The sequence below is a fragment of the Rhinoderma darwinii genome, chromosome 1 (genome assembly GCF_050947455.1).
Source record: "Rhinoderma darwinii isolate aRhiDar2 chromosome 1, aRhiDar2.hap1, whole genome shotgun sequence".
Classification (NCBI taxonomy): Eukaryota; Metazoa; Chordata; class Amphibia; order Anura; family Rhinodermatidae; genus Rhinoderma; species Rhinoderma darwinii.
Window position 1 is genome coordinate 636,874,564 of NC_134687.1, and position 72,089 is coordinate 636,946,652.

The 72,089-nt window shown below is 44.4% G+C and overlaps 1 protein-coding gene across 2 annotated transcripts; it reads left to right on the forward strand.

Annotated features, from left to right (window-relative positions):
* The first annotated feature begins 11,908 nt into the window (after positions 1–11,908).
* On the forward strand, positions 11,909–43,502 carry LOC142663367 (uncharacterized). Of its 2 annotated transcripts, XM_075842097.1 has the most exons (7): positions 11,909–11,981; positions 16,033–16,196; positions 28,860–29,033; positions 29,109–29,232; positions 38,900–38,997; positions 39,165–39,279; positions 41,967–43,502. In XM_075842097.1, the coding sequence occupies exons 2-7, from the start codon at positions 16,119–16,121 to the stop codon at positions 42,992–42,994; spliced, it is 1,617 nt and encodes a 538-aa protein (XP_075698212.1). In that variant the 5' UTR covers positions 11,909–11,981; positions 16,033–16,118; the 3' UTR covers positions 42,995–43,502. The 2 variants fall into 2 exon arrangements, with proteins under 2 accessions (XP_075698212.1, XP_075698124.1); XM_075842009.1 differs by lacking the exon at positions 11,909–11,981 and having other exon boundaries at positions 15,794–16,196.
* The last annotated feature ends 28,587 nt before the right edge of the window (positions 43,503–72,089 follow it).

Consider the following 72,089-nt stretch of genomic DNA (forward strand, 5'->3'; position numbering starts at 1 on the left):
AGAATATAATATAATAGTTACAGGCGCAGTAGTCACATGATGGTGGTGGTGAGATGACATGTTACATGTGGAGTTACTGTAATATATGATGTATAGAATATAATATAATAGTTACAGGCGCAGTAGTCACATGATGGCGGTGGTGAGATGACGTGTTACATGTGGAGTTACTGTAATATATGATGTATAGAATATAATAGTTACAGGCGCAGTAGTCACATGATGGCGGTGGTGAGATGACGTGTTACATGTGGAGTTACTGTAATATATGATGTATAGAATATAATAGTTACAGGTGCAGTAGTCACATGATGGCGGTGGTGAGATGACATGTTACATGTGGAGTTACTGTAATATATGATGTATAGAATATATAATAGTTACAGGCGCAGTAGTCACATGATGGTGGTGGTGAGATGACGTGTTACATGTGGAGTTACTGTAATATATGATGTATATAATATAATATAATAGTTACAGGTGCAGTAGTCACATGATGGCGGTGGTGAGATGACGTGTTACATGTGGAGTTACTGTAATATATGATGTATATAATATAATATAATAGTTACAGGCGCAGTAGTCACATGATGGCGGTGGTGAGATGACATGTTACATGTGGAGTTACTGTAATATATGATGTATAGAATATAATATAATAGTTACAGGCGCAGTAGTCACATGATGGCGGTGGTGAGATGACGTGTTACATGTGGAGTTACTGTAATATATGATGTATAGAATATAATATAATAGTTACAGGCGCAGTAGTCACATGATGGAGATGGTGAGATGACGTGTTACATGTGGAGTTACTGTAATATATGATGTATAGAATATAATAGTTACAGGCGCAGTAGTCACATGATGGCGGTGGTGAGATGACGTGTTACATGTGGAGTTACTGTAATATATGATGTATAGAATATAATAGTTACAGGCGCAGTAGTCACATGATGGTGGTGGTGAGATGACGTGTTACATGTGGAGTTACTGTAATATATGATGTATAGAATATAATAGTTACAGGCGCAGTAGTCACATGATGGCGGTGGTGAGATGAGATGTTACATGTGGAGTTACTGTAATATATGATGTATAGAATATAATATAATTGTTACAGGTGCAGTAGACACATGATGGCGGTGGTGAGATGACGTGTTACATGTGGAGTTACTGTAATATATGATGTATAGAATATAATAGTTACAGGCGCAGTAGTCACATGATGGCGGTGGTGAGATGACGTGTTACATGTGGAGTTACTGTAATATATGATGTATAGAATATAATATAATAGTTACAGGCGCAGTAGTCACATGATGGTGGTGGTGAGATGACGTGTTACATGTGGAGTTACTGTAATATATGATGTATATAATATAATAGTTACAGGCGCAGTAGTCACATGATGGCGGTGGTGAGATGACGTGTTACATGTGGAGTTACTGTAATATATGATGTATATAATATAATAGTTACAGGAGCAGTAGTCACATGATGGCGGTGGTGAGATGACGTGTTACATGTGGAGTTACTGTAATATATGATGTATAGAATATAATATAATAGTTACAGGCGCAGTAGTCACATGATGGCGGTGGTGAGATGACGTGTTACATGTGGAGTTACTGTAATATATGATGTATATAATATAATAGTTACAGGCGCAGTAGTCACATGATGGCGGTGGTGAGATGACGTGTTACATGTGGAGTTACTGTAATATATGATGTATAGAATATAATATAATAGTTACAGGCGCAGTAGTCACATGATGGCGGTGGTGAGATGACGTGTTACATGTGGAGTTACTGTAATATATGATGTATATAATATAATAGTTACAGGCGCAGTAGTCACATGATGGCGGTGGTGAGATGACATGTTACATGTGGAGTTACTGTAATATATGATGTATATAATATAATAGTTACAGGTGCAGTAGTCACATGATGGCGGTGGTGAGATGACGTGTTACATGTGGAGTTACTGTAATATATGATGTATAGAATATAATATAATAGTTACAGGTGCAGTAGTGACATGATGGTGGTGGTGAGATGACGTGTTACATGTGGAGTTACTGTAATATATGATGTATAGAATATAATATAATAGTTACAGGCGCAGTAGTCACATGATGGTGGTGGTGAGATGACATGTTACATGTGGAGTTACTGTAATATATGATGTATAGAATATAATATAATAGTTACAGGTGCAGTAGTCACATGATGGTGGTGGTGAGATGACGTGTTACATGTGGAGTTACTGTAATATATGATGTATAGAATATAATATAATAGTTACAGGCGCAGTAGTCACATGATGGCGGTGGTGAGATGACATGTTACATGTGGAGTTACTGTAATATATGATGTATAGAATATAATATAATAGTTACAGGTGCAGTAGTCACATGATGGCGGTGGTGAGATGACGTGTTACATGTGGAGTTACTGTAATATATGATGTATAGAATATAATATAATCGTTACAGGTGCAGTAGTCACATGATGGTGGTGGTGAGATGACGTGTTACATGTGGAGTTACTGTAATATATGATGTATAGAATATAATAGTTACAGGTGCAGTAGTCACATGATGGCGGTGGTGAGATGACGTGTTACATGTGGAGTTACTGTAATATATGATGTATAGAATATAATATAATAGTTACAGGTGCAGTAGTCACATGATGGTGATGGTGAGGTGAAGTCTTGTATATCAGGAAGAACTGGTATAAAGATGGTGACCAGGAGTGTGGTGTAAAGGGTTAATGACGCTGTCACTGCTTTTGTGCTTAGCTCTTTAACACCTTAAGGATCGGGCCTCTTTTGACCTTTATAATTGGGCATTGTTTTTTCCTCTCCGCCTTCCAAGAGCCGTCTCTGTTTTTTATTTTTTCGCCATTTGTGGGCTTGTTTTTTACGAGATGCAGCTGTCATGGGTACTGTTTTGGAGGACATGGGAGTTATTGATTAACTTTTGTTTTATGTTTTGGTGGGGGGAATAGAATAAAAAAGCATTTTTGCAGTTGCTTTAGTGTTTTTTGTATCTGTTATGTACAGCATTCACCTGGCGGTTATATGAATGCGTTGTCTATATTGTTTGGGTCGTTATGATCACGGCGATACAAGATATATCTTTGTGTCTGTGTGCATGTATATGCATGTTTATATAAACAGCAGTTTTATACTTTCAACTTGAACTTTTTAGTTTTTTTATTTGTTATTGCAGTATATCGTGATTCACAGAAGTACAAAGATGGCGGACCTGGGGGCCTTCATCAGGCCCTCCGGCTGCCAAGCCAACTGACGGCCCCCCCAGATTGAGCCCCAGTGTGACCGTTTTAACGTTACAGGGGGTCCCCCCCTGTCTCTAGTCATTTTTATGCTGCGGTCGCAATTGACCGCGGAATTTAACGGGTTGAACGAGCGGGATCGCACTCGTGCGGGATCCGGCTCGCTGCTCGGAAGTGTCGGCTGTAACACAGAGCCAACATGCTCGCTCTATGGAGCGGGCTCAGCCTATGAGCCCGCTCCATACTCCTCCACCCGACGTGCGCCGTGTATATACGGCGGATGTTGGGAAGGGGTTAATTATTCTTTTATAAAATTCTATTTAACAGGTTCCAGACCGCTGGCTGTATTTTTACGGCCAGCGGTCAGGGTCTCTGAAGTACGCCGTGTAGATTAATTACGGTGGCACTTCAAAGACTGTGCACATGCGATCGCTTGCACACAGCTCTGTGCCCTGGCTGTTGCTAACAACCATGGGCACTGGGCAGAATGTCAGGGGCCAATCTTTTGGCCCCTGAACATATGATCGCTGTGACAACCAATCACAGCGATCACATGCATTTGTACGCATAATACAGTGTGCACGCGATCGTGTGCACACAGCCCTGTGCTTACGCTGTTACCAACAGCTCTGGGCACTGGGCAGAGTATCAGGGACCAATCTGATGGTCCATGGACATGTGATCGCTGTGATCATAGCGACCACATTTGTTTTATTTTGACTTTTCTGGCAGCAAATCTCCTGCCTCTTTTCTTCTCCTCAAACATTGTTTCAGTGTGAGGTGAAGAAGAGACTCGGGAGAATTGCTGCCAGAAGATTACAGTTACAGTTACACAAAAAATACAGTTACACTCTAAAACATTCTCTGTATAGATAGATTTCTATCTATCTATACAATCTATCTATCCATCTATCTTTTTTTCTATATATCTACCTTTCTTTCTTTTATTCTATTAGAATAGGCAGGTAGGGAGTATATAATTATATATATATCCACATATATATAATATATATAGCAATAGCGGTTTATTTTTTTGTTAGCGGTAGTGTAGATATATATAGCAGTTAGTTTGTGTGTTTTATAAAAAAAAAAAAGTTTGTTTAGTTAGTGTTAGTGACGTTATGGCGAGGAAGTTGTTTAGCGCCGAGGAGGCATACGCCATGCTGTGGTCTGAGTCGGAGACCGCATCAGAGATGGCGTCAGAGATGGAACCTGTTTTGGGCAGTGACGATGACAGCGTCACTTCAGGTTCATCTTCAGGGGACGTTGTCCCTGATGCAGTTGAAACTGCAGAACATGAAAGCGCAGGGCCAAGTAGCGCTGTAGCACGGGACAGCCTGGTCCCTCCAGTCCAGGCTCTTGTATGGGCACTTGCCCCATCTTTTGGGCCTAGAATCCACGGATTTACGGCCACTCCTGGCATAACCGTGGACAATACAAATTTTGTCCAAATGGATTACTTCCATTTATTTATAACGGACGACATCCTAAATCAGATTGTCCACGAAACAAATTTATATGCCACTCAATATATAAGGCAGAAACCTTCATCCACCCATGCCAGAGATTGGACGCCCACCAATTTGCAGGAATTAAAAAAAAATTTGGTGCTCACCCTAAATATGGGTATTGTCAAAAAGCCCTCCATTAGGTCTTACTGATCAACAAGACGCGCCCAAGCCACCCCAGTGTATTCTGCAGTAATGCCCAGGTCTCGTTATGAGACAATAATGAGGTTCCTCCACTTCAATGACAACGCACAGGCCCCCCCATGTACCGATGCAAACCGGGATCGGTTGTTCAAAATTAGACCGCTAATAAATTCCCTCAATAATTTATTTCTGCAACTCTACACCCCTGAGCAGAATGTAAGTGTGGACGAATCCCTCCTCAACTTTCATGGCAGACTTAGCTTTCGCCACTATCTACCTTCCAAAAGGGCAAGATATGGCGTTAAGCTCTACAAATTGTGTGAAAGCGGGTCAGGATATACCACTGCCTTCAGGATTTATGAAGGGCGGGACCGCTCAATAAATGTTCCTGGATGCCCCCCTGATCTTTCCACCAGCAGTAAGATCGTGTGGGAGATAATGCAGCCTCTGCTTCACAAGGGGTACCACCTGTACTGTGATAATTTTTATTCGAGTGTGCCCCTGTTTAGGCATTTGCATGCTGCAAGGACTGGGGCATGTGGTACCATGCGCAAAAACAGAATTGGTTTTCCACAGCAATTAGTGGGGAAGCGCATGGTAAAGGGGGACTCCTGTGCTTATGCATCTGAAGAATTGCTGGCGGTCAAGTTCAGGGATCGCAAAGATGTGTATGTGCTAAGCACGATTCATACCGCAGGAACAGTGGCAGTGAGGGAAAGGGGGGCAACATCGGACAAGCACAAACCAGTGAGCGTGTCCGAATATAACAAGTACATGGGGGGGGGGGGTGGATTTAAGCGACCAGGTTTTACAGCCCTTTTTAGTGAAGCGAAAAACAATAACCTGGTACAAAAAAGCGGCCATTTATCTTCTGCAGGTGGCAAATCCACAACTCATCTGCGCTCTACAAAAAAAACAGAGGCAGAGACACATACCTGGATTTCCAGGAAAAAATTATTGAAGGCCTCATTTTTGATGTTCAGGACACCCGAGAATGCCCCCAGTCTGAGGATGTCACGCGACTGACTGAAAGACACTTCATCAGTCGGATTCCCCCAACAGCAACCAGAAGCAACCCCCAGAAAAAGTGCCGCGTCTGCAGAAAAGACGGGCACCGCAAAGATTCCCGATATTTCTGTCCCTCATGTCCCTCACAACCAGGCCTGTGCATTGAGCCATGTTTTAAAAAATACCACACTGTTCTGAATTATTAGATTTTAGTTAATTTGTTGAAAATATATTTGCCCTACATTACTTTTTTATTTTTCACCTGATTTTACTCCAAGGGTGAGGGAGGGAATGGGTGGGGGGGGGGGGTGGATGTCATGTTTGATGTTTTCTAAAGTTCATCTGCTGGAGAGCTCCATTTGCATAAACCTGCAATTTCTTATTTTAGAAAACCCCAAAAAATAAATTCCCATTATACCCCTAGATGAATATTTTGGGATTTCTGCTTCAAGAGCAGATATTTTGGAAGTGTTATAGAAACTCTGTTGAGTTTTGTAAAACCAGCTTTGAAAAAAAGCGATTTGTGAAATAATCTTCTTCTATCCTCCGCCCTCCTACATCTCTATGTGATAAATAAGGCCACATATTTGGTATCCCCGTGCACGGGAGATGTGGAAGAATGTGAAAGGACATGAATTTTGGCCGTGGTCTATACCGTGTGTGAAAAATACTAGCCTAAACTGACGCATTTGCTAAAAAAAAGCTGATTTTATTCAGTTTCATCTTATTCAAGAAACTTTCAGAAGAAAACTGGACTTGCTAAAAATATGATAAACCCCTTGAAGGAAACCTTGTGGGGTCTACTTGTGTGAATGAAGTCATTTATGGGGTGTTTCTAATGTTTCAGCAGCATTAGGCCCCCCAGAAAACAGTATGCGGCTCTAAAATCAAGTGCAGAATTCCTGGACCGAAAAGGCCAAAAAGCCTCCTTTTATGCCAGGCCCTGGCACATGCCCGCACAGTGAATAAGGCACACATATTTGGTATCCCCATGCACGGGAGAAGTGGAAGAATGTGAAAGGAGATTAATTTTGGCCGTGGTCCATTCTGTGTGTGAAAAATGCTAGCATAAACTGACGCAATTGCTAAATTCTTGCATTGTTTTCCAATTTTGCCCACTTTAGAGAAAAAAATAAAAATGATATATACTGACAAATGCCACTAAAACAAAGCCCTATCTGTCCTTTAAAAAGAGTGTAAAATTCAAAGATGAACTTTATTCACCTGCAGAGTTATAGTCATCTAAAGAAGCGCATAGCAAAATTGTGAAAGTTGCTCTGGTCATTTAGCTGTAAAACAGCCTAGTTCTTAAAGGGGTTGTCCGAGATATATTTTTATTTAAAAGTTAAACACACAATACACACATTAAATATTCCTTAATATACTTACCTGTGCAATCTTGCTTCTGTTCTCCGTTCTGGCAGCTCTTTTCTTCCGATCACCTGTCTTCTGACGTCACGTTTTCTTCCTCCTCCACTGTCGTGTCGTGTCCCGATCACATGGTCTCGCCCCAGCGAGACCTCGGATGGGACACGACACGTCACTGGAGACGTGTCGTTTCTGCGGGTGCCCGCCCAGCCTATGCAGCTTTTTTTCACTGTGAGCGCGCCTATGCGTGTTCACAGTGAAAAAAGTGAAGAGGGACGGCACCTGCGGGAATGTCGGGTCTCCGGCTGTCAGTGACTGCCCGGGACCCGGAGGAGAGGATAGAAGCAGCTTTCGCTGCTTCTGTCTTCTCCGATGTCTTTTTACACAGCGTTCAATGAACGCCGTGTATAGGAATAGAGACAGCAGCAGCGGCGCTGTCTCTATTCCTCCCGGTGATCATGTGACTGGTCACATGATCACCGGGTACCGTTAGTGGCAGACTGCTGCTGGGTCTTACTAGACCCAGCACAGCCCTATTAGTGACAATCGTCACTATGAGAGGGCTGATTTCCCCTGTAAGGCTGGGTTCACACGAGCACATTAACGTCCTTAATGGACGGACGTATTTCGGCCGGAAGTCCCGGACCGAACTCAGTGCAGGGACAACTGTCTGCCTCTCTGCAGGACAACTGTCCCGTACTGTAATCATGTTTTCAGTACCGTACAGTTGTCCTGCAGAGAGGCAGGGACTCCTAGCATCGTACATAACTATGATGCTAGGAGCCCGGCTCCCTGCACTGAGTTCGGTCCGGGACTTCCGCCCGAATTACGTCCGTCCATTACGGACGTTAATGTGCTTGTGTGAACCCAGCCTAACTGGGGCTGCTGTGCAGCTCCAGTTACAGGGGAAAAGATGGTGTAAAAAAAAAGAAAAAAAATATATCAAGTTCCCCAAAGGTCTTCTTTGACCTTTGAGGAACAGACCACAGTAATAAAAAAATAATAAAGTAAAGTGCAAAAAAAATAAAAATAATAAATACACATAAAATACCCACCACAAAAAAAAACGTTCCCCCCCCGCCAATCATTGTTGTAACGCTAGCGCTGACCAAATTACCCTAATATAGACATGTAATATATAAACATTTACGGTAGACAATGACGATCACAAATAAAAGGTCTATTTTAGGGTAAAACTATGTTATTACCAAAAAAAAATAGCTGAAATGTAAAAAAGCTTATTTTTTTACTATTATTTTCAAACTTTATGAATGAAAATTCTAAAATGGCAAAAAAGGTGTGTATAAAAACGATAAAAAAATAAACCTGCATTGTCTACGGAAAAAACGCTGCAAAAATAACGTCGTTAGCCCAACAAATAAAAAAGTTATAGCCATTTAACTAACACGCGCTAAAAATGGCTAAACGGTGTCTGGTCCTGAACTACATTGTTAGGCTTAGATACAGGGTCTAACAAACAGTGTCACACATGGAGCCTGTATCTAAGCCTAACACAATGTAGGCTTAGATACAGGATCCCAGATGACATTCTTTTTATTCCTGTATAAGGGTATGTTCACACGGCTTATTTACGGACGTAATTCGGGCGTATTAACCCCCCCGAATTACGTCCGAAATTACGGCTTGAAATCGTTGGCAAACATCTGCCCATTGAAAGCAATGGGCTGACGTTTGTCTGTTCACACGAGGCGTATATTTACGCGTCGCTGTCAAAAGACAGCGCGTAAATAGACGCCCGCGCCAAAGAAGTGTCATGTCACTTCTTCAGACGTAAATGGAGCCGTTTTCCATGGACTACATGGAAAACCAGCTACAGTTACGTCCATAATGGACAAGGCGTTCAAGCGCCTGCACATGCCGTTACGGCTGAAACGACAGGGCTGTTTTCTTCCGAAAACAGCCCGTAATTTCGGCAGTTACGGACGCTGTAGTGTGAACATACCCTAAGATTAGTGTTTTGGGGCCCTGTATCTAAGCCTAACATGTGGTATTCTTAGATACATGGCCCATGTGTGACACAGTCTGCTTGGGTAATGTATCTAAGGCTACCTTGCGGTAGGCTTTGATACATGGTCTAACAGTATCACACATGAGCAGTGTATCTAAGCATCCCTCTTTTTTTTTTTTCTTAGTTATGTGTTTTTTACAGGTTGGGTCCTTGGTACTACATCAAGTTCAAGGACTACTTCAATGACACCTTTTTTATTTTTAATAAAATTGTTAACCAGTGTTGTGTGTGTTATTTTATTACAATATTTTTTCTATGTCCTTCTCATTTATTTAAAAATTTATTATTAGTTCATTATTAATGGCCACTGTCTAACAGCGTCCATTAGTAAGGCTTCATGCACACTAGCGTGTGTATTTTCCGCGCGTGAAAAACTTGCGTCAATCCCATCCGTGTGTTTGCGTTAGGGCGGATTAACACAAACGTGCTATACGTCCGTGCAACCCACGTGGTATTCACGCGGGTCGTACAGACCTATGCAAGTCTATGGGGCAGTGCAGACAGTCCGTGAGTTTTACGCAGCGTGAGTCCGCTGCGTAAACTCGCGACATGTTCTATATTTCTGTGTTTTTCGAGCACACGCACCCATTGAAGTCAATAGGTGCGTGAAAATCAGGCGCATCCCATGGAAGCACTTCCGTGGGACGAGCGTGATTCGCGCAACAGCAGTAAAATAATGAATGTAAACAGAAAAGCACCACGTGCTACAAACATCCAGAGTGTCATAATGATGGCGGCTGCGCGAAAACCGCAGCCGCGCATCCGTATAAACATGACACGGAGCTGTCAAGTGCATTTTGCGCACGCAAAACGCCACCGTATTTGTGTGCGCAAAACGCACACGCTCGTTTAAATCCGCCCTTATGCATCAGTGTGCTTTTCGATTGTCATGTGTTATTCACAAAGCCAGCCCATTTTTTTCTTCTTTTTTACAACAAATTGCTATGTAAATCACGCACCAAACACGTGTGTGGTGCGTGGTTTTCACGCATGCATTGACTTCAATGTGAGTGTAGGTGCATGATAACGCACCAATAGAGGACATGCAGTATGTTTCACGCAGCGGACTCTCGCTGCGTGAAAAGTCACACGTGTCAACGGCCCCATTGAAATAAATGGGTCGCGTGTGTTGTGCGTTTTTTCAAAGCACAGCACACAGACTTGATTCACGCTAGTGTAAATCGTGCCTAAGGCCCCATTCACACCACGTCGAAACCACGCACAGCACACGCGACCCATTTATTTCAATGGGGCCGTTTTCACGCAGCGAGAGTCCGCCGCGTGAAACATACTGCATGTCCTCTATTGGTGCGTTATCATGTACCTACACTCAAGTAGATGCATGCGTACAAGCGTGTTTGGTGCGTGATTTATGCTGCAATTTGTTGTAACAAGCATTAAAATCGAGCATTAAAACTGCCTTGCGGGAAAAAGAAGCAACATGCTCCATCTTCGGGCGTTTACGCCTCTGACCTCCCATTGACTTCAATGGGAGGCAGAGAAAGCGTATTTCGCGTTGTTTTATGCCCGCGGCGCTCAATTGCCGCGGGCAAAAAACGCCACGGAAAACGATGCAAAAAACGCAGCAAAAAAAGCCACAAACAACGCCGCAATAAACAGACGCAAAAAAAAAACGCCGAAAAGGCTACGATAAATGCCGCGAAAAACATCGCAAATAAAGTCGTGAAAAAAGCCCCAAACAAAGAGGCAAAGAACGCCACGAAAAACGACAGGGAAAACGACACGAAAGACGCAATGAAAAACGCAGAAAAAAAACGCAAAAAAAAGACGCGAAAAACGACGCAAAAAAGGCTACTATAAACGCAACGGAAAAAGCTGCGAAAAACATTGCGGAAAAAGACGCGAAAAAAGCCGCAAACAGAGGCAAAGAACGCAGCGAAAATCAACTGGGAAAACGCCACGAAAGACGCAATGAAAAACGCAGCAAAAATAGGCGCAAACAACAACGCAAAAAAAGAAATTATAAACGACGTGAAAAAGGCTACGATAAACGCAATGGAAAACACAGCAAAAAACATCGCAAAAAAAGACGCAAACAAACAAGCAAAAAACGGCAAGATAAACGAAGCGAAAAACGCCCCGAACAAAGCGGCAAACAAATACGCAAACAGCGCACAAAAAAACGGGTAAAAACGACGCAAAAATCAACGTGCAGGGAGAGGTAAATCTGCCGCAAACTTCAAGACGGAATTTTGAGGCAGATATTCCTCCTGCAAAAAACTCTGTGTGAACATGGCCTTAGTGGAGAGAGACATGAGATAGAAGAGGGTGGACGAGGGTGAGGGTGGACGAGGGTGACGGTGGACGAGGGTGAGGGTGGACGAGGGTGAGGGGAGACACGAAGAGGTTTATAGACCTGAAAAGAGAAATAAAACATAAATGTGAAAAACATAATGGGGGGAGAATATTTGCTCATCATCCTTCAAGAATGTCAGCAAGAAGACAAGTGCAGTGAAGGAGGTCAGCGGGAGGAGCAGGGACAGCTCACGTGAACTCTTGGAAGGTACGTGCACGCTCATTACAGCCTGCAATGAGCGTGCACGGGAAAAAAGTTTCATAACAAGGAAAGATCAACAAACCAGAGCTGAACTGCATGTAAACAAACTGTGCTGAATTCAAAGAAGAAATGTGCTAAGTAGAATTTTTTTTAAAAATAATACTTTATTTAGGTTGTCTGTATAAGGGGTAATGTATGACAGAGTTTTTGAAAAAATGTTGGTATCTCGGACAACCCCTTTAACCGGTTAACCTGTATACCTACTATTATTATTATTATATTTACATATTATTATTATATTTACCTACTATTATTATTATTATTATTATATTTACCTATATTTTAAACTTTACTTATGCACCCCCCCCTGTATATTATATATTATAATAATTATATTTTTTCCCCCTGTATATTATATATATATATATATATATATATATATATGTATATATATATTTATTTTTTTTAGTTTTACTCGTATTTTCATATTTTTTTTTTTAAATATTCTTTTTTTTTTTTAGTCCCACTAGAGGACAAAATCACTGATATAATGCCTTGGTATACTTAATGTATTGTAAATATTAGGTAATGCCTCTGGCACCGCCTAGCAGACCTATAGCCAGGGCAGGCTTCGGGGGCTTTGCAATGGTAACCCATCGGCCCCCTCCCTCTGTCAAACCACTTAAATAGCGCAGTCGCTATTGACCGGGGCATTTAAGGGGTTAAACGGCTGGGATTAGAGGTTTCTCCAATCCTTGCTGTTGCAGAGTGGTCCCGGCTGTCATTCACAGAGATTCGCCCGCGGTAATCGTACGGGCACAGCTTTTGTGTCTGCATGATCCCAATCATGTACGTGATTATGTGCTAAGACGTTCTAGTTGCTATGAATGATTTGCCACCGTCTTCAGGCACTCGCTGTCCGGATATCCTTGTGTAATTCCAGCATGGAGCTGTACGTGTGTGAGACCTCGATTTTTCTTCGTGTAGTCGGCAGGACTTTCTCTGCCAGTTGCTAATACTTCTTCTGTAGTCAGGACATTCCCGCTACGAGGTATAGACGTGTGCTGAATTACTACTTATTGAATGGCGTTAAGGCTTCGTTCACATCTGCATTCAGTGATTCCGTTATTCAGGTCCATCACAGGAGCAGAGCAACAAAATACCGGAAACGCCAAATCAGTTACATGACGGACACCAATGGCGCCTGACAGAACCTATTGACTTTATTGGTTTGTGTCATGGTGTCAGCATGCTGCCCTATTATATCCGCTATTTGTGACAGCGCCTCTGACGCAGATGTGAGTAGGGATGTCACGATACCAGAATTTGGACTTCGATACCGATACTTCGTTTAGTATTGCGATTTCGATACCAATTTCGATACTTTTGCCAACAGTAATAAAAATAAAATTCTTCCGTTTTCTGATGTGAGGCGCGACGTGTGATGAATTTTGAACGCGCCTCACATTAATAGTAATTAATCCCATCACGTTTCTCAGTCATATTGGGTTAATGTGCGAGGTACATGATGGGGTTAATTACTATTAATGTGAGGAACATGGAGTGTAAATTCATCGCACCTCGCGCCTCACATTAATAAGTGAATGAAAGCCGTGTTTATTTCATTTTTTTACAGCGTACACATCATAAATGATGCAAAAACATTGTTGTCGGCGCCATTACTGAATGTGTGTATTTTATGTATTGAGACTTATTTTAATGTTTATTGTAAAAAAGGTGAAGGTGTATTTTTTTTAAAATTTAACAATACTTTGTTTTTACTTTATTTTTAAACTTTAATGTACTGACATATATCAGATATACGCCAGTACATTAGCCTCTGGACAGATAATACACAGGCAGTTGTTAGGACATACTTGGGTATGTCCTAACAACATGAAATATGGTAAGACAGCCCTGGGGTCCGTCAATAGACCCTGGGCTGTCTGCCCATATATGGTATGGCCCTTGATCGCGTCACAGGGATTCCCTGTGACGCGATCCAGGGGCATCCCCCCTTCTCACTTTCCCCTGAATGCTGCAGTCAGCTGTGATCGCAGCATTCAGGGGAATAACGGCGGAGATGAGCGGTTTCTCTGATCTCCGCCAGCGGGGCTGCGGCTGTGTAATACAGCCATTGCCCCGCTCCTGACAGGAAGTGCGCGCGCGGTCAGCATGAGGTGATGCGGCCGGCGCTGCACTAATGAGCGGCAGTTCAGGCACTGAAGACAGAACATGGGGGTGTTTTGTAGCGCGCCCGCCATGTTCTGTCTCCAGTGCCGCCGCTCATTAGTGCAGCGCTGGCCGCATTGCATCATCCTGACCCCGCGAACTTATCATGACTCAGGAGCGGGGCTGTGGCTGAATTACACAGCCGCAGCCGCGCTCCCATACATTCATGTGTTACTTTACTGAGCTGTGCGGCTGCGCAGCTCAGTATCGAAATACAGGAAATAGCGGTATCGAACCGTTTAGGGATGCACAGTATCGAAACAGTATCGAAGTTTCGATGCACCGTGCATCCCTAGATGTGAGCAAAGCAATTCAATACAATCTCGTGTCACCCAGTCAATAAACGTATACGTTAAATGTAGAAGTAATTTTATCATGTGAGTCTATTGGCGATGGATGACTGACGGATTACTAGAGAAAGTAATGGAGGACACGTGTAGGTAACTGATATAGGTCATCAGCGGCGAGGAAGAAGGTCCACGGGAGAACACTGTTCTTTGTCTATATATACAAGGGGGCAGAGTGTTAGGTCAGTGGCCCAGTCTGTAAAGGATCTGCCAGGCACAGCTTCGGGGTTAACTCCCATAGGTAATCAGTCTGCACCTGAATCTACGTCTCTGAGACTGACTCCATCTTCCACCACTCAGGATGGCAGGCTTAGGAGTGGGAGAGCCTATCGCAGCCCGGCCAGACGGAGCTAGCTCCCGCCCTCTGTCTATTTATACCTGCCTTTCCTGTTCCTCCTTTGCTTGTGATTCTTTCCGTGTGGTTTCCTGGCCTAGCTACAGCTCCTAACTATTTGATCCTGCTCCATACTGACCCTGGCTTACTGACGACTCTCCTGCTCTGCGTTTGGTACCTCGTGCTCTCCTGGTTTGACTTGGCTCGTTCACCACTCTGGTTGCTCACGGTGTTGCCGTGGGCAACTGCCCCTTTCCCTTTGCTTTGTATTCCCTTGTATGTTTGTCTCATGCACTTACTGAGCGTAGGGACCGCCGCCCAGTTGTACCCCGTCGCCTAGGGCGGGTCGTTGCAAGTAGGCAGGGACAGAGTGGCGGGTAGATTAGGGCTCACTTGTTCGTTTCCCTACCCCCGTCGTTACACAGTCATTAACCCTTTATATCACGCTCCTGGTCACCATCTTTATTCCCGTTCTTCCTGTTTTCGTGCTGCTCTCCTCTTTATTCTGTTCAGTCCCAGGGCGTAGTAATCTAATAATATAATAAGTTCTTCATAGTCACTGAAGCGGGAAATAATAATACTATCACCCTGAGTAAGAAACCAGCATCATCCTGGCAGTAGTGGCATTGTACGGAAGTTTTGGGATATAATAACACCGGAGATTTATATGTCTGTCTTATGGAGATCGCTGGAGTAAAATACGACTCCAAATAAATGAGGCGCTTCTCTGACAGTTCGCATGCTGCATAGTGACATGTACGAGGAGCCAGCGTAGATTTTCACTATAATGTATATACGTCTGGTTCTGATTCGAATTATATGTTATAATGTTGTCCTCCGGGGGCCCCGTCATACTAAGCTCCACCTACTTTTTAGAGAATTAGTGTAAGCGACCGTTAGTAAATGTGGAGAACGGGGTCCCCTGACCCGCCTGGTGAGGTGATGACTACATCCAGGTGGAGAATAAATGGAGAGGTGACCACACATGTGCACGACTCTCTCCATTCACTTGTACAGGAGGTCCATAAACAGCCGAGCACGGCCAGAGGTGGAGCCGCATTTATCAGACATTTCTGGTATATCCTGGGGAGAAATGTCCGTGTTGGGAATACCCCTTTATTCCATGTGGTGACGGCTCTGAGAGATGTTTCTCTCAATGATCAATAAGTGAGGTTCTGTATGTCACACATGATGTTTTCCCCTGTATGATTTCCATCTTCTCTTTTCTTCATAAAGACGTCTGCAGTACTAGATCCTCCCGTTCCTCCAGTTTTCTCATCTTCTCCTCCACAACGTTCCTTCTCCTGAATGACCCACCAAGGATGGACAAGGACAGGGATGAGATGAGCAGAAGAATATTAGACTTCACCTTGGAGATCATCTACCTGTTGAGCGGAGAGGTAAACTTTTCTACATTATAGAACAAGTCACACATAGGGAAGGGACAATACATAATGGGAAGTAATAGGAAGAATCCAGTGTCCTGTATAACAGCGTCCAGACCTTCCAAGTGACGTCAAGAAGCCAACAGCAGAAAAGTTGAAGATCAGCCACCAATATGGTCAGTTATGTGTCATGTCACCAATGCCACATGACAAGGAACCAGGAGGATCAGGATGACATCTATATAGAAACAGAAGATGTCGGAAGGAGGAGAGCACATGGTCTTACTAGATCACTATGTGCAGCCACATACACACACATTAACGTTACTCAAGTGTCCTGACAGTGAATATACATCACCTCCAGCCAGGACGTGATGTCTATTCAGAATCCTCACACTTCGCTAACGTTTGTGTGAGATTTACAGCAAGGCAAGCGTAATCTCGTTTTCAATGACAGTTTACAGCGTAATCTCGTGAGATTACACTCACCTTGCTGTAAATCTCACACAAACGTTACTGAAATGTCAGGATTCTGAATAGACATCCCATCCTGGCTGGAGGTGATGCCTATTCACTGTCAGGACACTTGAGTAATGTTAATATGTGTGTATGTGGATGCACATAGGGATCTAGTAAGAACACTATGTGCTGTGTAAATGAATGGGGGGGGGGAAGGGTATGACGCTGATTGGTCACTGACAGGGCCGTAGCTAAAAGCTCATGGGCCCTGGTGCAAGAATTCAGCTTGGGCCTCCCAAACACCACAAGAACCCTGCAGCGCCTATGCCCAGCCGCCTTGCCCAACAGCCCCCACTGTATAATACCCCCATACAGTATAATGCTACCCGTAGCTGCCCCCATACAGTATAATGCCCCCGATAGCTGCCCCACACAGTATTATGCCTGCATAGCAGACCCCATATGCTATAATGCCCCCCATAGCAGACCCCGTACAGTATAATGCCCCCATAAAGTATAATGCCCTCATAGCAGCCACATACAGTATAATGCCAACCATAATTCCCCCCATACAGTATAATGCCCCCATAGCAGCCCCCACAGTATAATGCAACCCATAGAATCCCCCACAGTATAATACCCCACACAGTATAATGCCCCCCCATAGCTGCCCCCACACAGTATAATGCTCCCACTGTATAATGCACCCCCACAACTGCCCCCACTGTATAATGCACCCCCACACAGTATAATGCACCCCCATAGCTGCCCCCACACAGTATAATGCACCCCCATAGCTGCCCCCACACAGTATAATACACCCCCATAACTTCCCCCACGGTATAATGAACCCCCATAGCTTCCCCCACTGTATAATGCACCCCCGTAGCTGCCCCCACACAGTATAATGCACCCCCATAGTTGCCCCCACGGTATAATGCACGCTCATAGCTGTCCCCACTGTATAATGCACCCCCATAGTATAATGCACCCCTATATTTGACCCCATAGTATAATGCACCCCCATAGCTGCCACCATATAAGACAGCCCCCCCTCCCATACCCAGTATTATGCCCCATATGTGCCGAATAGAAAAATACTTACATATCCCCGTTCCCCCGACGGGTGGAGGAGATCTTTCTTCTCCGGTCTCTGCTGTGAGTGACTCGGTGCAGGCAGGCGCGATGACGTCACTACATCGCGCCTGCCTACGCTGAGCCCCTCATGGCACAGTGAATGATGGAGCAAGGAGCCGTCAGCTCCTTGCTCCAGCCCTGAATTCAACTGTATCTGAATCCTGACAAAGCAGATACAGTTGGAACAGGAACCTCGGTGGCTGGCTCGCGACCCCCCCGGAGGTCTTCACACGACCCCCCAGGGAGTCACGACCCACAGTTTGTAATGTATTGTGCTCTCCTCTTTCCACTCAATACATCACATCACGGGCCCCCTCTGCGGCTCACCAGGTCTTGTTTCCTGAGGAGTCGGATGATCGGCTCCAACTTCCAGGGCATCCAGGCTCTCTCTCACCGTCCGCACTTCGTTGCGTTCTCTTCATGAATGGCTGGAACTAACCTCACGTGATGTCACATGGTACACTGAGTGTACTATGTGATTGTGACGTCACGTGAGGGGCCCTCAGCCCGGCCAGTAAATCATGAAAAAATCGATTGTAGCGTTAGTGACGTGTGGCAACGGGGGGCCCATGGGCCCCCCAGGCTAAGGGGCCCGGTCGCGGCTACGACCCCTATAGCTACGCTACTGGTCACTGATTGGTCAGCGTCATACACTTCTCTCCATAACGCCCACTTGGTCATATAGTAAAACACGAGCAGTTGTTCATTGAGAAACTCATTAGCATAAAGCTATTATAGGTCATAACTCCGTCAAAAATGATAGTTTTTCTAAATAAAAAACACTGCTGTTATCTACATTACAGCGCCGCTCACATCATGTACAAGATAGGACACTTATAATGTGGTGACAGAGCCTCTATATGATCACTGCTCACACGCTATTCAAGTGCTGTGAGCTGGAATCCCTCCTATATCTGTGCATGTAGCTCAGCAACAGTATGGACCGCTTGAGTGAAAGCTGCCCCTCTCTCCACTACACGTAAGCAGCTGTGCTGGTATTCAGCTAGAACTTAGAATCACTCCTGTGTCTGTGCATGTAGCTCAGCAATAGTAGGAACAGCTTGGGAGAAAGCTGCCCCTCCACTACACGTGGAGAGCACGTTGACCAGCAACAAGCCAGACACCGGAGACTGAGACAGCAGGTTTGCTGTTTGAATTACTGCTCACACGTTGTTTGAGAGCTGTGAGCAGCTGAGCTGATAGTCATCTGTGACTCAAGATCGCTGTTGTCTCTGAGCATGTAGCTCTGTGAGCGACGTCTAGCAGTGCCAGTAAGTATTACCCTGTTTCGTGAACGATCACCGGCAGGTATTACCAATAACTTTCCCTTCTAGTTGATATTGTCTCTCCCTGATCTAAGACTGGATGTGTCCCGACGCGCGTTTCGCGTCCTTTATGTGAGGAGTTGTGATTGACCGCTATCACAGCCAATCACAACTCTGTAAAATAAAGATAGTGTTTAAGTGATAAAAAAAAACTCCTACAGATTGGAACTAATAGTGTCAAAAATAAAAAAGGAGAATTATTATCCTATGGTACAGAGACCTATCCACATTAGGTACTAAAAATTAATTATAAATTTTTCACAGTTTTATCAACAAATTGTATTTTAATTTATATATCTATGTTCTAATTTTTAGTTGTTATTTTTTATCTTTTATCGAATTTAATTTAGCTAACATTCTTATTCATCATATTTTTGTATTGTTATTGAGAATTGCATTGTGACAACATCTCAAATGTCACAACGTTTTACATTATATTACTTTTTATACAAGTTTTGTTTTATTAAATGCGTGTTACCTACACCAAGCAAACATTATGTTTAGATTAATTTTTATTATTTTTATTTCATTTATAATATAATTTTTGTTTTTATTTTAATTTTGTTGCCCAACGTTTCCGTCTAATATGAGTAAAATATTATACCGTAAATATGGGACAGGTTAAGCATCCCGTTTGTATTACCAATTGGAGAAACAGTAAGATTTTGGCTATATGCAGTTACAGTAGAAAGTGAAAATTCGAGAAAGCATCCAAAATTGAATGACTCATTTAGTCCTTTAGGACTCATGGATTGCATCCTATAAATCCATCTGCCCTCCTCTCTTAGTAGGAAATTGTCCACATCTCCTTCTCTAATCCCCATAGAAAGATGGCAAATAGTCCAACCCATGGGCTCTCCAACATTAAGATTGTGTTTGAGTTTAAAATGTCAGACTACAGGGGTGGGTTGAAAGGGCTTGTTTTTCTGAATTTTCTAACTCCATTCTGTGATAGTTTTTTATGCTGTTGAGATGTTCGCGTATCCTTATTTTCATCTCTCTTGGTTTTTCCAACATAGTGTAGGTTACATTTACATTTTAACATGTAGATGACACCCTTCGTGGAACAGGAGATATGTTGTCTAATGGTATAGGGCTTCCCTGAACCATCCTCAAAGGTCTTTTTTTTCCACTGATCTGACATGCAGTGCATGTCCCACATGGGAAAAACCCCGGGAATTTCTGAGGTTTTCTCTGGATGCAGTCCCTTGTGAAATGGCTCTTGACTATATGTTGACCGATTGTGTTATTCTTCCTTTAGCCTATAGAGGCTTTACGGCCCAGATGCTTTTGTATATCTGGGTCAATTAGCAATTCCAATGATTATAAACGATTCTACTCATCCCATCCCTTCCCATTTATCATGTAGGGTTGTGATGAATCTCACTTCATTTGGTTATTAATAACGTGTCCCTATCTGTATGGAGTGCTTGATTATAGGCATTTTTTTTATTTAGCGGTTTGACTAGTTCCTTTCTCTCAAACGGTTTTTTAAAGAGGCAGCCCCAAGTTTGAATTTCTCAAAGGTTGAGCAATTTCTTCTCAAGCTCAGAAATTCGACCTTGGGGATACCTCTTATTATTCTCAACAAATGGGCACTTCCAGCATCCAATAGGCTATTGGTAGCCATCTCTTTCCTATATATATCTGTCTCAATCTGCCGCTGTTGGTTGATGCCAATATTAATGTCTAGGAAGGGAATTTCTGCTTTACTGTAACTCAATGACAATTTGATATTGAGTTGGTTGTTATTAAGACCATTCACAATTTCTAACAGCCTGTGTTCCTCCCCCCGCCATATAAAAATGACATCATCAATGTAAGGAAGGCCAAGTCGTTACACTGTTGATGTATTCTTGTTGCTGCTCGCAGAAGACAAATTCTTCTTCCCACCACCCAAGGAACAGGTTGGCAAACGTGGGCACACATACTGCGCCCAGTGCCGTTCCTTGGGTCTGTAGGAAGAAGCAGGCATCGAATAGGAAAAAATTCCTGGTCAGGATAAATTTGAGATAATTCATCACAAATTTCAACCTTTTGGGATTGTAATTAGGCTCTCGTTGTAGGAAAAATTTTACTGCCTGACACCCTAGGTCATGCCCAATGGAGGTGTATAGGCTCTCAACGTCACAAGTAACAGGGATCTCATCCCTGTCCAAGTTGGCACCATTAAGTTCTTTCAGAACCTGCATGGTGTCACGAGTATATGATGGCACTTTGTGCACTAAATGGCGCAGTTCATTGTCCAGCCACTGACTGCATCTCTCAGTCAGACATCCTATGCCTGACACTATTGGCCTACCAGGAGGCTGCTCAAGGTTTTTGTGTACCTTGGGCAACATAGAAAATGTTGCTAACTTGGGATGTCTGACTGAGAGAAACTTGGATTCCCTCAGACCAAATTCAATCAATTCCTCATATTCTTTTAAAAATTGTACTGTTGGGTCACCCCAAAGGCTTTTGTAACAGTTTTTATTATGGCGTTGTCTCCTAGCTTCGTTTATATACAAATCCTTTGGCCAGATGACCATGTTGTCCCCTTTATCGGACTGTTTGAACAAAACATCAGTCCATGTCTTGAACTCATCTAGGGCAGCGTGTTCATCTGTCGAGATATTTTGGAAGGAGGATGACTCACACGATTGGTTAATGTCACTGGATGCAAGTTCAATAAATATTTTAACTGCTGGACAGATATCAAAACTTGGCATTTGTTTAGACTTAGGTTTGAGTTTATTTTTCATCACAACAGTTCCAATTGTTGCATCCATTGAATTAGTTGTACCATCCCCTTCTTCCATTAGACTTTCTAAAATTCCAATGGTTTGTAGTTCTTCCTCATCAAAAGAAGTAATTTGATTTAAACTTGTTTCTCCTCTCTGACTGAAGATTTTTTTATAGATTAATTTCGGTCCAAATAAATGAAAGTCTTTGATGACCTCAAATTTATTAAGCCTAGGTGTCATACAAAAATTGAAACCCTTCTTTAAGATTCTGGTCTGAGCACTTATAACGGTTCTCACCGGTTTGTTCGTGGATCCTCGGTGTCGTCTGGGAGATGGTGCTTGGAATCCAGGCAACGCTTGGCACAGCGGGTAGAGGCGGTCGGATGGAAAGGCAGAAGTCAGGACAGGCAGCAGACGTCGTAACAGGTATGGATAGCAATAGGTCAAGGCAGGCGGCAGGCAAGTAGAGTCAAGTTCAGGCAGAGGTCAGCAACGGGAAATCCAGACAAAGGCAGAAGGGAAGGAAACAGAGAACCAGGGCACAGGGAAACTCACGGGGAACTTGGTTGAACAAGCATGGATGAACGGAAGGAGGAACCTTAAATAGGAAGTCTTTAGAATTAAGGTGCGCGCTGGGCCTTTTAGGCAACGAGTCAGCGCGCGCGCCCTCTAGTGACTGCAGCCGCACATTGAGGATGACGGCCACGGAGGGAGGTAAGGGATTCACTTACCTGACGCCGCCCAGGGCCAGCAGAGCGTCCAGATCGGGTAAGTGGAGCTCGGGATGAGCATGCGGTAATGGAGAGTGCAGGAACCGGTTTATGCCCCCTCTTTTTTGGCTTGCTTGGAAAACTTTGCTCAAAGTCCTTGATGAGAGCTGGGGCATTGATGGATATTCTCCACGGGTTCCCATGATCTGTCCTCAGGACCACTAGGTACCATAATCTCTCCCGTGTTAGTTTGACATCCAGGATCTCTTCAATTTCAAATTCGGCATCAGGAGCAGGATGAACCGGAATTTTTTGGGGAAAATCGGTTGAGTATAGTGGGTTTCAGCAGAGAAATGTGGAATGAATTAGAGATTTTCAGAGACTGAGGAAGGCGAGGTCTGAAAGTTACTGGATTGATTTGTTATGTTATCTCATAGGGACCCAAAAACTGAGGAGCTAGCTTGTAACAAGGGGTATTCCGACGTATGTACCGGGTGGACAGCCAGACTTTATCCCCAGGAAGGAGCTGCAGCGGTATCCTGTGTCTTTTATCCGCGTCTCTCTTAAACTTGGCTTCGACTTTGTGGATGGAGTCCTTGGCCTTCTGCCATACCCGTACAAAGTCGCAGTGGACTGTTTTAGCAGCTGGAACCTCAGAAGGCGCAGAGACTGGTAGGGAAATTCCTGGGTGCTGGCCATACACCAAGAAGAAAGGAGAAGAGCGGGTAGATTCCCCCGTATGGTTGTTGTAGGCAAATTCGGCCCATGGAAGTAAACTTGCCCAGTCGTCTTGTCGTGGAGACACGAAATTCCTGAAGAAACTTTCAAGTATTTGGTTTATCCGCTCTACTTGACCATTGGATTGAGGATGGTAAGCAGAAGAGAAGTCTAGTTTGACCTCCAGCATTTTGCAGAAGGCTCTCCAGAACTTGGATGTGAACTGAACTCCTCAGTCAGAAACAATATGCTTAGGAAGACCATGAAGGCGAAAGATGTGCTTGATAAACAGCGTTACCAGTCAGGAAGATGACGGAAGGCCTGAGAGGGGTTCGAAGTGCGCCATCTTGGAAAAGCGATCCACTACAACCCAGATCACGGTACACCCAGCAGATGTGCGATGGCAATGTGCGAACAGGGAGAGTCAGGCACGGGTAGAGGATGCAAAAGGCTAGCAGGTCTTAACTGGGAGACTTTATTCTGAGAGCAGGTGGAGCCTTGGGACATGGAAGGCCACCAGTACTGACGGCCAATCAAATTGAGAGTCTTTTTGATGCCAGGGTGCCCAGAAACCGTGTTAGTTTCCATTAGAAACCGTGTTATGGCCCCAACGAAGAACACAATCCCTTTGTTTAGGGGGTACGTAGGTCTTTCCTCTGGGAACGTGTACCACTTCAGCTGGAGCAGCGATCACAATACGTTTAGGATCTATAATAAACTGTGGGCTGGGCTCTTGGTCTGTTGGGTCAAAACAGAGAGATAAAGCGTCAGCCTTGGTATTCTTTCCAGCGGGTATGTAGTGAAGCTGAAAATCTAATCTGGAGAAGAATAATGCCCACCGAACTTGACAAGAGTATAGGCATTGAGCAGTCTGCAAGTATAGGAGGTTCTTATGATCTGTGTAAATGATGATGGGATGTCGTGCACCCTCAAGCAAATGTCTCCATTCCTCCAGGGCCAATTTAATAGCTAAAAGTTCTTTATCTCCAATACCATAATTTTTTTCAGCGGATGTGAATGATTTGGAGAAAAAAAACACAGGCCACCAGTCTCCCTCCTACAAGTTTTTTGTGAAAGAATAGCTCCGACTCCCACAGATGAAGCATCGACCTCCAGAACAAAGGGTTTGGTGGAATCCGGTCTATGTAGGACTGAAGCAGAAGAGAAGGCAATTTTAAGGGGTTGGAATGCGGCTTCAGCATCCGTGGTCCAGTCTTTGGTATTAACCCCCTTTTTGGTCAGTGCAGAAATAGGAGCTGTCATAGAGGAGAAATGAGGAATAAACTGGCGGTAATAATTTGCAAATCCAAGCAGGCGTTGGATAACTTGAGTCCTTGCGGACGAGGCCAGTGGGGAATAGAAGATAGCTTGGCTGGGTCCTTTTGAAGTCCCTGGTTGGAAATGACATACCTCAAGAAAGGCAGGCTGGTTTTCTCGAAGAGGCATTTCTCTAGTTTGGCAAACAGTGTTCTTTCGTAGATGCTGTAACATTTTGCGCACATGCACACGATGAGTTTGAATATTGGGAGAAAAGATTAAAATGTCATCTAGGTATACTACCAAACAGCTGTACAACAGATCCCGAAAAATGTAATTAACAAAAGCCTGGAAAACCACAGGAGCATTACAATGTCCAAAGGGCATGACGAGGTATTCGAAATGCCCATCACGAGTGTTGAATGCGGTTTTCCATTAGTCTCCCTAGCGGATACGGATGAGGTTATAAGCTCCACGAAGATCTAGTTTGGTGAAAATTTGGTGAAAAGGACTTACGGATGAATCCTCTCTCCAGATTTTCTTGGCTATACCGAGACATGGCCTCCGTCTCGGGCAAGGACAAAGGGTAGACTCTACCTTTGGGAGGCGTGGCATTGGGGACCTGGTCTATGGCACAGTTGTATGGCCTGTGAGGAGGCAGCGATGCAGCTTGTTGTTTACAGAAAACATCCGAGAAGCTTTTATATGGAGTAGGAAGTCCTGCTGAGTTAGGTGCTGTAGACTGAGGCATGGGTGGGCGTATAGATTGTAGACAATGTTGGTGACCGAAGTCACTCCAGCGGGTAATTTGACCTCCAGCCCAGTCAATAACAGGAGAGTGCTTCTGCAACCACGGTAGACCCAGTAGCAAAGGGTTTAGAGAGTTCTTTAAAACATAGGAGATACGTTCCATGTGCAGTGCCCCTGTTAAGAGAATGGGCTCGGTGACCAGATAGATAGGAGGCTTCTACAGAAGCAATGGACAATGGTTTGGTTAGTTTTTGCACTGGGATTTGGTAGCGATTTACCAAGGACTGGCACAGAAAATTCCCAGCGGATCCGGAATCTAGGAAGGCTTGAACGCAGAAAGTGGTTCCTGCAAAGGACCGTTTTTCTGGGATGGTCGTCTTCTGAGAGGAAGGTATTCCACCTAGGGTAGCCTCTCCTACTTGCCCTAGGCGTTGGAGTTTTCCGGCCTCACTGGACAGTCCTTGAGGAAGTGCGTTTTAACACCACAATACAAACATAAATTCAACTTGCGTCTATTTTTGCGCTCCTCCAGGCGTGAGTCTTGTTCTCTCCACCTGCATGGGTTCATCCGACTGAGAAGAAGATGAGGCCAGAAGAGGTCTTTGGAAAGTTGGTGCCAACCGTGATGTCCGATTGCCTCGAGCAGATTCTTGTTGTCTCTCACGGAAACATATATCTATGCGATTTTAGCAAGAGTAATCAAGTGGAAGGTCTCGGCCAGCAAGTTCATCCTTTATTCGGCCCGCCAGACCCTCCCAGAAGGTAGGTACCAAAGCCTCGTTATTCCACTGGAGTTCTGTAGCCAGGGTGCGAAATTGAATGGCGTATTGGCCCACTGTGGAGATTCCTTGCCGGAGCTTGAGTAGAGAGGAAGCTGCAGAAGAGGCTCGACCCGGTTCTTCAAACACCCTTTTAAAAGTGGAGAGAAAGTTCTGAATGTTGTACATGATGGGGTCGTTTCTCTCCCACAAGGGAGATGCCCAGGCCAGCGCTTCACCAGACAGCAGGGACCAGATGTAGGCCACCTTAGCCCGGTCTGAGGAAAAATGATGCGCCATGGCTTCGAAGTGGATAGTGCATTGGTTAACAAATCCCCTGCAGGTCTTGGGGTCTCCCTCATAGCGGGCAGGTGTAGGTAAATGTAGTCCACGACTGTAGACAGGAGCTTGCTGTGGTAATGGTGGTGGTATCGGAGGCGCAAGTTCGTTCAAACAAGTGGACACATTTTGCAGAAGCTGAAACAGCTGATCTTGGCGGAGTCGTTGTCTAGAAAGCTCCTGAGCCATATCAGTCATGTTAGGCAGGGCTGTGTCAAGGGGATCCATGGCTTGTTCAACCTATAACGGTTCTCACCGGTTTCTTCGTGGATCCACGGTGTCGGCTGGGAGATGGTGCTTGGAACCCAGGCAACTCTTGGCACAGCGGGTAGGGGCGGTCGGATGGAAAGGCAGAAGTCAGGACAGGCAGCAGACATCGTAACTGGTATGGAAGCAATAGGTCAAGGCAGGCGGCAGGCAAGGATAGTCAAGTTCAGGCAGAGGTCAGCAACGGGAAATCCAGACGAAGGCAGAACGGAAGGAAACCGAGAACCAGGGCACAGGGAAACTCACGGAGAACTTGGTTGAACAAGCATGGATGAACGAAAGGAGGAACCTTAAATAGGAAGTGTTTAGAATGAAGGCGCGCGCTGGCCCCTTAAGACTGAACGAGTCAGCGCGCGCGCCCTCTAGAGACTGCTGCCACACATCGAGGATGACGCCGCCCAGGGCAATCAGAGCGTCCGGATCGGGTAAGTGGAGCGCGGGATGAGCATGCGGTAATGGAGGGCGCAGGAACCGGAGCAGAAGCCGGGGGAAGGCGGGGAATGGCGCGGCAGCCGTTACAGCACTGGTGGTGACGTGATGAGAAAGGTTAAGAATTTGCATACTCTTAGAGGTGGTTGGAGGGTCACTCAATGTCTCCTTTTCCCCCTGAAGGGTCTCCTCCCTCTCGGTTGTATTATGTATCCCCATCTTGACCTGTCCCTCAGAAAAACCGACTCCGTTGGATAAGTTTATTGGGCCGTAGAAAAAAGGCCTGGATTGCCTGGTATGGGAGATCTATTGGGATTGTTAGTTGATAAACCTGGTTCTCCCTCTGCTTCAGAGGAGTCAGTAATATCTGATTCACTAACTTCCGAGTGAGAGCCTGTTGTTACAGAATTAACTTTCTTTTTATCTTTAGAGAGATCCGGGTCTCGTCTGGACTTGTTGCCCCAAAGATAAATTTGTCCTGTTTGATAATCTTTTTAATCGCGTAAATATTTGCGTCTTTTTTTCTTTTTAATTTCAACTTTATCCAATTGTACTAAAGTTTTTTCAAATGTATCGTCAAATTCTTGTTGATTCTTGTGACTTTCAAGTGCCTCAACTGTTTTATGTAAATCTGGTGCAATCTGTCCCAAAATGTAATTCATCCTCAATGAGGACATTCAGTAAGGGAGGTCCTGGAGCAATCTGTTAAGGCTTGGTCCCATTGGGCTTTGAGCCCTGGTTTGCTCAATTCGTAGCTGGGAAAGAGTGGAACTCTCAGACTACTGAGGGGGGTGGGGGGGGGGGATACTGTGATCAGTTTTGGAGACCTCACCTACAAAAAGACAAAAATGGTGGAAGGTCTCAAGCATAAAACCTAAAGTGTACCTCCGATTTATAAATGTATTTCTATAAATCAATAAAGCAAGCAAAAATAAGAAACTATAATATATCTTATTACTTAAAAATGCCTCTTTCTCCACTTATCATACCCCCCCCCCGCCACCTTCTTAAATGTTCACTCACTCCGTTTTCACTCATAGAATGCGTAGAGTAGAGAGGAACTTCTCCGCTTCACTGTGGGATCAGGTAACAGCTGCCCACAGGAGTCTATGGAGGGGGGAGGAGGAAGGCAGAGAAACATGGTACATGTTAACGGGACTCCTGGCATCATAAACATTTATGATGCTAGGAGTCCCTGCTTCACTATGAAACTGCTATTCTGTACTCAACAAACTGATACAGTGCAGTTCCGTGGGGAGGCAGGGACTCCTAGCATCATATGTACCATGGTCGGGCCGGGAAATCCTGCCCGAGCGCATTCGTGTGCAAGAGCAGTTAAGTGTGTTTTCTGGGGGGTAGATACCTTTTTGCTGTAAAAAATATAAATTACAGTTTCTGATCTTCGCTTGTACTTTTGATTTATGTAAAGTTGTTTTATAAACGGAGGTACAAAATTATTTTGTATATCCTGCAGGGAAGAAGGGAAAGGGGGGACATATTAAACTGTAACTATAAGAAGGGGGCATCCACTACATCTAGAGGTAAGAAGGTTTCTACAACAACATAGAACGGGGTTCTTTACTGTAAGAGCAGACGCACTATAGAACGCTCTGTCAGAGGAAGTTGTCACGGTGAATTCACTAATAGTGTTCCGAAGGTCCCCAGATGTCTTTCGTGAGTGTAATAATACAGGTTATTTGTAGTAGATTTCTGGAGATGGGTTGTGGATCCAGGGATTTATTGTGATCGCCAGATTTGGAGTCTGGAAGGAATTTGTCCCCTAAATGTCTCTCTACATACACAGGAGTACACAATAGTGAAGAAGACATCGGGTGACTGTACGACTCCCATCATCCATGAGTCAGGAGGATGGAGCAGTAGTCAGAGCCCCATCACAGAGCCTCCCCCTCACTCCCGGATACATGAGAAGAAGATCTTAGAACTGATCTACAAGATGACTGAGCTGCTGACTGGAGAGGTGACACTGCTGGGAATTTCTACAGTAACAGCACTGGAGGTGTCGGGGTAATGACTGTATCATTGTGTGTGTCAGGTTCCTATAAGGTGTCAGGATGTCACTGTCTATTTCTCCATGGAGGAGTGGGAGTATCTAGAAGGACACAAGGTTCTGTACGAGGAGGTCATGATGGAGAGCGATCGGCCTCACTCCTCACAAGGTGAGAAGATATAGATATATTTTTGTTCCATCCTTAATACCGTTTTGTGGAGTATATTCACATGTGATTCTTGATCTCCGATCACGTTCCTTGCTTTGCTGCAGTGCTGCACTAGGGTATGTTCACACGCGGCAGATTTGTTGTAAACCTTTCCAGATATCTGAATGTGGCTGTTTGTGTTCTAGGATTTGAGATGAGTGGGACAGTCACTTCTGTGTGTGAACATTCTCTTCTATAACCAGTAACTGATCTGAGCTGCTCTTATAATCTCTCCAACACGAGAAGTGTAAAGTTCTACCATGTGGGAACAGCAGACATGACAATCGTGTGGAAAGATCTTCTGCAGGTTCAGTGTGAGATCTACTAATACTGGAGTCTACTCTTCTGCACATGGATAAGACGTTCTGCTAGTAGACACTTAAATAAATAATAACCACTATCCACATGTTCTATAAGTATAGATTAATGGCAGACAGGGGGTCCCTGGCTTGGTACCCCACTCTTTTAGTCTGAGCATTAAAAAGAAAAGTAAAATTATTTGCCGCACACAACCCAACCTCCCTCCCCCGAATTAGGTTGGACATAACTTTATTCTTCATGATGGTAGCCGTGTTCTCTTGTTTTCTGCAGGACGAGCTATAGATTTTTTAGGAACCATTTGCAAGGAATGTGTGTGTAGCATCAATTTATTTATGTAATAATTTTGTGTAATTAAATTTTTTGACGTTCCAGTCATCAATCTCCATCAGTGTGTAAGGCTAGAAGTTCACAAAACTAAGATCTACACCGATCAGCCATAACATTAAAACCACATGCCTAATATTGTGTAGTCGCTCTCGTGCCGCCAAAACAGATCTGACCCATCGATGCCTGGACTCTACAAGACCTCTGAATATTCCTGTGGTATCTGGCACGTCTTGTGCCAGATACCAGCAGATCCTTTAAGGTCACGTAAAATGTGAGGTGCGGCCTCCATTGATTGCATTTGTTTTTTGCCTATTCCCATGACCGCACCCTGAGTGAACGTCTCCAATCCAGGAGAGGAAACGTCCAGAAATGCTTGAAATGGCGAAATGCCCCCAACCAACTCCGTTCCTGTTTCCTTTCTTTTGAACATAACAAAATATATATATATATATATATATATATGTATGTATGTATGTACATGTATAAGTGCGATAGGCTTGACCCGATGCTGCCCTGTGAATAACTTCCACTTGGACAGACACAATACAGCCTGCAGTGTAACTAGTAGATGTGACCCCCTCCTCCCCTCCACACCAGCAGAGCAGTATATATCGTCGTCGTCGTCCCCTGCCCATACACGATCATGTCCAGCCAGCTCTGCTCATTGCTCATGCCGCAGTCAAGAACACACCCCACTTCCAGCCCGCACCTCATAACTGGGCACAATACATGCTCTCCCTCCCTGACAGGAACTCACTGAACGAAGTGGCTGCAAGAGGGGAACAATCTGCATGCAGCATGACAGGCAGTTCTTCTGTGAACTATACACTATACATAGTATATGGGGGAGCAAGGAGGAGTATGGAATAGGAGGAGGGAGGTGGGATCATCACTCTGTATCTCTGTTACGCTGACTGCTTCCTCCTGATGGGAATAGTATAAAGTACCGCTCCTTGTTCCTCTATACTGTGTATCGTTTAGTGAAGCGCTGCCTGCGAGGGGGAAGGGTCTGTATAGGCAACGTATTCCAATGTTTGTCCATACAGTGGGATTTGTTGCATCTTTCCGTCTGAGGTATAAATCGGGAGTCCTCCCAACGTATATCTCAGACGCAGGGGCATAGCTAAAGGCTCATGGGCCCCGATGCAAAAGTTCTTATTGGCCCCCCCCCCGCAAACTTCTCATGGCCGACAGTCCGCAGCTTTCAGCTGCATCGCTGGGTCTCCTAAGTGACCCAACAATGCAGCACTAGCAGCCGGGGCGTCACTATGGCTGGGTTCACACACCCTATTTACCGACGTAATTTGGACGTTTTAGCATTGAATTACGTCCGAAAATGCGGCTCAAAAGCGTTGGCAAACATCTGCCCATTCATTTGAATGGGTCTTACGATGTTCTGTGCCGACGGTCATTTTTTTTACGCGCCGCTGTCAAAAGGCGGCGCATAAAAAGACGCCCGCGTCAAAGAAGTGCCTGTCACTTCTTCAGATGTAAATGGAGCCGTTTTCCATGGACTCCATGGAAAAACCGCTCCAATTACGTCCGTAATGGACGCAGCGAAAGAGGCCTGCACACGCCATTACGTCTGAAATTACGGTGCTGTTTTCTCCTGAAAACAGCACCGTAATTTCAGCCGTAATAGACGCTGCCGTGTGAACATACCCTTAGGGCTTAAAATGTCAGGGGAAATAGCCCCAATACATATGTGTCCGCCCAAAAAAATATGTGTGTATAGGAGACAGCATAGCACATGATTGGATTAGATACACAGCTCAGCCGACTGTATCACACATGATAGGATTAGATGCAGTGGCCCAGCAGACAGTATCACACATGATAAGATTAGATACAATGACTGAGCAGACAGTATCACACATGATAGGGTTAGATACAGTGGCTGAGCAGACAGTGTCACACATGATCGGATTAGATACAGTGGCTCGGAAGGCAGTATCACACATGATAGGATTAGATACAGTGGCTGAGCAGACGGTATCACACACGATTGGATTAGATATAGGGCCCAGCAGACAGTATCACACATGATAGGATTAAATACAGTGGCTCAGCAGACGGTATCACACATGATAGGATTAGATATAGGGCCCAGCAGACAGTATCACACATGATTGGATTAGATATACGGCTCAGCTCGCTGACATTGCGGCTCCAGCGCTGGACCCAGGAAAGGTAAGAATAATAATTTTGCTTCTTTATGTGTTACTGATTATTTTTGTGTGTTTGTGTTTTTTTACAGGTTCGGTTGTTGGACTACGGCGGATTCGATGACTTCAATGACGGCGTTTTTTTTATTCTCAATAAAATGGTTAATGAGGGTTGTGTTTTTTTATTTCAATAAAATATTTTTTCTATGTGCTTGTATCTTTTTAAACTTTATTATCACCGCCTTAGTAATGGCCGCTGGCTGATTGACAACCTCCATTACTAAGGCGGGTCTTAATGTTAGCCGGTGCAAAGGCCAACACTAACCCCCATTATTACCCCGGTACCCACCGCCACCAGGGGTGCTGGGAAGAGTCGGGTACGAACCAGTACCCGTCCATCTGTAGTGACGGGAAGGCACCGGGGTGGCCGCAGGCTGGTAGTATTAGGCTGGGGAAGGCCAAAAACAGTGGCCCCTACCACCCTGGTAATGCTGCCTGCTGCTGCAGTGTTGTATCTGGATGGTTATGAAAATTGGGGGGGGGGACCCGACATCGTTCTTTCCAATTATTTTTTTATTTTTTAAATGACGTGGGGTCCCCCCCATTTTTCATAACCAGCCAGATACAATAAAGCAGCAGCAGCCTAGCATTACCAGGGTGGGAAGGGCCACTGTATCTGGCCTTTCCCCTCCTGATAATACCAGCCTGCGGCCGCCCCAGTGGCCGACCATCACTACAGATGGTCAGGTACTGGATGGTACCCGGCTCTTCCCAGCAACCCTGGTGGCGGTGGGTGTCGGGGTAATAATGGGGGTTAGTGTTAGCCTCTGCACCGGCTAACACTAAGCCCCGCCTTAGCAATGGATGCTGTCAATCAGCCGGCGACCATTACTAAGGTGGTAGTAATATAGTTTAAAAAAACACAAAGACATAGAAAAAATATTTTATTAAAATAAAAATAAAACCCACACAACCCTCATTAACCATTTTATTGATAATAAAAAAAAAGCCGTCATCGAAGTAGTCCTGGAATCCGACGTAGTCCAACGACCGAACCTGTAAGAAAACACACAAAAAAAAATGATTAGTAACACATGTGTTAGGCTTAGATACAGGGCCCATGTGTGATACTGTCTGTGGGACCCTGTAGCTAAGCCTAACACAAGGTAGTATAAGATTACTGTGTGCTGGGGCCCTGTATCTAAGCCTACAGTGTGGTAGGCTTAAATACAGGGCCCATCAGACCGGATCACACATGGGCCATGTATCTAAACCTACCATGTGGTATGCTTATATACAGGGCCCAGCAGACAGGATCACGCATGGGCCATGTATCTAAGCCTACCATGTGATTGGCTTAGATAAAGGGCCCATCAGACAGGATCACACATGAGCCATGTATCTAAGCCTACCATGTGATTGGCTTAGATACAGGGCCCATCAGACAGGATCACACATGGGCCATGTATCTAAGCCTACCATGTGATTGGCTTAGATACAGGGCCCAGCAGACAGGATCACACAATCTGTGATCCAGTCTCATGGGCCCCCTAAGCCTGCTACATCGTAGGCTTAGGGGTTGTGCAGTCCCTAAACATTGATGGCCTATCCACAGGATAGGCCATCAATAGCTGATGTGTCTCCCGGGACCCTCAAATCGGCTGTTTTGAAGGGGCCGCAGCACTCGTACGAGAGCTGCTTCCCCTTCATTTCACTACTCGCTCACACTGTGAATCGCCGACACTGATTCACAGTGTGACCGGAATGAAGGGGAGCAGCTCTCGTACGAGTGCTGCGGCCCCTTCAAAACAGCTGATTGGCGGGTCCCGGGAGTCGAACCCCGCCAGTCAGGGCTAATCTAACCTTCCTCTTCAGCCGCGGCGGTAGTTCTGTCGTCTCGATGCTGTGCGCGGCGCATAGCGATGTGACGTCATGCGCTGCGCACAGCGCTTAACGTCAGGACCTCCGCTGCGATCCGGAACCAGGAAGGTAAGTAAAGTCTGTTACTATAGTAACAGGGGCCCACGGCCCGAGTTACTATAGTAACACTTTATTGATGTGGTGCGGGGGGCTGTGGGCACCCCTGGCTTCGGGGCCCGGTCGCAATTGCGACCGCTGCGACCCCTATAGCTACGCCAGTGTGCACAGGCCTGGTTATGAGGGACAGAAATATCAGGAATCTTTGCGGTGCCCGTCTTTTCTGCAGATTCGGCACTTTTTCTGGGGGTTCCTTCTAGTTGGTGTTGGGGGAATGCGAGTGATGAAATGTCTTTCAGTCAATCGTTTGACAACCTCAGACTGGGAGCATTCTCTGGTGTCCTGAACATCAAATATGAGGCCTTCGATAGTTTTCTCCTGGAAATCCAGGTATGTGTCTCTGCCTCTGTTTTTTTTATAGAGCACAAATGAATTGTGGATTGCCACCTGTAACAGATAAATGGTCACTTTTTTGTACCTGGTTTTGTGTTTTACGAAATACTGCTTTAAAACCTGGTCGCTTAAATCCACCCCCCCCCCCATGTACTTGCTATATTCGGACACGCTCACTGGTTTGTGCTTGTCCGATGTTGCCCCTCTTTCCCTCACTGCCACTGTTCCTGCGGTATGAATCGTGCTTAGCACATACACATCTTTGCGATCCCTGTACTTGAACGCCAGCAATTCCTCAGATACATAAGCACAGGAGTCCCCCTTTACCATGCGCTTCCCCACTAATTTCTGCGGATAACCAATTCGGTTTTTGCGCATGGTACCCCATGCCCCAGTCCTTGCAGCTTGCAAATGTCTAAACAGGGGCACACTGGAATAAAAATTATCGCAGTACAGGTGGTATCCCTTGTGAAACAGATCCTGCATTATCTCCCACACGATCTTACTGCTGGTGGTAAGATTAGGGGGGCATCCAGGAACATTTATTGTGCGGTCTCGCCCTTTATAAATCCTGAAGGCAGTGGTATATCCTGACCCGCTTTCACACAATTTATAAAGCTTAACGCCATATCTTGCCCTTTTGGAAGGTAGATATTGGCGACAGCTAAGTCTTCCATGGTAGTTGAGGAGGGATTAGTCCACGCTTACATTCTGCTCAGGGGTGTAAAGTTGCAGGAATAAATTATTGAAGGAATTTATTAGCGGTCTAATTTTGAACAACCAATCATGGTTTGCATCGGTACTTGGGGGGGCCTGTGCGTTGTCATTGAAGTGGAGGAACCTCATTATTGTCTCATAACGAGAACTGGGCATTACTGCAGAATACACTGGGGTGGCTTGGGCGCGTCTTGTTGACCAGTAAGACCTAATGGAGGGCTTTTTGACAATACCCATATTTAGGGTGAGCACCAAAAAATTTTTTTCATTCCTGCAAATTGGTGGGCGTCCAATCTCTGGCATGGGTGGATGAAGGTTTCTGCCTCTCATACTGAGCGCCATATAAATTAGTTTCGTGGACAATCATATTTAGGATGTCGTCAGTAATAAATAAATGGAAGTAATCCATTTGGACAAAATTTGTATTGTCTACGGTTATGCCAGGAGTGGCAGTAAATCCGTGGATTCTAGGCCCAAAAGATGGAGAAGGTGCCCATACAAGAGCCTGAACTGGAGGGACCAGGCTGTCCCGTGCTACAGCGCTACTTGGCCCTGCGCTTTCATGTTCTGCAGTTTCAACTGCATCAGGGACAACGTCCCCTGAAGATGAACCTGAAGTGACGCTATCATTGTCACTGCCCAAAACAGGTTCCATCTCTGACGCCATCTCTAATGCGGTCTCAGACTCAGACCACAGCATGGCATATGCCTCCTCAGCACTAAAAAACTTCCTCGCCATAACGTCACTAACACTAAACAAACTTTTTTTTTTATAAACACACAAACTAACTGGTATATATATATATATCTACACTACCGCTAACAAAAAAATAAACCACTGTTGCTATATATATATTATTTATATATATATATATATATATATATATATATATATATATATATATATATATATATATTTTATATATTCCCTACCTGCCTATTCTAATATAATAAAAGATAGAAAGGTAGATAGATGGATACATTGTATAGATAGATAGAAATCTGTATACAAAGATGTATAAAAGAAGACCGCACGGCACTCACCATTAGCAAAAGGTTTCTCTTTATTCCAAAATTGAGGCAGGCGACACGGGATTCAAAAGACAAAAGAGCCGCCTCAATCTTGGAATAAAGAGAAACCTTTTGCAAATGGTGAGTGCCGTGCTGTCTTCTTTTCTACATGTTGTCATTTGCTGAAACTAACGTCAACACGCACTGAGCACCGCCAGACAAAGGCTGTCGAACCACAGGTCCCAGCGAGCTGAAGCACAGAGTCTGTGACATTGCAAGCTAAGGCAGTGCCAACCATTTTTCATTTCTACATGTTGCACACTATCTATACAAAGAGTGTATTGGTGTGTAACATTGTATTTTTTTTTCACAGTATTATTCTGGCAGCAATTCTCTCACGTATCTTCTTCTCCTCACACTGAAACAATGTGTGAGGAGAAGAAAAAAGGCAGGAGATTTGCTGCCAGAAATTCCAAAATAAAAAACAAATGTGATCGCTGTGATCACAGCGATCACATGTTCAGGGACCATCAGATTGGTCCCTGATACTCTGCCCAGTGCCCAGGGCTGTTGGTAACAACGTGGGCACAGGGCTGTGTGCACGTGATTGAGTGCACACTGTATTTTACATAGAAATGCATGTGATCGCTGTGATTGGTTGTCACAGCGATCACATGCTCAGGGACCAAAAGATTGGCCCCTAACACTCTGCCTAGTGCCCATGGCTGTTAGCAACAGCCAGGGCACAGAGCTGTGTGCAAGCGATCGCCCGTGCACAGTCTCTGAATTGCCGCCGTAATTCGTCTATACGGCGGACTTTAGAGACCCTGACCGCTGGCCGTAAAAACGCAGCCACCGGTCGGGAACCTGTTAAACTCTGTCATGTTCCTCAAATTGTTCCTGGATAATCTTTGCGGTGTGCCAGGGCACATTATCCTGCTGAAAGAGGGCACTGCCGTTTGACAATACTGCTGCCAGGAAGGGGTGTACTTGATCTGTAACAATGTTTAGGTTGGTGGTTTGTGTCATAGTAACATCCACATGATTGTCCACAAGTTTTCCCAGCAGAACATTGCCCAGAGCACCTCACTGCCTCCGCCACCAGCCACTGTGCCGCCAGCATCACGTTTCTCAGCAATTTGCTCTACAGTAGTTCTTCCCATCTCTTCCCCCAATAAAGCGGCGCACACGCACTCCGCGTCATTCATCAAACCAGGCCACCTTCTTCCATTATTCTATGGTCCAGTTCTGAGGTTCCCGTGCCCATTTTAGAAGCTTTCGGCAATGGACAGGGGTCAGCATGGACGCCCTGACTAGTCTGCGGCGACACAGCCCTAAATGCAGCAAGCTGCGATTTTCTGCGTGTTCTGACTCCTTTCTATCATAGCCAGCATTACATTTTTCAGTCACGTAGTTCTCCTGTTGGATCAGATCAAACGGGATAGCCTTTGCTCCCCATGCACATCAGTCACCTTGTCGCTGGTTCCTCAGTTGTCCTTCCTACCTTATACTAACCACTGCATACCAGGAAAACCCTTCAAGACCTACCGTCTTTAACCCAGTCGTCTAGACATCACAATTTGGCCCTTGTCAAAGTCCCTTCGATCCTTATGCTTGTCCATGTTTTCAACACATCAACTTTAAAAACTCAGACTCCTGAGGAAGCAATCAGTGTATTGCGAAACGTTGAACTCTTTTATATCTTTTAAGTACCTCTAAAATTTAAAATAAGCTTTTTTTAATTTACTATGGAGAAACTTTGGATTTCTTTCTGGTAATCTCCAACCACACCTAGAGGAGAATGTGAACCAGCAAGGTCCAGGAGAACCGGACAAGCTTTTTTTCTTCCATATGGGAAGTACTGACTCTTTATCTGGCCAATTGCATAAACTACTACACTATAAGCAGTGGGTTTTTCCTCCTTCTTTTATTTTATTTATTATTTTTTTTTATTTGCTTGCTGTCTAATATCTGTCACCCCTTGTCGGGCACCATTGTATTGAGATCATCAATGTTCTTCACTTCACCTGTCAGTGGTTTTAATGTTATGGCTGATTATTGTATAAATTAAGGAGGACAGTGTGGGTCGTCTTCATTTAACAAATGTATGTATGTATATATATATATATATGTGTGTGTGTGTATTGGAGTAATTGTCCTAAGAGGTCCATGCATCTTGCTACATAGGAGGATGGGGGTATTCCCTTTCTTTAAAGAGTTCTTCTGTTTCCTGTCCAGGAGGGAGGCCGTGTCTCTTTCTCTCTCTTGTAGTGCTGTCTTGGGCTCACAGAAAACCAACTACCAGTAAATGTAATCATATATTTATCTCCCCACCCAATTCTCCATAACCTCACTAGGGAAAGGAAACTTGGGTGTATATAAATGTAGAGCTTCCTCCAACACCTCAGTGGTTTCCCATCCCTTGTGGAGAGGAAACTTGGCGTAGTTGTATCTTGTCTGACCATGGGTTCCCTCCCATGAAATTTAGAATTCCCTAATAAGCAGAGGTGTTATTGTTCCAGGGCACTTTTTTTTGGTTGACAGGGAACTCTTTAAAAACTCTGCGCCCGACCACTTTCAACTGTATCCACAATTCCAAGGACGTTCCCTTTTAGGCTTTGATAAATAAACCTAGAATTGAAGGTGTAGAGAGAAGTGTCTGATATTTAGACAGATATACAGTAGTCATGTATTCAGTCACTGTGTGTTTCCTACAGACGGATCCAGTGAGAGAAATCCACCAGAGAGATGTCCCAGTCCTCTGTATTTCCAGGACTGTCCAGAGGAAAATCACAATGTCCCAGAGAATCATCAGGTAGATGAAGCTGAGCCCTATACCACATCTATATAGGGGGGTGTGGAGCTTTTTGGTCCTGTGGTCAAAGATGTAGTCATAGATTTTGGTGTTTTTTTTATGTTGATCTGTTAGATTCTTCGCACTCTCTGCTGTATTGTACTGAATTGTTACATATGTGAAATCAGGGGGAAGATCTGACTAATATTAGAGTGGAGGATGAAACAGAAGAAGAGCGGGTGAGGGGCAATCACCCGTGTAAGAGTGAAGTGGAGGAAGAAATTCCGGGAGGTGTTACCACAGGTAAGTAATAATGATATTAGAAAGTGAATAGGGAGGTTTGTTAAGGTGAGGTTCCTCCTTAGTTCTAGATGACAGTAACACTTCAGGCAATGTGTTATACATCGTGCAGGACCTGAGGGAATTTTGACTGCACATAGAAGTTCTCTACAAGGTGTTCTATGAATCCGGTCATGTACTAGGCTTCACATCAGATTTTGGGGGCACCTGCTGAAATTAACATCTGCGCTAACGGCTGGGATTGGAGAAAACTCAGTTTAACCACTTAAGGTACCACAATCAATGCTGATAGAGGCTCCTTGACACTTCCAGTCTTTACATTGCAAGGCTGATTTCACACACACAGCATGTTTTTTGTGGCGTTTTTCTGACCTTTTCGAGTGTTTTCTATTGCTATGTTCTTGTTTTTTTTTATTTTTTCAAAAAGCAGAAATCTCTGGTTTAGCTTTTTTTTTAGGTGGGGGGGGTGCGTTTTTCTATTGACTTCTCTCTTAGACATGAAAAAAAGCATGTTACAAATGTATGACAAAAACGCTAGAAAGAAAAGTGTGTAACTAAGCCTAAAATTTATAGGTTTTTTTACAAGCCCAAAATAGGACTGTGAAGGAGGTATAAGGGTGAATTCACACTGATTTGCAAAATAAATTTCTGTGACTGTTCCATTTATCTGAATGAGGCAGAAATCCGTGCACAGAAACAGCCGTATCCGCATGTATACAGCGAAGCGCATCTAAGTGCAGGAAAGGGTTAAGCATGATTCTGGGGAAAGTCCATAGAAATAAAAACCACATACATTTTGGTGATTTCCTTTGTACTTTGTAATTTATTTGGCTCTTCCTTTACAAATCCCTTAATAATAACAACAGCTGAGAAGGAAGATCCTCATTATAGTTCTATATTTAATATGAGGCTGGGACAAGAATTGAGGAACTCTTAGAAAACACACAAGGTCCCCATGACAACTCTGCACAGAAGTCACAGGGGGACGCGTTCTCTTCAGGATATTTCCGTAGTACAACCTTAGTCAGCAATATCAAGCACTGAGATCTCCACTATAATCTACTGTACACTAAATAGCTCTTCTGTAACATGTCTTCTGGCAGCTCTCCTTATAGGATCTTTACAGGGGTAGTCCACTACTGAACAACTGATGACCTATCCACCGGATGGGTCATCAGTATATCATCGGTGCGGGTCCGACACCCAGACCCCGCACTGTTAAGCTGCTCCGGCTGCCTCTGGGCACCAGATGTTATGGCCGATTATGCGGTGTACGGGGCCAGAAGCAGTTGGCTCCTTACATAGCATAGTGGCCATGCTGCCAAACTGCAGCTCTGCTACTAACTTGAATAGGAGCAGTGCAGTAGTACTGCAGCTCGGTAGCTATTCAGTGGCCAGAGCCAACTGCTTCCGGCGTGTACATCCGGTGCACGGAGGCAGCTGAAGCAGCTTAACGATGCGGAGTCCGGGCGTCAGACCCCCACAGCTCATGTACTGATGACCTATCAGTTGTCCAGTAGTGGACAACCTCTTTAAAAAGCTTTGGTGACGATAAAGATTTTTTTGTTTGTTTACTTCTAGATCCATTATTATTTGAAATATCGTATTTCACGTATTTATTTATTGTACATAGAAAGACGTTTCGGTGATGATCACCTCGCTCAGAAGCCACTTCACTAGGTCCACCTTTATAGTTCTTGATAGCATTCTCTTTCCTATTAGAACATCCTGAATTCTTAGTGGAATGATAAAACAATTTACTGGAAACAGTTATTACAGATTCTGATTAATAACCTCACTCTGTCTATTCCACTACATCCTAAAGATGTTCTATAAAATTGAGATCTGCTGACTGTGCAGACTTTCTGCTCTACAGACCTCATTGTCATGTGCGTGAATTCATCCTAAGATGTGTGTTTTGTCTCATGGTGCATTATCTTGTTAAATGTAGACTGTGGCCATGATTTTACTTGATATAATTGCGTTGCGTGTCCAGCGAGGCAGGGATTGAGTCCAATGATATGCATGCTTCCTCCTTCCCTCCAGGCGCTGTTTGAAACATTTTCTCCCCATAGGCTGGAGTGCATATTATTGGGCTCAAGCCATTTAGTGCTATCATGTACAATCTGCTAAACTACTGCACATTACTGACTAAGTGACAAACTGCTGAAATCCGCATATCTCACTACTTTATGTTGCCCTCAGACTGCGCAGCATAAATATCTGACAGATCCGCTTGAAGTTTTTTTTTTATTATAGTAATGCCCAATTGGTAGTGAAGGGCTAAATGTTTAAGCAGAGGACAGGCCTGAATGCCAGATATGGTTGTGCTTCCCAAATGTCTGAGTTTCATCAAGTCAAGTAATTTATGTAATAAAAATGGGCTTACTTGGTGTAGACCAGAATCATGGATTTGTTATATTTTAAAATATTTCAAAGCTTTAGTAAGGCTAGAATCCCACATATAGTTTTTGTGGCAGTACTTGGTGTGTTTTTTTGAGCCAAAGCCAGGGGTGGATTTATAAGGAATGGCTTATACTTTTCCTTCCTGCTGGATCCACTTTTTGTTTTCGCTAAAAAAATAAAACTGCATGTGTGTTTTCAGCCCAATAGAAATGTTATCAATTTGTCTTATTTGTGGTTTGAAAAAAAAAAATGTAAATCACAAAATCCATTTTTAATCCTAACAGAAAATCCCAACATGAACTCTGAGGGAAACTTCGTGTTATCGCTAAATTATAAAGTAGAAGATGAAGATATCATGCAGCAGTCTACAGGAGAAAACCTCATTACACTTAATTTACATCCAGGACTTCACAGTACTGATCTAACCTATAATTCCCCTAATCACGAGGAACCTTCACCTGAGCAATCACATTTTGTTACCACAAATACAGCTCAGAAAGGGGGTAAAAGGTTTCAATGTGTTGAACAGTTTACAAAAAGCTTAGGTCGTTTTACACACAGACGAAGTTACAGAGGGAAGAAACTATACTCTTGTTCAGAGTGTGGGAAGAGCTTTACAGGTAAATCAAATCTTGTTATACATGAGAGAATTCACACAGGAGAGAAACCATATTCATGTTCAGAATGCGGGAAGTGTTTTAGAAATAAATCACATCTTGGTAAACATCAGAGAGTTCACACAGGAGAGAAGCCGTATTCATGTTCAGAATGTGGGAAATGTTTTACAGACAAATCAAGTCTTGTTATACATCAGAGAATTCACACAGGAGAGAAACCATTTTCATGTTCAGAATGCGGGAATTGTTTTAGAAATAAATCACATCTTGTTAAACATCAGAGAGTTCACACAGAAGAGAAGCCGTATTCATGTTCAGAATGTGGGAAATGTTTTACAGATAAATCAAGTCTTGTTATACATCAGAGAATTCACACGGGGGAGAAACCATATTCATGTTCAGAGTGTGCGAAATGCTTTACAGATAAATCAAGTCTTGTTAGACATCAGAGAAGTCACACAGGAGAGAAACCATATTCATGTTCAGAATGCGGGAAATATTTTACATATAAATCACATATTGTTATACATCAGAGAATTCACTCGGGGGAGAAGCCATATTCATGTTCAGTGTGTGGGAAATGTTTTACACAAAAATCAAGTCTAGTTATACATCAGAGAATTCACACAAGGAGAAGCCTTTGTAATGCTCAGAATGTGGGAAATGTTTTATTAATAAAGGAAAACTTGGGATAAACATCAGATAAATCGCCCATGAAGAAAGCCATTTTGATATCTCATATGTAAAGAATGTTTTATAAGGAAATTATATTTTTAAACTCATCAGAAGATTCATATAGAGAAGAAACCATACTCTCGTTTGGAATGTTGATAATGTAAGAGAAAACGTTTTTTGTTAATACATCTGGTTATTCACAGACCTTAAACAGCCAATAAGCGTGTTAATTATTTTGGTGGAATTAGCCTGGATCTGCCAAACACCCAAATTATATTTCCCTGAGGGCAACTGTGACCAGAATCTATGGAAGAAAAGTATTGTGGATATAAGGTAGAAAAGAAGTGCCTTGTTTACTTACAAAGTAGAGAAGCTGAATTGTTACCATGAACCTCACTTCTTATTACTGTGTTCATAAATTCCCCCACAATGCAGGAGAATTCAGAGTGACAGAATGGATGCCCCATGTGAATATTTTTGTTTTTTAACATATATTCACATATTAATTTTTGATCTTCATTCAAACCGTATGGAATTCAACTAAAAATACTAATTACTTTTGCAATAATTTTATTAAAAGAAAAATTCACAGATTATTTTTTTACAGAAGGAAATGTCATAAGTATATTTATTCCTATCATAAAGACCTAAAATTAGATTCAAGTTGTTCAGATTTGGTACAAATGTTTAGAAGATTTGTTAGGGTGGATTCACATGCGAAAGATTTGTAGCAGAAATTTCTGCAACTAAATATTATTCCATGTATTTGAGTGGGGTTGTTTCTGCAGCATGCACATGGATTCAGCAAGCTCCATTCTGATGAAGGGAACAGTCTCAGACATTTCGGTAATAAATTTGCTGTGTGTGACTATATCCTTTAGGGGGGATTCAGACGAGCGCGATTTGCGTGCGTGCAGGCCGCGTATTTTCTGCGCATCACGCACAGCACTATAGAAGTCAATGAGGCAGTTCAAACAGTGCGTGATTCTTGCGCAGCGTTTGTTCGCTGCGTACTATACGCGACCGGTTCAAAAACTCTGCGTATTTCACGCATCACGCACCCATTGAAGTCAATGGGTGCGTGAAAATCACGCGCACCACACGGAAGCACTTCCATGGGACGAGCGTGATTCGCGCAACAGCAGTGAAAAGGATGAATGAAAACCGAAAAGCACCACGTGCTTTTCTGTTTCCGAACATCCAAACGGAGTGTCTTTGCGATGAGCGAAGCCGGACAAGCGTACCGAACTTCACCGGGTTCGGCCAAACTCGTTTTGGCCGATCCCGGCAAAAAAATTATCGGTACGCGACGTCAGGAGATAGTCACTGTCCATGGTGCTGAAAGAGTTAAACTGTTTCAGCACCATGGACAGTGACTTGCGATCCCAAAATACATTAACCTGTAAAAAAAAAACGAAGTTCTAACTTACCGATAACTCCTGTCTCCTTCCTGCAGTCCGACCTCCCGGGATGACACTTCAGTTCAAGTGACAGCTCCAGCCAATCACAGGCCAAGCACAGGCTGCAGCCAATCACAGGCTGCAGCGGTCACTTGGACTGCTGCGTCATCCAGGGAGGTGGGGCCCGATGTCAAGAGAGGCGCGTCACCAAGGACGCGTCACCAAGGACGCGTCACCAAGGCAACGGCCGGGAAGTTCTCGGTAAGTAGGAACTTTATCTTTTTTTGTTACAGGTTTTTCGCTGTTGTGTTCGGCATTCACTGTCGAGGGTGCTGAAAGATTTAGCTCTTTCAGCACCTTGGACAGTGACGGGCGTCGACAAGCCTCATCTCTATGATGCCGGCTGCGCGAAAATCACGCAGCCGCGCATCAGACACGCATGACACACGCAGCTGTCAAATGGTTTTTGCGCTCGCAAAACGCTGCGTTGTTTGCGCGCGCAAAAACGCAACGTTCGTGTGAATCTCCCCTTAGACTGGAGACACACATGCAGTTTTATTTGCAGTAGTCTTTTTAATTAAGAAGTTGTAGACTTACAATATAACAACAAGAGAGCAGCATCAATCATAGTTGGTGTTTCATAAAGTACAGAGTCTGTATGTATAGCATTGAAAAAATAAGCTGCATACGAAATACATGTCTTGTTACATTGGGGGATATAGTCCGTGGATATATGCTGTTGCCACTAGGAAGCTTGACACTATAAAATAAAAAAATGGCTCCTCCAACAAGATATACCCTGCCCACATACACTGAGCTATTCAGCCTTTTCTTCCTACGACACTAAGCTGACACTTCTGTTGATGGCAGCAGAGTCTCTACATAGAATTTTATTTATTTTATTATTTTCATCATGAAGAGCTAGAGTCACAGGGTTTCCCTATGTCTCCCTTTTGGCAGGCGCACAGAGTCATATGCTAATGCACTGTTGTTCATGCCTATGAAGGCAAACGGGACAAGAGCACCAGTTCCTCTGTCACCCACCAGCCTAAGGAGCACCTCAACACCTCTCCCACTAGTGCCCCCTTAGTAAAGGGGGAAGCACTGAGGGGGTGCTCCTGCTGGTCAGTACATCCGGGAGAGAGAGAGTTGGATGACTGTTACTTCACCCCCCACCCTCCCCCATACCGGGCCACCGCTTTGCGCACTGTAGAGGTCCACTGTACCAGCCTATTCCCTGGGGTTTTTCCCTAGTCCTCCTGCGCTTCCTAAACACTTCTGGGCCATCAGCACAAACGCGGAACTCCTTTGGCGGGGATTCCGCATTTTCCTTTGCTCTCCTCCATTTGGACAGACGCTGCTGGGCACACAAGACCTCCTGAACAGAGCTGCTGCTGCTTCTTGCCGCAGGAGGACTTCTGACATCTTGAAAGCAGGTAGAATCAGCCTTTGCTTCTCTATTCTGCCACAGGTGCCCTAGCCTACAGGCGGTCAGTTTCCTAAGGGAGCATACTTCTTTTCTCACTGTGCTAGTTTTCAGTCAGTTACACTACTCTTGCAGTGCTAGGTGAAGCAGCCAATACTCCCTAATTAGGAGTGCTCCTGCCTACGCAGTTTGAGTGATTTTTTTTTTCTGTTTCTTCCATCTCAGTATTTCAGTGTGAAGTTAAAGAGGCTCTGTCACCAGATTTTGCAACCCCTATCTGCTATTGCAGCAGATAGGCGCTGCAATGTAGATTACAGTAACGTTTTTATTTTTAAAAAACGAGCATTTTTGGCCAAGTTATGACCATTTTTGTAATTATGCAAATGAGGCTTGCAAAAGTCCAAGTGGGTGTGTTTAAAAGTAAAAGTCCAAGTGGGCGTGTATTATGTGCGTACATCGGGGCGTTTTTAATACTTTCACTAGCTGGGCGCTCTGAAGAGAAGTAACATCCTCTTCTCTTCAGAACGACCAGCTTCTGACAGTGCAGATCTGTGACGTCACTCACAGGTCCTGCATCGTGATGGCCACATCGGCACCAGAGGCTACAGTTGATTCTGCAGCAGCATCAGCGTTTGCAGGTAAGTCGATCTTACCTGCAAACGCTGATGCTGCTGCAGAATCAACTGTAGCCTCTGGTGCCGATGTGGCCGTCACGATGCAGGACCTGTGAGTGACGTCACAGATCTGCACTGTCAGAAGCTGGGCGTTCTGAAGAGAAGAGGATGTTACTTCTCTTCAGAGCGCCCAGCTAGTGAAAGTATTAAAAACGCCCCGATGTACGCACATAATACACGCCCACTTGGACTTTTACTTTTAAACACACCCACTTGGACTTTTGCAAGCCTCATTTGCATAATTACAAAAATGGTCATAACTTGGCCAAAAATGCTCGTTTTTTAAAAATAAAAACGTTACTGTAATCTACATTGCAGCGCCTATCTGCTGCAATAGCAGATAGGTGTTGCAAAATCTGGTGACAGAGCCTCTTTAAGTAACTCTCTACTGCCATGTTTGACCCTAAAGGTGTACCCTTACGCCAGACAGTCTTTGCTATTTATTATGCCTGCTGAAAGTACAGTTCTAAATTTCCTTGTGGTTAGTTTACTTCCTTATGTGATGCATTCTGACCTCCTAGACAAATTCCTGGTCTGCCACCCCCAGTGATGTTCACCCCTGGTGTGATGATTGTGAATCCATAATAGGCTAATTCCCATTTCCAGATGGTTGATAACTTGGCCAATGTTACAGTCCATCTTAGGTGGCATGTCTGCTGGACTCTTGTTATGCCTGTCCACATATGGACTCCCCATCCAAGTCTTTCCCTCGTAGCTGACCCCAAAAGCAAACTAGAGCTTCTCGCTTGCCTTCATTTTCACCGTCCTCTTCCGTTTTACCTCCCGAGGTGTGCAAAGTGTTGCTGGCCGTGGAGTCAGATCTGGTGCCTCCTATCCTAGAGAGGTTTTGTCTGTCGGTGAATTATCTGACTCAGATTCAGTTGGAAAGCGTTTTTCCCCGCTTCCTACCTCGGAGATGCTAATTACAGCTGTCCATGACACACTTCTGGTGTTTGATTCTGCACCTTCTACTAACTCTGCGTTTTCGCTTCTTCCATGGTTTCTCAAACACCACTTCATCCAGGTTGCAGACTCGCCAGGATCAAAAGGCCAAACCTTCCTTCAAGATCCAGTCCTCCTGGTGCACCCGATCTTCACCTGCATAGGTTAGAACCGGCAAGGCCACCTGAGTCTGCACCCCTACTCAATTTGCCACGGGTGGGGGAGGCAGGCTTCTGCACTTCAGGGATGTCCTGCTCTCTCACATTTTGGACACCTGGGTTCAGGAAGTGGTATCTTCGGGATACAAAATCGAATTTGCCAGCCTCTGCTTCTTTCAGTCCGCTCTTCCTCAGTCGCCATCCAGGACGGCACCCCTTTTTCAAGCAATCGACTGCTTGTTCAGAGGATCATCATTCCAGTACCCTTGAACCAAAGGTTCCGTGTATTTTATTCTAACCTTTTTGTCATCTTTAAAAGGGAAAGTTTGTTGCTTTAGAGGTTGTAGCCTTGAAGGTACTATGTATCATACTTGGTGGTCTTGCCCTCAAGTATCGACATTCTGGACGGATGTCTGTACTTTAATCTCCAATGTCTGCCAGTTTACCGTCCCAAAACGGCTACCCACGTGTCTATTTGGGGCTATTCCTCCCAGAATGTCTAATTCCAAATTTAAACTTGCCCAGTTTATATTCCTGGCAGCTCGAATTTATATAGCTTCAAAGTGGCGTACAGCAGATCTTGATTTCTCTATTGTTATTAATAGAGTTAATCGTATGAGAACTGACTCACTCCACATCTATCGTGCGGTGTGGGATCTATGGCTTTCCTCCCCTTATTTGCCTGACTTTTCAGTATACCATTACATTATAATGAGTGATCCTCTAAAGAGATACTGTGCTCTCTCTCTACATTTATGTGACTAATATGTGCATTTTAATTTTATGGCTCAGATGTTTGGTTTCTATTTACCCGCCCTATGTCCCTCCACGTCCCTTTCCCCCTGTATACGTCTCCCTATTTGATACAAGCACATTTCATTATATCCTCCTGCGTGGGGATTGTTTTTCTTTTGTATTATCCTATTTGTTCTTAACATAATTGTATATCTAATATCTAACCATATATACCTATAAATACCTTTTGAAACTAAAAGGGACAGTTTTGGCCCATACTGGATCTCAATCGCCTCAACACGCATGTTTGGGTCAATCATCTTCGGAGGAAATTTCTCCGATGTGTCATCAACTTTATGGAACAGGGTCAATTTCTTTCCTCTGGATATCAAGGTTGCATATCCACACGTCCCTATCTGCACTTCCCAAGAGTGCTTCCTGCGTTTTGCAGTACTGCCTCATCACAAGCAATTTGTGGCCAAGTATTGCCCATCTCGTTCACAGCAATTTTTATTGGACTTGCCTTTGACCCTCACTCGGCCAAGGTGTCTCTTCCTCCTGAACATTGTCTTATTCTTCAGCCTGGGATCAGTTCCCTACAGACGACCGTGCTGACCTCACTCTACCTCTGCATGCGGTTGCTTGAGACCATGATGCCTTCTATTGAAACTATTGTATTTGCGCAGTTCCACACGCATCCCCTGCAGCGGGCGATCCTCTCCCAGTGGCACAGATCCTTGCAATTGCTGGATCTTAAATTCCTCCTTCCCCTCTCGGTCCATCGCTCGCTTCAGTGGTGGAGCCTGGCTTCGGTTTTACGCCTTCTCCCTTTTGAGAGTGGATGCACACTCAGCGTACAGATGTATCCATCTATTTCTTGATCTTCAACACATTAAATACACTGTGTCAACAAGTAATAAGTCAATATAAAATTGGCTACACCTGTATGGGCGATTAGGGTGGAATATCTATTGGCCGAACGATCGGCTATCTGAAATGTGTTTAATTTCATGGGCAGGCATGTCACTGTGTAACGACCAGCGGGATGTGGACCCACTGGGCTACTCCACCAGTGAGAGTAGCGGCTGGCAATGACTCACAGGACACAGGCGGGTAGCTGGTCACAAGTAGGTAGCTCTAGGTTCAGCAGCACGGTGGCTCAGTGGTTGGCAATATTGCAAACCAAGGACAACATCTGCAAGGAGTTTCTATGTTCTCCCTGTGTTTGCGTGGGTTTCCTCCCACACCCCAAAAATTTAGCAATAGTGAATTTAGATTGGGGACAGTAAAAAAGAGGACATCTGTACAGCACTGCGTAATATGTTGGCGCTATATAAGTAACTGAAATAAATAAATAATAAATATTGCTCAGGCAGGGTGTTTCCAGTGAAGCAGACTAATATGCCTGGTGATTGACAGGGAGAGGCTGGGGATGGATTTTGGCGCGTGCTGGCCCTATAAGATGCAGGAAGTCCGTGTGCACTAGTCCTATAGTCAGACCCAGCAGCAGTAGAAAGTGCACGTACACGACAGTGTGGAGATCCAGGAACCATACAGCGTGTACCAAAGGTAACCGGGCAGTTGTGCTTGCTGGTAGAGGTAGTACGCACTGTTTTAAAAATTATAGTCTGTCCCCATATATTTTATCTCTTCTGATCTATATCTACACCAGTTTCCTTATTCTTCATATCTAAATTATAATTAATAAATAAAGTTTTGGGCAGGATCAAGCACATATATTTATTTTCTAACCATGTCCTATCCTTCTAAAATAGGACAGAGTGACCCTGAGATTAAATGGTATTACTATGCTACATTGTTGGATCAGGTCAAATACTGATGGAAAGAATAATCCTGCAAACTTTGGGTTCCCATAGAAGAAACACTTGACTTGCATGGGCCGCACAGTCACGGAATCTCGGACCACAGTAGGACATACTCTACTTTTGTCGGAACGGAGCAACGCGACCCGTCAAAAAAACTGAAGTGTGGATGGCCCCATTGAAATGAATGGGTCAGGGTGCTAGCCGTCTGAAAAACGGCTAGCACCCTGAAGAAAAAGACTGAAGTGAGCATGAAGCCTTAAAGTAGAAAAGGTATAATCTTTGTATAAATATTGTTATATACAAGGCACTATAACATAGTGTAAAACATGTGAAAAAGTATCACCCCATATGTTGAAGTCCTTTGTTTCAGACAACCCGGTTAGGCATCACTTATTCCGGATTAGAATCTGAATTGAATGACTTCTGCAGAGATCCACGTGGAGGATCAGTCTGCGTTTTTTTACACCTGGTGCGACGTCTCGTGGGTCCTTCCCCTTTCTCAAGTGTGTAAAATTACATCCGTTGCCGGTTTAAAATAGTGAAAGTGGAAGCAAGAGGTTTATAACAACAATTGTAAGTGAGAATTACGTGATTTAACAATTATAATAAAAAGTGGCTTGATAATAATCTGAGGTATGGAAAACATTATATAGTATATTAACCCCTTCCTGACATTTGTCGTAAGTATACGTTATGGAAAGCAAATGCTTCCCGCAAAGTATCGTATACTTACGACAAATGGATGGCACCGGCTCAGAAGCTGAGTTGGTGCCTCCATCCCCGGATGTCAGCGGTGTATTACAGCTGAAGTTAGCTTCGATCCCCGCCATTAACCGCTTAAATGCAGCGATCTCTGCATTTATGATATTTGCAGCTCATCGGCACCTCGGCAATGAAAACGGTGGCTGCAATGGCAACCGGAGGCCTAATAGTGGCCTTCTGCTCTGCCTAGTACGGAAAACTTCCAGCCTCCATTTGGAGGCGGGGCATAAAAGGCTTCCGTGGCCGCCGGCAAGATGGCGCCAGCTCTGAAGGTGAGCCGGCGTCATCAACGGTGGATGTCAGCTGTATGTTACAGCTGACATCCCCCTGTATTGGCAGGGACCAGAGCTAGCGCTGATCCCTGCCGTTAACCCCTTACATCCAGCGATCGCTGCATCTTTGTGGCTGTCAGCAAATCGGCAGCTCTGCCCTGCAATCGCAGGGTTGCCGACTGCTACTATGGCAACAGGTGACCTAACAATGGCCTCCTGTCTGCCATTATGGAAGCCGATTAGGCCCCACCCGGAGGCGAAGCCTAATCGGCTTGCAGTTAGTGAACGACTGACAGATGTAATACATTGCACTACATAGGAAGGGAAATGTATTAGAAAAAAAATCTGTCAGTTGGACCTTCAAGTCCCCTAGTGGGACTAAAGAAAAGTGTAAAAAATATAATAAGAGTTTCAAGTAATAAAATAAAATTGCCCTTTTTCCCTTATCAAGTGCTTTATTATTGAAAAAAATAAACCATACATATTTGGTATTGCCGCGACTGTAACGTCCTTAAACTATAAAAATATTATGTTATTTATTCCACGCGGTGAATGGCGTAAAAAACAATGCCAGAATTTCAGTTTTTTGGTCACTTTGCCCTACAAAAATTTAAATAAAAAGTGATTAAGAAGTCGCATGTATCAAAAAATGGTGCCTATAAAACCTATAGCTCATCTCGCAATAAACAAGCCCTCATACAGCTCTAAACATTATGGTTCTCACAACATGGCGACAGAAAAAATACATTCTTTTTACAAAAGTAATTTTATTGTGCAAAAAGTTGTAAAACATAAAAAAGTGCTATAAATTTGGTATCACCGGAATCGTACTGACCTGCAGAATAAAGTTAACATGTAGTTTATAACGCATGGTGAACGATGTATAAAAAAATCTAAAAAAAACTATGCCAGAATTGCTGTTTTTAGGTCACCTTGCCTTCCAAAAAATAGGATAAAAATTTATCAAAAAGTCGCATGTACCCCAAAATGGTACCAATAAGAACTACAGCTCGTCCTTCAAAAAACAGCCCTCATACTAAATATAGTTAAGGGTCCAATAAGTCAAGAATTAAAAATATTCGGTTGTGCTGGCCCGAGAGGAACATTTTTTCTTTAGCAAGAGGCGATTTATCAGGGCCCTAAAATTAGGGAACCAGGAAGGGGAGGGCCCAAACATTTCTGCTGGCAGCGAGGGTGCCCGCATTATACCAGGATAACACTTTCCAGCAAAATTCCCCAAACTGCAAAGGTGACGAGTGTGGACCAAAAGAGGATAAGGACATTTATCAGTGTGACACCCGCCTGTGCAGAAAGGATTGCTTCACAGCGTAGCACGCATGCCCCTGATGTACTCTGCCGAGCTTATATGTACCCCCACATTATAAGCTGAAATACCAGTAAAACTCCAAATAAAACTACTACCAAGCAAAATCTACGCTTCAAAAGCCAAATGGTTCTCCCTCCCTTCTGAGCCCTGCAGCGTGCCCAAACAGCAGTTTACTTCCACATATATGGCACCGCCATACCCGGGAGAACACTTTTAATAATTTTTGGAGTGTGTGTCTTCAGTGGCATAAGCTGGGCATGACATATTTGCTACTGAATTGGCATATCTGGGGAAAAATTTTAATTTTTACTTGCACCATCCGCAGCACATTTATTTATGGAAAAGACCTGTGGGGTGAATATGCTCCCTACACCATTTAATACTTGCCTTGAGGGGTGTAGTTTCTAAAATGGGGTCACTTCTCAGGGGTTTCTTTTATTATTTCACATCGGAGCCTCTGCAATTGTGAACCAATACTTTGTAAGTCGCCAAATTAGACCTCAATATCGCATGGTACTCTTTCACTCCTGAGCCTAGTCGAATGTCCAGGCAAAAGATTAGTGATTCTAAAACCGGGAAACACAGCATAAACATCTGCCCATTGATTTCAATGGGAAAACGGCGTTCTGTCCAGACGGGCTGTATTTTGGAGTGGCCGTTTTGAAAAACGACCCGGTAAAAAAACGGCCGCAAAAAAGAAATGCAGGTCACTTCTTGGGACGTTTTTGGAGCTGTTTTTCATAGACTCTATTGAAAACAGCTCCAAAAACGGCCGTAAAAAAACGCGAGGTGGCTTAAAAAACGTCTGAAAATCCGGAGCTGTTTTCCCTTGAAAACAGCTCCGTATTTTCAGATGTTTTTGAGTTTGCGTGTGAACATACCCTAATAATTAGAGAGCTGTTTTGTTATGGTGGCACAAGCTGGGCACCACATATTGGCATATCTATGGAAAAAATCCCATTTTGACTAATTTCTGCAAAACACCTGCTGGGTTAACATGCTCACTACACCCCTAGGTGAATACCTTGAGGGGTGTAGTTTCCAAAATGGGGTCACTTCTGAGGGGGTCTCCGCTGTTTTGGTCCCACAGGGGATTTGCAAATGCGACATAGCGCCCAGAAACCAATAAATCAAAATCTGCGCTCCAAAAGCTAAATTCATTCCTTCCCTTCTGAGCTCTGCCGTGTGAAAAAGCAGTTTATGACCACATATGGGGTATTTCCATACTCGGGAGAAATTGCTTTACAAATGTTGGATGTGCTTTTTCTCCTTTTATTTTTTTACAAAATGAAAATTTTTTAGCCAACGCTACGTCCTATTAGAAAAAAAAGGATTGTTTTCATTTTCACTGCCCAATTCTAATAAAATCTACGAAACACCTGTTGGGTCAAAATGCTCACAACACCAATAAATTAATTAATCAAAGAGTGTAGTTTTATAAATGGAGTCACTGTATGGGCTTTTTTTAGTGTTTTGGTTCCTCAAGGGCTTTGCAAATGCGATGTGGCTTCCGCAAACCATTCCTGCTAAATTTGAGCTCCAAAAGCCAAATGGCGATGTTTCCCTTCTAAGCCCTGCCATGTTTCCAAACAGCCGTTTATTACCACATATGGGGTACTGTTTTACTCGGGAGAAATTGCTTTACAAATGTTGTGGTACTTTTTCTCCTTTAGTCCTTGTGGAAATTAGAAAAAAATTAGCTAAACCTACATTTTCTTTGAAAGAATGTAGATTTTAATTTTCACGGCCTACTTCCAATAATTTCTGCAATAAACCTGTGGGTCAAAATGCTCACTATACCCCTAGATAATTTCCTTGAGGGATGTAGTTTCCCAAATGGGGTCACCTTTGGGGCATTTCCACTGTTTTGGCGCCGCCAGAGCCCTTCAAACCTGACATGGTGCCTAAAATATATTCTAATAAAAAGGAGGGCTAAAGTCCTCCAGTAGCACACTAGGGCCACATGTGGGATATTTCCTAAAACTGCAGATCCTGGGCAATAAATATTGAGTTGCGTTTCTCTGGTAAAACTTTGTGTTACAAAAAAAATTGATTAAAAAGGAATTTCTGCAAAAAAAAAAATGGAATTTGTAAATTTGACCTCTACTTTGGCTTATTTCCTGTGAAACATCTAAAGGGTTAAGAAACATTCTAAATGCTGTTTTGAATACTTTGAGGGGTGACATTTTTAAAATGGGGTGACATTATTGGAGGTTTCTAATATAGAAGGCCCTCAAAGCCACTTCACAACTGAACTGGCCCCTGTAAAAATAGCCTTTTGACATTTTCTTGAAAATGTGAGAAATTGCTGCTAAAGTTCTAAGCCTTGTAACGTCCTAGAAAAATAAGAGGATGTTCAAAAAACGATGTCAATGTAAAGTAGACATATGGGGGATGTTAATTAGCAACTATTTTGTGGTATAACTGCCTGTCTTACAAGCAGATACATTTAAATTTATAAAAATGCAAATTTTTTTAAATTTTCACAAAATTTTGCTGTTTTTCACACAGATCAAATTTTAACAGCAACATAAAGTCCAATGTGTCACAAGAAAACAATCTCAGAATCGCTTGGATAGGTAAAAGCATTGCAAAGTTATTACCACATAAAAGATCGGGGTGTCCGCTGTAACATACAGCGGACACCCACTGCTGATGATGCCGGCTCAGCTTCTGAGCCGGAAGCTGAGCCGGCGCCATCTTGCCGATGGTACCGGAAGCCTCCTGTGCCCCGCCGACGACGGGGCATAGGAGGATTTCGTTACAGGCTGATCGGGAGGTAAGTATTAGCCCTCCGATCGCCTTTGCAGCCACCGGCAACCCAGCGATCACGTTTCTGGGGTGCCGGTGGCTATAAACTCCTCACATGCTGCGATCCCTATTGAACGCAGCATGTGAGGGGTTAATCTGCCGGATCGGATGCTAGTTCCGGTCCTGGCCGATACCTCAGGGTGACAGCTGTAACATACAGCTGTCACCCGGCGGTGATGTCGCTGGCTCAGCTCCTGAGCCAGCTTCATCTCCATGACGTACAGTTACGTGAAAAGGCGGTTAGCCACCGGCTTTAATCACGGAAATGTACGTGATTGGGCGGGAAGGGGTTAAGATAATACATAAAATAAATAAATCAAAGAAGATTGATTATTTACACATACACATTTTTTGTTTATTTGTCTGTCCCTACACTTTCTCTATTGCAATGTTTAGATATTAAAAAATATATGTACATATATAATATATAATAAATGTGTATGAATTTCAAATATAAATCTTTACATCAATATGCAAAATGAATACATAAAATCAGTGTTACAATAATTATAGCAAAATTAAGCACAATGTATATATTATGAAGATATACATATAAATAAACATATATTACACATAAAGTGAAAAACATAGATATAAATTAATCAAATATGAGAAGTGTAAAATTAATATATAAATATATATATATATATATATATATATATATATATATATATATATATATATAAAAGCATTTTTCTCCATACACACACACATATCAACATATACATATCCAAGAAGGGAAACTAGTGACATGATCAACAGTGCCAAGTAAACAATATATACATTTCCACAATATGAGCTACCAATAGGTAGATCGGAAAGTTGATTAGTTACTCACATACATATATATATATATATGTCTATGAAGTATCAAAAAAACATACATATATGTATGCAGTATATATAGGACCAAAAGCTCAACATTAAACTTGGGTACAATATCGGCTGGCATAAATTATGATTGATGTAGGAAAAGACTTATTGGCAAATAATATATGACGGCGACAGGAGTGACCATGGTGTGTTTAATGATCACAAGTACAGAAAACATATACATTTTCTGTAAATGTGAAAAATGTGTTATACAAGGTGGAAATCAAAGCAAAAAACTGAAAACAAAAAGCAAAAAAGTGTGACAAAAGCAACCAATACAAATTGAAACATTATCATGTGAATTAATGTATAAAGTGCCTATTATCAAATATATAAAAAATAAAATAAAGAATAAATGATTGATATGTGTCCAAAATAGGTGAACGTGAATATCAAAAATGTGAACACATGTTGTGTATGTCTATTTATAGATGTCTAACTTAATAATATATATGAAAAAATATATATATATTGAGTGTGAAAAAAGGAAGTGTGATAAAATGAAATAAACGGTGCACGAAGTAGAATATAGCGTTAAAATAGTGTGGACAAAACACTCCTGTCACTCAAGCATAAAAAGAAAAGAAAACAATGTCAATAACACAATGATACGAATATAACCATTTACATATAGAAGCAATATACCCACGCAATTATACATAACACTAATAGCATGAAGATTTTAGGTGCGTTCCCCAATAGGCTTCTTGAAGATTGGATGAAAGGTTGTTATAGGCTCAAAAAGTCATCGAAATATTAGGTCACAAAAAAGTTCGTAAATGGCCATCTGCACCACCAAAAACAAATAAAAGTTAGAAACGAACTTTACTGGACTCGTTCAAAACAGTTAAAGCCAACACCATGAAAGATCCTGACACCCCTATAAAAACGCTGCAAATCCCAAATTTTCATTTAGACCATTAGGCTGTACTGTCTTTCGTTTCCAGATCCATCTGGATTCCAATTTTAACCGTTTTTTCATTAACGAGCCACCTCTCAGATCAATTTTTACATGGTCTATACCTTTAACTTTAAGGTCTTTGGATGCACATCCATGATGAATGAGAAAATGTCTTGGAAGAGTTTTCAATTACTCTATGCCTTCCGGGGCAGTGCCCCTCGCTGCCTCAATACTATTTACATGCTCCCTCGTTCTGATTTTAAGTTCTCTTGTGGTGAGACTAATGTAGATCTTTGGGCAGGGACACCATGCGTAGTAAATCAGTGTTGCAGTTAATTGGCCAAGTGATTTTGTATGTCGTTTGAATCCACAAAGTCATCACTATTAGCCACATTCGGACAGGCTATACATCGTCCACATGGACGACAGCCCCATTTCGGTTTGGTAGCTATGGACAAGGGTGTCGCGAAGGTTCCTTGCCCATCTCGACGCTACCACAGTTTTTATAGGTAAAATTTCTAAAAGAATCGTATCGGTCTGCAATATTGGCCAATGTTTGGACAGGCATTTCCTCATCTGCCCCCATCTATCATGATAGGTAGTAGCATACCTAATTTTTGGATCTGCACTTCTCTTGATTGCAGGGTGGAGGAGTTGGGCCCGTGTTGACCTCTGTGCCCTCTCATATGCCCTGTTAATGCATCTTTTATTATAACCCCTGTCAAGGAAGCATTGTTTGAGATTAGTTGCCTGTTTCTCAAAATCATCCTCAGATGAACATAATCTCTTAATCCTCAGAAACTGACCAGTAGGGATAGCACGAATCATATGACTTGGATGCGAGGATGCGTAGATATGAATTGACTGATGTGTCCTTTCTATGTATGTCTGTCTGGATGTGACCGTCATTGTCACGTCGGATGAGTACATCCAGAAAATCAATGGCCACTTCACTGGTCTTCCAAGTTAATCGACTGTTGAGATCATTGACGTTTAGTTCTGTCATAAAGAGAGCAAACTCTTCTTTAGTGCCATACCAGATGATAAAGATATCATCAATGAACCTGGTCCAAAGGACCACCTTGTTCATTCATGATATTTGGTCAGACAGAAATAGATCCCTCTCCCACAGCCCCAGGAACAGGTTTTCATATGAGGGTGCACAGGCTGCCCCCATTGCCGTGCCCTGGAGCTGTAGGTAGAAGGATCCATTGAAAGTGAAGAAGTTGTGTGTGAGCACAAATTCTAAGAGAGTGAGGATGAATTGGGACATGGATGAGTTGATATCAGTCATCCTCAAAAAGTATGACACTGCCTGAAGACCATCCTGATGTCTGATTTTCATGTACAGAGATTCTACGTCGCAGGTGGCTAGCAACATGTCGGGTTCTAACTGAACCCCTTCCAATCTTTTAAGGAAGTCTAATGAATCTCTCAGATATGATGGTAAAGTCTCAACCATTGGTTTCAAAGTAGCATCAATGTACTTACTTATATTTTCACTCAAGTTGCCTCTTCCGGATATAATAGGGCACCCTGGTGGTAGTTTAGGGTTTTTATGTATCTTTGGCAATAGATATCAACTTGCCACTGTGGGATCCTGTACCGTAAAGCATTCAGCAAGGGCAGCAGAAATGATGCCCTCATTCAGAGCCTCTCTCAATATATCATGGAGTAAAACACTGAAAGAAGAGAGAGGATTAAAAGTCAACTTTTTGTAACAGATAGAATTCCTCAGTTGACGATAGGCTTCCCTTTCATACATATCCCTTGGCCAGACCACTATATTACCACCCTTATCTGCTGGTTTAATTATAGTATCCGCAAGGGCTTTTAATCTCTTTAGGCTCTTCCGCTCAGCACAAGTCAGATTATCATGCTTAATGCCCGTAGATATTTTTTCAAAATCCTGGGATACCAGCTTGACAAATAAGTAAATCAGTGGACATATGGTGAATGGAGGAAATTTAGTTGATCGTTTCCTTATAGTTTGGGGGATCATACCTGTCTCAGGATTTTCTTGTTCATTAAGGAGTTGCTGTAGGGCCTGTAATGTCTCTCTCTCCTCTGGTGTATCAAACATCTTATCCTCCTTCCTATGAAACCATCTTTTAAAGATCAGTCCTCTGGCAAACAGATGTAGATCCTTTACCGCTGTGAAGGTATCAAAATGAGTGGAGGGTGCAAACGTCAACCCCCTTGATAGTACCCCAATATCAGTAAATGACAAATGATGAGTGGATAAATTAATTACCTTCATTTTTTAATTATCAGGCATTTGGGTGGATGTTGAATTACGCTAACCTTCTCCTCTTTGTCTATTGGGGGGATCATGACCATATGTTTGCATGCGCCGTTCTGCGTATTCTAGTTCTCTGTCGACCCCTCTGATTAAACGTGTTTTGTTTCCTGTAATCCATTCCACTCCGCGTCCTACCTCTCTGCGTGTTATCCTCTGATTCTGAGATGGAACTCACTGATGACATAGAGGGAGATCTTCTACCATCCCCACTGAAATGTTTAGGATATTGCCACCTATACATCCGGTTTGTCATTTTATCATTTAAGTCTCATTGGAATGTACGGCTTGTAATATCCTGGATGTTTTTCTCCCATCTATCCATCTCCAAGTCGAGTTGTTGAAATGTGATTTTCCATTCATCATCACTCAATTTAATTTTAAGTTCAGTCTGTGTGTAATGACGGGGGTGGGGAAACCGACAAGTGAGCCCTAATCTACCCGCCACTCAGTCCCTGCCTACTTGCAACGACCCGCCCTAGGCGACGGGGTACAACTGGGCAACGGTCCCTACGCTCAATAAGTGCACGACAGACAAACAGACAAGGGTACACAGAGCTAGGGGGAGAAAGGGGCAGTTGCCCACGGCAACACCGTGAGCAACAAGAGAAGTGAACAAGCCGAGTCCAACCAGGAGTGTAGGAGGTACCAAACGCAGAGCAGGAGAGTAATCAGCAAGCCGGGGTCAATATGAAGCAAGGACAATAGTACAAGAAGCTGCAGCAGGGCCAGGAAACCAAACGAGAAGAAACACAAGCAAAGGAGGAACAGGAAAGGCAGGTATAAATAGAGGGCGGGAGCTAGCTCCGTCTGGCCAGGCTGTGATAGGTTCTCCCACTCCTAAGCCTGCCACCCTGAGTGGTGGAAGATGGAGTCAGTCTCACAGACATAGAAGCAGGTGCAGACTGATTATCTATGGGCGTTAACCCCGAAGCTGTGCCTGGCAGATCCTTTACACTGTGCTTTTTCAATCTCAATATCAAGCACCTCAAGTGTTTGTTTGTCAAGACCAATCAACAGTTCCATGAACTTTGGGATGATGTCCTACAATTGTCCTCCCACCGGGAGATAAAACATTCATCCAAACTGTTGAGGGTCGGAAACACCTGAATCCTAAGACCTCTAGTTATAAGGCCCCTTTGTAGATACTTCTCCAAGAAGGCCTTATTACACCATGTTTTTGTTCGTTTATGAAATAGGGATTTAAGATTGTTTTTGGTTGGCCTCCAACACAATTAAGTCCATTAAAACAACGGCCGTCACAAGGACTCATGTATTTCAATGGGGCTGTTCACACGACCGTTGTTTCAACGGAGCGTGTGAAGGGTCTGTTAAAAATTAAGACGTGTCCTATTTTACTGCATGTCACACATCCCTCCATAGACTCTAGTCTATGGGGGATCCGTGGCAACGCGTCCGTTTTTCATGTCCAAGGTTGACGACGCTCGTCTGAATGTGGCTGTCATGTTGGGTGCGTGGACCCACTTGGCCGTACCGCCTTGACGGTATGGCAGCTGGCCAACAGGACGCAGGTCACAGTCTATAGTTCGTATAGTGTACCTGTGGCAGCTCGGACAGTAGCAATGACAGGCTCGGCTGGGACTTAGGCAGCAGGCAGACGTCAGGCGTGGTGTAGCAGGACAGGCGTGGAATACAGCACAGCACGACTACTGCCCGGCACGGCACTTGACCAGGTAGCATGGGATACAGGAATGGGGAACACTGGGAACTGGAAAACACTAGCAGACCATTTGCTAGACAGACTTATGGTATGACAACAACGCTCAGGCATGGGAGGAAAGGGCTGGGCCCTTCTTATAGTCCAGGGTACTCATGGGCTAATTTTGACATTTGACTCTGGTGTGCGCGCTGGCCCTACGGGACCCGGCTAAGGTAAACGGAAGTGAGCGCTGGCGTCTCCTGAGGAGGAGACTAGGGCTAGTGTTCGCAGACCCATGGCTGTGGGCATCAGGAGATGATTGAGCATGACGACCCGCGGTCATGGACATGACAGTGGCTTTAATGTCTCTATCTTCTAGTTCAAAGAAACCAGAGACAGGGGAGCCATCCGCAAGCCAAATTTGTAACGTCCGTGGTCGCTGACCACAAACTCCTACCACCCAGTCGACGCCCTTCTCTCAAGAGATGTTTGCACATACGACCATCCTGCTCCACAGTGAACACCAGGGTGCGCTCACGAGCACAGTCCAGACTTGAGAAGCCAGAACGCAAGCATGTTTGTGAGCTAATTGGTCCAGAGTACCCTGGGCTATAAGAAGGTCCCAGCCCCATCCTCCCACGCCTGAGCTTTGTTGTTGTATTCCTAGTCTGTCTTGCAAATGGTCCCCTAGTGTTTCCTGCTCCCAGTGGTTCCTGTATCCTGTTCTAGTGCCATGCTGTGCTGTATACCACGCCTGTCCTGCTTCTCCACGCCTGACGTCTACCTGCTGCCTAGTTCTTGCCATGCCTGCCTTGCTACTCTCCGAGCTGGCACAGGTACCCCATATAAACTATAGACTCTGACCTGCGCCCTGTTGGCCAGCTGCCATACCGCCAAGGCAGTACGGCCCAGTGGGTCCACGAACCCTACGTGACAGTAAGCTCAGCCCATGGACCCCGCTGGTCGATCCAAGACCATGACGACGTCACAAGAGATGCGGGCGGATATGCTAGACCTCCGGTCTCGACAGGACCAACTCCTCCAGGCTTTGAACATTCTCGCACGTCGGCAGGAGGCACGAGCTGCCGTTCCTCCTACTACAACTCCTGGCAGTGTTGATCCTCAGACTATACCTCCTGGCAATTTTCTTTGCAACTTCCGGACTGCTATGATGGAGACGCAGGTACCTGTCATGGATTTTTGAACCAGTGCCAGATCCACTTCAGCCTGTATACTAGAACATTTTCATCTGACGGCGCAAGGGTCGCTATCATCATCTCTCTCCTCACTGGCAAGGCTCTTGCATGGGCGAACCCTATCTGGGAGAGACAAGGACCAGAGACCCGTGACTTCCAGTGCTTCCTACGGACTTTTTGCATGGTGTTTGAGGAGCCTGGACGGGTCATATCTACAGCGGCTTCCTTGATTAACCTACGCCAAGGAGACACCTCCGTGAGCGAGTATGCCATCCACTTCCGCACCCTGGCGGGAGAACTGTTATGGAACAATGAGGCCCTGGTGGCTGTATTCTGGCATGGACTGTCTCCTAAAATTAAGGTCGAACTTGCCGCTCGAGACCTGCCATCTACCCTGGATGACCTCATCCTTCTGTCCACCCGGATTGATATGCGGATCCGAGAAAGCCTCCAAGAGGTTCGTCGGGAGGGAGGCCTTCCTAGTCTGGTCCCTACTTTGCAGCAACCCCTGCTGTCCTCATATGTCGATCCTCCTAAGGGGTCTGTGATCATGGACCAGTGTAAACTATCCACCCATGAGAGACAACGCAGACACACTTTGGGGCTCTGTCTATATTGCAGCCTCGGTGGCTATCTTGTGCACCTGTGTCCCCAAAAATCAGCCTAGAGTTGCTAGAAGAGGCAACATTGGGTAAGAAAGGACTTCTGTCTAAATTGTCCATACCAGTGACCATAGTGTCCGGCGAGAGAACGCATCAGGTCTCGGCGTATCTGGACTCTGGATCCGCTGCTAATTTCATCCGTAGAGACCTGGTGGATCTTCTTAAATTACCCACTACCCCTCTGGAGAGGCCATTGACAGTTGCATCAGTGAATAGACTACCTCTACCAGACCCAGTTCTAGCTGTGACCAAGCCGCTGAGGCTCCAAGTGAGAGCTCTTCACACCGAACTCCTGTCGTTCTATGTCCTATCCAAAGCCGTTAACCCTGTGTTGCTGGGCCTGCCTTGGCTCCGACTACATGCCCCAGTCCTAGACTGGAATTCTGGAGAGCTTCTCCAGTGGGGCCCGGAGTGTCAAAGCCGATGCCTGGTTCAGATTTGTTCGGCTCAGCCTTCGCTGCCTCAGTCATTGGCAGGATTGCCGGGTCATTATGCTGCTTTTTCGGATGTCTTCAGCAAGAGGGAGGTGGAGACATTGCCTCCACACCAGGCGTATGACTGTCCTATCGAGCTGACTCGTGGTGCATCCCTTCCCCGTGGTAGGGTATATCCTCTCTCCTTGCCAGAGACTCTGTCAAAGTCTGCCTATGTGAAAGATAACTTGGAGAGGGGCTTCATACGGAAGTCTTCCTCCCCGGCAGGAGCTGGGTTCTTCTTCGTCGTAAAGAAGGATGGTTCTCTTCGTCCTTGTATTGACTACCGAGGTCTCAACCAGATCACTGTGAAAAAGAAATATCCGTTGCCGCTGATCTCAGAACTGTTTGATTGTATACGTGGTCCCAAGATTTTCTCGAAACTAGACCTGCGTGGGGCTTACAACCTAGTCCGGATTCGCCAGGGTGATGAATGGAAGACTGCATTTAACACCTGTGATGGACACTATGAATATCTAGTAATGCCCTTCGGCCTGTGTAATGCTCCCGCGGTCTTCCAGGAGTTTGTTAATGAAATTTTCCGTGACCTCTATGTTTGTGTAGTAGTCTACCTTAATGATATCTTGATTTTTTCTCACGATCCTGTGACTCATCAGAGACATGTCCGTCAAGTTCTGCTGCGGTTAAAGAGGCTCTGTCACCAGATTTTCCAACCCCTATCTCCTATTGTAGCAGATCGGCGCTGCAATGTAGATAAGAGTAATGTTTTTTTTTCTTCAAAAACGAGCATTTTTGGCCAAGTTATGACCATTTTTATATTTATGCAAATGAGGCTTTCTTAAGTACATCTGGCCGTTTTTACTTCTTTTACTAGCTGGGCGTTGTGAATAGAAGTGTATGATGCTGACGAATCCGCATCATCCACTTCTCTTCGTTAACACCCAGCTTCTGGCAGTGCACAGACACACAGCGTGTTCTCGAGAGATCACACTGTGACGTCACTTCCTGCCCCAGGTCCTGAATCGTGGCGGACGAGCGAGGACACATCGGCACCAGGCGACAGAGGCTACATCGACTTACCTGCAAACGCCGATGCTGCTGCAGAATCAACTGTAGCCTCTGTCGCCTGGTGCCGATGTGTCCTCGCTCGTCCGACACGATGCAGGACCTGGGGCAGGAAGTGACGTCACAGCGTGATCTCTCGAGAACAAGCTGGGTGTTAACGAAGAGAAGTGGATGATGCTGATTCGTCAGCATCATACACTTCCATTGACAACGCCCAGCTAGTAAAAGAAGTAAAAACGCCCAGATGTACACACACAATACACGCCCACTTGGACTTAACTTTAAACACGCCCAGTTGTACATAAGAAAGCCTCATTTGCATAAATATAAAAATGGTCATAACTTGGCCAAAAATGCTAGTTTAAAAAAAACAAAAAACGTTACTCTTATCTACATTGCAGCGCCGATCTGCTGCAATAGGAGATAGGGGTTGGAAAATCTGGTGACAGAGCCTCTTTAAGGGAGAATCATCTGTACGTTAAAGAGGCTATCTTCTACATAATCTGATCGGCGCTGTAATGTAGATAACAGCAGTGGTTTTTATTTTGAAAAACGATCATTTTTTAGCAAGTTTAGGCTCATTTGCATAAATATAAAATTGCTCATAACTTAGCCAAAAATGATCGTTTTTTAAAAAAACAAAACGTTACTGTTATCTACATTGCAGCACCGATCACATACAATAGGAGATAGGGATTTGATAATTGGTGACAGAGCCTCTTTAAGTTGGAAAAGTGCGTGTTTGAAAAAGATGCTCTACCCTTCCTGTGCTATATCATCGAATCGAGGTCTCGAGAAGGATCTTAAAAAGGTAAAGTCTGTTCTGGAATGGCCACGCCCTCAAGGCTTGAGGGCCATACAATGCTTTCTAGGATTCGCCAATTTTTACAGACCGTTTATTCCAAACTTCTCCTCACTGACTTCTCCTATCTCTAAGCTCACTAAGAAGGGCATGAGTGCCAAGGTGTGGACTCCTGAGGCAGAGTCCGCATTCAATAGCCTGAGGAGTGCCTTCACATCAGCCTCTATCCTCCATCATCCAGATGTCTTTCTACAGTTCTTGTTGGAGGTGGACGCATCCTCTGTCGGTGCTGGTGCACTCCTGTTCCAGAGAGGCTCCAAGGGCAAGTCAACCGTATGTGGATATTTTTCTAAGCTCTTCTCTTCCGCAGAACGCAACTACTCGATTGGGGATCGGGAGTTACTGGCCATCAAATTTGGCTCTAGAGGAGTGGAGACATCTACTAGAGGGCGCAGCTCATCCCATCCTGATTTTTACAGAGCATAAGAACCTATGTGCAGGCACAAAGCTAGGTCCGAGGATACAGGTCCTTGTTGCTCCACGATTGGGTTCGCCCATGCGAGGGCCTTGCCAGTAAGAAGGGAGATGATAAATGCTACCTTGGCCTCGGAGGGGAAGAGAGGAGCCCGTAGCCTAAAATGAACTGTACATTAGTAAATAAATCCTGTACATGCTCTAGGATCACCCGTCGTAGCAAGGAGGAAGAGGCAGAGGAACTGTGGATCCGGAACAAACAGGAGGAGCAACGGGCAGTGGCACAGCAACAGCCTCTGGATGAAGAACAGGAGGTGGAACAGTGAGTAGATCCAGACGGACCAAGATAGAATTTACAGCATCAAAGAGTTGATCCTGACGTGTGCGTAGGTCATGCATCTCCGTCTGTATCTTCTGGACTGCGGTCTTGGGCTGGCCAGCGGGTTCCATGACCTGAGCGTACTGTCACGCTCACAGGGTATGTGGACCCACTAGACCGCTCCACCGTAGCGGAGGGGCAGCTGACCAGGTAACAGTCTATACAAAAAGTCTATAGCAGGTTGGTGCAGCAGTAGCGCCAGACGTGGCGGGCAGTACAACATGTGGCAGAAGACACTGGACGTGGCAGAAGACACTGGACGTGGCAGAAGACACTGGACGTGGCAAACGACAGCAGGTGCAGTAGACACGACTCCAACAATAGTAGACACAGGAACTAGAACACAGCACGGGATACAGGGACAGGTAACAAGGGCACGGGTAAAAACTGGAACGGGAAACACTAAGGGACCATTTGCAAGACAGACTTGGGATAAACTAACAACGCTCATGCAAGGATCAGAAGGGCTGGGGCCATCTTATAGACCAAGAAATCATGTGGATTGATGATGATGATCGTTTTCATGTGCGTGCGCTGGCCCTTTAAGGGCGGGCACGAGCGTGCGCACGCACCCTACGGGACACAGCAGGCCGGAGCAGAAGTGAGCACTGGCGTCTCCAAGGAAGGTGATGGGGACCAGCGCCCACGGATCCATGGACGCTACAGGGGCTATCCACGCCTGTGTCTTGCGCCGATTATGACCAGGAAATAACCTCTCCCCCCCCCCCCCCCTCCTACAAGCCAGGAAAAGGTGTCTTCAAATTGCTAAGCAGTGTCCGGCTGCCATGTTGGGTGTGATTGTTGAAATGCAGCTGGCAGAAACTATAGGACACACCAAAAGGCTAAGGGTATATTCACTAAACAAAGGGAAATCAGCTCCTGATTTTCAGCCATTTTTTAATCAAACTCGCGTTTTTGGCGGCGTTTTTTATGGCCGTTTTTGGAGCTGCTTTTCTATAGAGTCACTGAAAAACGGCCCCAAAAACATCCCAATAAGTGACATGCACTTTTTTTTGGCGGGCGTCTTTTTACGTGCTGTTTTTGGAAAATGGCCGCGTAAAAAAACGCCCTGTCGGAACAGAACGCTGTATTTCCCATTGAAACCAATGAGCTGATGTTTGGAGGCATTCTGCTTCCGATTTTTCAGCCGTTTTTTGGGACGTTTACGGCTCGAAAAACGGCTGAAAACACTGCGTACCCTTAGAATGATGAAAGTGAAGTGAATGACTTTTCAGTTGACAGGTTCACACGGCGTGTATTTGACGTTTTTTTTTGCGCATTTTACATGCCTCTACTGCTAAATGTCTTTATCCCTCTATCCTGCTGACAGTCTCCTCCAGCATCACCGCCCAATACTGCTGACAATCTCCTCCAGCATCACCATACAATTCTGCTGACAGTCTCCTCCAGCATCACCGCCCAATACTGCTGACTATCTCCTCCAGCGTCACCATACAATCCTGCTGACAGTCTCCTCCAGCATCACCGCCCAATACTGCTGACAGTCTCCTCCAGCGTCACCATACAATCCTGCTGACAGTCTCCTCCAGCATCACCGCCCAATACTGCTGACACTTAGCAAGATTAGGTGGTGATGGAGGAGGCTGTCAGCAAGATTGGGTGGTGATGATGGAGGAGACTGTCAGCAGGATTGTATGGTGACGCTGGAGGAGACTGTCAGCAAGATTGGGTGGTGATGATGGAGGAGACTGCCAGCAGGATTGTATGGTGACACTGGAGGAGACTGTCAGCAAAATTGGCTGGTGATGATGGAAGAAACTGTCAGCAAGATTGGGTGGGGACGCATCACCATATAATCTTGCTGACAGTCTCCTCCAGTATCACCACCCAATGCTGCTGACATTCTCCTCCAGCGTCCCCATACAATCTTGCTGACAGTCTCCTCCATCGTCCCCATACAATCTTGCTGACAGTCTCCTCCGCAGTAGAGGAGACTGACACACCACTCTGTGATAGGAATAACCATCTGCTGCTTGACAGTCTCCTCCCCGACCTACTGCTGACGGATACCTCACCTCACCTGATCACAGTCCGCACACTGTCCACACTGACAATACATCTCTGCTACATACATACTGTGAGGGTTTAGCATCAGGAGAGGTTGGTACAGCGGTTTCTTTGTAGCCAGAGACAGGGACACCGTGCATTAAAAGTCATATCAGGGCTTTGCCTGTGTTTTATTCTTGTCAAAGAAACAGCCTCTTGTACAACAAGGCAAAATACAAAATAAATCCTGCTCGTCTGAGTACTAACTAAACAAGATATTATCTAACTATACCACGCGCCTTCCTACCAGGCACTGGTCACAAAGTAACACAGGTCTATACTCACATAGCATACAGGCTACTCCAGCCTTAGTAGTCTCCAGTCTGAGTCAGGGGTGAGACTCACACACACTGTGTCTGCACCTTTTTATACACAGGCTACAGGTGCAGCTAATTGAGCAGCAGCCTCGTCCTACAAACAGAGATGGACTAGGGATTGGGTAACCCGCCCTGCTCTTCTCCAATCCAACTCCAGGCCCTTTTTCCGGCTTTTCCTTAAGCCGAAATTGGAAAGCTAGAGCTTTCTATTGCAAAAACTACTCATTCCCTGGAGCCTAGGATACATATGACAGGATTCTAGGGGAAATGTACCTTCCCTCAATGACTTTACCTGTCACTGTCTCACATACCCTCTTCCTCTGTTCGAGCCCGTGGGATCGGACACATTTAGCTACAAGGCAGTGTGTCCTAGACAAAGCGTCAGCATTGCCCTGCAGTTTTCCTGCTCTGTGTTCCACAGTATATTTGAAGTTCTGCAAAGTAAGAAACCACCGTGTAACTCTTGCATTTCTCTCTTTAGCTTGACACATCCACGTAAGAGGAGAGTGGTCTGTAACCAACCTAAACCGACGACCAAATAAATAATATCTCAGGGACTCAAGTGCCCACTTAATTGCCAAGCACTCCCGTTCAACTATGCTATACTTTTTCTCAGCCGGGGTAAGTTTTCTGCTCAAATAGGTCACAGGATGTTCCTCACCACCCACCTCTTGTGACAGAACTGCTCCGAGCCCCACATTAGAAGCATCAGTTTGGACAACAAACTCCTTTTTGAAGTCAGGAGTGACTAAGACTGGTTGGTTACACAGGGCCAGTTTCAACTCTTGAAAGGCGCTTTCAGCCTTCGTGTCCCACTTGACCATGACAGACTTACTTCCCTTGGTAAGATCTGTCAGGGGCGCTGCTGTGCTGGCAAATTTTGGAATGAACCTGCGGTAATAACCTACAATTCCTAGAAAACCTCTGACCTGCTTTTTGGTTGAGGGCTGGGGCCAGTTTTGGATAGCCTCAACTTTGTTGACCTGTGGCTTTATCACCCCTCTCCCAATTATGTACCCCAGATACCGTGCTTCCTCCAAGCCTAAGGAACATTTCTTTGGGTTTGCTGTTAACCCCGCGGCTCTGAGGGAATTTAGTACTGCTTGTACTTTTGGTAAGTGGCTTTCCCAGTCATCACTAAAGATTATAATGTTGTCCAGATATGCCGAAGCATACCGACGATGGGGTTTGAGGACTATGTCCATTAACCTTTGAAAGGTCGCTGGAGCCCCATGTAGCCCAAATGGTAAACAAATATATTGAAACAGACCATCCGGGGTGATGAACGCAGTTTTCTCTTTGGCGCCCTCCGTGAGGGGTACTTGCCAATAGCCTTTGGTTAAATCAAGTGTTGAAAAATACCTTGAATGGCCCAGTCTCTCTATTAACTCGTCAACTCTTGGCATTGGGTATGCGTCAAACTTTGACATCTCATTTAACTTGCGGAAGTCGTTACAGAAACGCAATGACCCATCTGGTTTCGGAATCAATACAATGGGACTTGACCATTCACTTTTTGACTCTTCAATAATCCCAAGGTCTAGCATTTTCTTGACCTCCTCAGATATGGCTTGTCTACGAGCTTCAGGGACTCTGTAGGGTTTCAAGTGGACCCGAACCTGAGGCTCGGTCACAATGTCATGTTTTATTATACTGGTCTGTCCTGGCAGTTCTGAAAGCACGTCTGTGTTTCTCTGCACAAACTCTTTTGTCTCCTGTTTCTGTGGCTTTGCGAGGGATTCTGACACATACACATCTGGGTTAGGACTATAGAGGGTCCTTACTGCCACGAGGGTCTCTCTTTCTTTCCATGGCTTAATTAAGTTTACATGGTATAACTGCACTATCTTCCTTTTACCTGGTTGGTAAACTTTATAATTTACATCCCCCACCTTTTCAATTATCTCATACGGCCCTTGCCATCTAGCAAGAAATTTGCTTTCTACGGTTGGCACTAAGACCAACACTCGATCACCAGAGTTAAAATTTCTAAATTTAGCAGTTCGGTTATACACCCTGCTCTGAGCATCCTGAGCTTGCTCCAAGTGTTCCTTAACTATCGGCATGACTGCAGCGATTCGGTCTTGCATCAACGTGACATGCTCAATTACACTCCTATAAGGTGTGGACTCTTGCTCCCAGGTTTCCTTGGCTATGTCCAGGAGACCACGGGGTTGTCTGCCGTATACAAGTTCGAAAGGAGAAAACCCTGTGGATGATTGAGGAACTTCACGTACAGCGAACATCAAATAGGGCAGAAGACAGTCCCAATCCTTCCCATCCTTACTAACCACCCTCCTCAACATGCCTTTTAATGTCTTATTGAATCTTTCGACAAGACCATCAGTTTGAGGGTGATATATAGAGGTACGCAAGAGTTTAATTTTCAGCAGTTTACATAATTCCTTGGTGATTTTGGACATAAAGGGAGTTCCCTGATCGGTAAGGATTTCCTTAGGTAAACCAGTACGGGAAAACATGTAAAACAACTCTCTTGCAATGGCTTTTGAAGAGGAATTTCGCAAAGGGACTGCCTCAGGGTAGCGTGTGGCATAGTCCAACACCACTAGGATATATTGATGTCCTCTAGAGGATTTGACTAAAGGGCCGACCAGATCCATGGCAATTCTTTCAAAAGGGATCCCAATGATAGGCAAAGGCACCAGCGGACTCCTAAAATGTGGCATAGGAGCCGTTATCTGACACTCTGGGCAGGACTCACAATACTTCTGAACTTCCGTATATACCCCCGGCCAGAAGAATCGTTGTAAGATACGCTCTCTGGTCTTTCCGCAACCTAGATGTCCACCCAGCACGTGTTTATGAGCCAGGTCCAACACCGTTCTACGATACGGTTGGGGTATCACCAGCTGTTCAACAACCTCCCCACGTACGTTATCTATCCGATACAGCAAATCCTGGTTAACCGCCATGTGTGGAAACACCTTATCAGCCCCTGGATGTTGAGGCACTCCATTTAATACCTTAGTATTTTCCCTGGCTTTTACCAATGTGGGATCGCTAAGTTGAGCGGTCCCAAAATTGTTACGTGATACATTTAACTCTGGTATCTCAGAAATTTCCTCCTGCTCATATGTTTCACCAGCAAAAACAGCCAGAGGAAATTTATCAGGCTCAGTGGTCACCCCTACTGCTGGCACCTCAGCATCTTCGTTAAAGGGTTCTGGGCTAATCACAGCGCACACATTAATACCATCATTAACATTTACAGTGGAGGTTACATCTTTCTTCCTCCACAAGTCCCAGAACACTGGGAAGTCTCTCCCCAGGATCACACTGTGCATCAGGGACTTGACCACACCCACTTCATGGCAAGCGGTTCCACAGGAAGTCTCTAGAGTGACCAAAGCGGTGGGGTATTCTTTAGTGTCCCCATGTATGCACAGGACCCCTATACTATGTCCGCTGAATGTTCCAGGGTCTATCAGGCTGGCATGCACCAGGGTAACCAGACTCCCAGAATCCAGCAAGGCACTCACATTACACCCTTCCACTTTTACGACACACATTTGTTGCTCAGTCTCATAAACAGTCTCAGCAGAACAAACAGGACGTGCAAACAAGGATATTCGCCTTGCTGCATCACACTCCATTGGCTCCGTAGTCAGGGGACAATTGGCAGCAATATGCCC

Coding starts and splice junctions, on each gene's coding strand:
- LOC142663367 (XM_075842009.1), top strand. CDS start 16,002: ATGATTTCCATCTTCTCTTTTCTTCATAAAGACGTCTGCAGTACTAGA. Junction 29,034..29,108: donor CTGAGCTGCTGACTGGAGAG/GTGACACTGCTG, acceptor TGTGTGTGTCAG/GTTCCTATAAGGTGTCAGGA. Junction 39,280..41,966: donor TCCGGGAGGTGTTACCACAG/GTAAGTAATAAT, acceptor TAATCCTAACAG/AAAATCCCAACATGAACTCT.